Raw genomic sequence first — 52,546 nt, 5'->3', positions numbered from 1 at the left:
CTGAACCACAACGAAGGTTGAGCATGGAAGAATGGATGCGTTTGAACTGTGGTGTTGGAGAAGACTCTTGAGAGTCCCTTGAACTTCAAGGAGATCAAACCAGTCAATCCTAAAGGAAATCAGTCCTGAATATTCACTGGAAGGACTGATGCTGAAGCTGGAGCTCCAGTACTTTGGCCACCTGATGAGAAGAGCTGACTCATTGGAAAAGACCTTTGCTGGTGAGAAAGATTGAAGGCAGGAGGAGAAGAAGGTGACAAAGGATGAGATGGTTGGATGGCATCACCGACTCAATGGGCATGAGTTTGAGCTAGCTCCGGGAGTTGGTGATGGACAGGGAAGCCTTCCGTGCTGCAGTCCATGGGGTCGCAAAACGTCCGAGAGGACTGAGAGACTGAACAGCACAACACATTTTTCTGCTACTTAATAAAATTATCTTTTATCCCTCACGATCTGTCTGAGCCTCTTCACAGGCTTCCCAGGGGAGGTCTCAGTGTCTCATCCATGCTTTTGCCTGCTCTCGCTCCTTTTCACGTTTCCTCGTTGGACGTGATCTCTCCAGCTGCAGCCACACGCACCTCATCTACTAAACCGATGTCCAGAAGCGCAAATGGTCGGATGAAGGCGGAGCAAACCAGGAGCCATCAGCTTCCTTCGGGCGCCCCTTGGACCAAGCTGGGGACGTCTCCTGGCCGCTGGCGTCTGCGGCGGAGTTGAAGCAACGCGCGGCGGGGGACACTTCGGGGGCCTTCTGCCCTCGGAATCGCACGGCTTCCCCGCGGGAGTGAACACCCTGAGTGGACTCCATCTCTCAGGTTGTCCGAGGATCGGAGGGGAAAACGCTACTCTGAGAGACACAGGTGGCTCCGGCTAGCTCCGTGAGCATGCTTGCTTTCTGTCGGAGTGAGAAGTAAGCTCTCCTCGTGTCTCTGTGGCGCAATCTGTTACGGAGTTCGGCTGTTAACCGGAAAGTTCCTGGCTCGAGCCCACTCAGGGAGGGGTCTCACTCTTAGAATGTAAATGATGTACGATTGTTTCTAATCTGTGCATCCTCTCCTGAGCTCCAGTACACACACAGGAGGACCTACGTCCGGGATCTCGGGGGAAAGCAGGTCACCATCTACCCTGTAAACTCATTTTACTAATGAAGTTTCTTCCACTGTTTGTAGTAGTCTCTATTTAACCGTTTCCATATACTTTTCCAATTAATTTGGCTCTATTCTTTTCCTCCGTTTTCCATCCACTGGATCATAGAAGAAGCCAGAGAATTCCAGAAAGCCATCTGTTTCTGATTCATGAACTACTCTAAAGCCTTTGACTGTGTGGATCACAACAAACTGTGGAAAATTCTTCAAGAGATGGGAAAAACAGACCACCTTCCCTGCTTCCTGAAAAACCTGTATGCAGGTCAAGGAGAGATGAAACCAGTCAGTCCTAAAGGAAATCAACCCTGAATATTCCTTGCGAAGACTGATGGTGAGGCTGAAGCGCCAAGTCTCATTCCCTGCGGCAGGCCTCCATTTCTGTTTAAAATATGAATCTAAAAGTTTCAGTAAAGTGACGTTGTTCCCGCCCGGTTTCGAACCGGGGACCTTTCGCGTGTTAGGCGAACGTGATAACCACTACACTACGGAAACCACATGGCAGCCGGTGCCTAGTGACATGCTCAATAAATGCATGTTTGGACACCGCTGGCCTTCAAATTTTCAAAGGAAGCCCAAGTGATCCCTCAAGTAAGGATCTGGGGTTCCTGAAAGGCCCTGACTGAGAGTTCCTCACCTCTCCCAGAGCGAGGTCCCTGTGGGCCCCCAGGCAGTTAGACCTCAGGATCCCCCAGAATCTGCTCTCCACTCCCCCCACTCTTCCCCCAAGCCAAAATTTCAGGCTCCTCTGTGAACTGCAACTGGTCAGGTACTCCTTCCATTAGCGAGGTCCAGATGCTTTCAGGACCTTGATAGTTGAAAAGCAAGCATCAGAGTGATGCAAACCGTTGGCATTTGTCTTCCAAAAAAGGGAGTTGGAATGGAGACCCCCAGGTGAGACCTGGGATCCCAAATATCTCTAAGGACCACAGAGGTGGGAAATGGGACAGCATCAATGGATTATGCTTTCTGGGAAGGCCCCAGGGTTCCAAAAGAAACTCTGGGTCTTTCCCCTTCCACCCCTGTGGCAAGGGTGTTTTCCCACCTTACCTGATGCTCTGTTGGCTCAGACCAAACACACTTCTCTTTGACACCAGTCTTTCACATCACACTTGCAACTTGTCAGAAAATCCTATTTTTCTTTGGTTAGTTATGCATTTTGATGCACATAATCTTTTTCTTGGTCTGATTTCCTCCCTCAACTTTCCTCATAAAGGTCGGGAGATGGATTCAACTCGAGAGATTCCCTCCTTTGAAACTTTAGGGTGTGAGTCTTTTATCGTCGAGTACGTGGGGCTGGGCCGAGGTTGAGAACTCTCTTGGCCAAGTCGGTCGAGATTGGCCTCTCCTCGCCTGTCCTCCAGGGTCGGGGGCAGGGCCGGGCCACCTCAGCATGGCCCCTGCCGCGGGGTCTAGAGCCCTCACGCAGGCGTGGCACCGCGGGAGACGCTTCAGCCGATAGCGTGGATTCAGCACGCCGGGAGCCGGCGAAGCGCAGGTGAGCGGCGCACCTGGGTGCACGCAGCGACTTTTGGTTCTCAGAGAGCCGGTGCCCTCCCGGCCCCTTGGTTCTGATCCCGCGGGCAGTAACCTCCGGGCCAGAAGAGACCAGTAGGGGAAGGGCAGCATCTCCTTCAAGCCCTGTCCAGTCAGCACCCAACAATGGTCTTGAAGAGACACAGTGAGAAGTGGTAATAGGTTAGGGGAAAAGAAGAAATCCTTGGTGATTTCCTCATCGAAACACCTCATGAGGATGAAGTGGGAGCCTGCAGGGACCCAGTCCTCCTGGCACTGGTGAAGGCCAGTCTAGTTCCCACCAGCTGCTGGAGCCAAAGCAGACAACCTTGGGCAGGTGACCAGTGAGTAAGCAGTCCTTCCTCCTCCCCAGCTGTATTGCACTTGAACTTGCGGCACTGGAACGTATCCCCCTTGGCTTTTGATGGATTCCGAAGAAGTAACACAGGTTTCTCTCTTTTTTTCAAAAATTGTTTTCTCCGACTTTTTTGAGACATAATTGACATAACACTGTGTGAGTTGAGCACGTTGATTGGATAGTTATATATGGCAAAATGATTCCCACCAGAGCGTTTACTAGCACCTCCATCCCATCACATAATTCTCATTTCTTTTTTGTGATGAGAACATTTATGATCTAGTCTCTTGCAGTTTTCAAGTATACATGCAATGAAGTGCTTCGATGAAGTTTACACCCAGGTAACTGACATCTTAAGATGTGATAAGAAATCCCTGGCAGTCTAGTGGTTAGAACTTGGTGCTTTCACAGCTGTGGGCCAGGGTTTGTAGAACTAAGATCCCACAGTCTGTGTTCAGTCATGCATGCTCAGTCATATCCAACTCTGTGGGACACCGTGGACTGTAGCCCACCAGGCTCCTCTCTTTATGGGATTTTCCAGGCAAGAATACTGCAGTGGGTTGCCATTTCCTGCTCCAACAACAGATAGGTTTCTTAATGCGCTCATTAAGGTCGGTAGTGGCGGGTGGCTAGATGGCACAGCGTGCTTTGTTTGCTGATATGGCAGGCAACATTTATCATGCACATTCCTCCCCTCTCCCTTCTGATCTCATCTGTTTGGCTGCACCCATTGGATTCCATGGGCAAGAAAGACCTGGAAATGCTGGTTTCCAGGGTCAGCCTCAAGCACACAGATCGGGGCGAAAGGTAGACAGGAAACCAGGAACCAGGAACAGCAGAGACCATTTAGCCCAAACATAATGAGCCCCCTCAGGGGGCCTCCTATTAATCCTGCTGGCACCACTTAACTTCCTTTTGACCCTGGGTCAACTCCAATTTGCTAGGCCAATTTTGCAAGTGTCATATGAAAGAAATAATAAGTACTTCATGAAGCTATTGTGTAGATTAAATGAGATAATCAAATAACACAGCTGGCACAGAAGGTGGCCAATATTAAGTACCTTCTAGGAGGAAACAATCAAAGAAAAGCTGGCACCTCAGTCTTTTGTAACATTTGAATACATTTTTAAACATTTCAATAAATTTTGTCATGATGAATGTAACATCCATTCACAAAATAAATGTATATTAAAGAATAGAAATTTTAAAATGGAATTTATAAAACATATGCCCACAAAAGGGACTTGCTCGTAGTAGCTTTGTTCATAATAGTCCCCAAATTGAAAACCATTCACATGTCCAGCACAAAGTGAATAGATATGATTGTGACCTGGTCACTCCAAGAAATACTACCCTTCAATAAAATGAAACAAATTTCTGATACGTGGCAACAATAAGGATTAAAACTTCACCCTGAGTGATGAAACGAGTACATACTCTGCGGGGCCACCTATGGGAATTACTAGATGAGGCAAACTAATCCCTAGTGACAAGAACTAGATCACTGAGCCCCTGGGACAGGGAGTGGCAGGGGGTTGACGGCAAAGGGGCTCAAGGGGATATTTTGGAGTGCTGGAGATGTTCTTGAACTGGGTAGTGGTTCCATAGGTACATCCACTTGTCAAAAGTCATCAAACTTGAAATGGATAGATTGTATCATTTTAAAATTAATTCTTAAGAAATTTGATGTTTTAAAAAATAACGAGAAGGATCGTTCCAAATCTTAATACCTTAATTCAATGACATTCATTATTATTATTAGCACTAGAGGGTTCTTTAGAAATATATGTCTCTTAAGGTAAACAATTTGATTGAAAGTTCAATGGTTTCTTCATTTTTCCATTTTTTCATTAAATTTATACACTAGTAAATTGAAATACTTTAAAGTCAGAATAGATTCTATAAGAGCTCAATCATATAAAAGCATATATATATATATATATATATATATATATATATATATATACTTTTCTTGGTTGCTGCTGAGTCACTTCAGTCGTGTCCAACTCTGTGCAACCCCATGGACTGCAGCCTACCAGGCTCCTCCGTCCATGGGATTTTCCAGGCAAGAGTACTGGAGTGGGGTGCCATTGCCTTCTCCGTCTCTCAGTTGATATACCTAAATGACTCCATTATCATTTACTTACATTAACAAAAGTTACTTTTGAATTTAAGATGTTTCAAAATTTTACATATTTGTATTTTCTGCATCATTTCAATTTTGTAAAATAACACATAGAGTTTAGGGGCTTCCCAAGTGATACTAATGGTAAAGAACCCACCTGCCAATGCAAGAGACACAAGAGATATGGGGTCTATCCCTGGTTCAGGAAGATTCCCTGGAGGAGGGTATGGCCATCCACTCCATATTCTTACCTGGAATCCTCTCATGGTCAGAGGAGCCTGGCAGGCTACAGTCATTGGGTCCCAAAGAGTCAGACAGGACTGAAACGATTTAGCATGAACCCATGCGCTTTTGCTACTTAGAATAATGTAAAAATAGATTTGAAGGAAAATGTGCAAAGATGTTAACAGCAGTCCATTCTAGGAGGTGGAACTACGGATGACTGCTTATTTACTTCTTTAGATATATTTAAGGTTTTTAAATTAAAAAAAAAAAAAGAATGACCTGGAAGTGAAAGAACAGAAGAGCTGTGAAAGAGGTATTGGAAAGGTGAGAGGAAAGGATAAAGGGGAGGAAAAATCTAGTTCTTGCAGAAGGTGTGTATAAGTTGGGGATTCAAGGGGAGCAGCTCTTGGAATAAGAAAGGTGTTTGCCAGGCAAGTGGGTCATGAGGATACTGCAGTTTTATTTGTGTTACATGACTCCTCCTTGGTGTTTTGTCAAAGAAACATGCAGGCTTAAATCTCTTGCCAAACATTTTTACCATTTCTGTTCCCCTTTGACTAGCACCATAACCTGTGGAGCCAGGCAGGCTCCAGTTCAAATTGCTGCTTTCAGATCCCACTCACTCACTGAGTGACTAGACAAGTTATTTAAACTTCCATGTCTCAGATTTCTCATATGTGAAATGAGGATGATGATATGCTAGAAGCATGTTGAAAGGATAAAGTGAGTACATCCATGTAAAACTTGTAGACAGTGCCTCAGCACATGGCACTTTGCATGTCACCATTGAGTGTAAGCTCTTACATTTTGGCACTGCACTGCATGAAGTCTGGGTGTGGTTTTCTTTTAAGTTACTGATATCTTTCAGTGGCAGTGGAACTTTCAAGAGAGAGTGAAGGAATCCTGTCTGACCAACAGTAACCTCCTGGGCTAGTGGGATCTGCCAGTTTACTAGTTCATCTGATCAGCTCATCAAAAGGGGAACAGTAGTCCAATTCCTTGCTTTAAAAATCCCCCAATTAAAAAAAAATAAGGTTTTACAGTGGAAAACATTTCTATACATGATACAAGACCCAGAATTTTACAACCAGCAAAGGAAACTGCCAGAACAAATGCAAGGCCAGCAGCTTTGCGATTTGGGGTGAACGGGATTCCCGGCCACCTCAGGAAAGCGTGGGAGCTGCGCCAGAGTCAGGCGCTGTGATCTCCCCAACCCAGCGACGGCCCCCGCCGCGATAGCAGCCCGCTCCTCTCTCGTGAAGTCCCTTTCTCCCTCTGGCTCATTCTCTGTTCTCTCCTGCTCTTGGCCTTCCTCGGATCTATTCGCCCTCTTCACATCTTTCATTTCCCGTCCTCAAAAGACAGCTAAAGCCTTACATTGTGTGGATCACAACAAACTGATCTCTTTCCAGCTGCAGCCACACGCACCCCATCTACTAAACCGATGTCCAGAAGCGCAAATGGTCGGACGAAGGCGGATCAAACCGGGAGCCATCAGCTTCTTTCTGGGCCCCCTCGGCTCAAGCTCGCGACTTCTCTTGGGCGCTGACATCTGCGGCGGCGAGGACGCTCAGGAGACCTTCTGCCTTTGGAACCTCCCTGCTTCCCGACGGGAACGAACAGGCTGAGTGGACTCCATCTCTCAGGTTGTCCGAGGCTCGGAAGTGGAAACGCCATTCTGCGAAACACAGGCGGCTCCGCCCAGTTCCGTAAGTATGCTTGCTTTCTGTGCGAGTGAGGGTTAAACTCTCCTCCCAACTGACTTTGGGGAGCAATGGGTTAGCTCATTCGTCTGTTAACCGAAAAGTTCGTGGCTTGAGCCCACCCAGGGACGTGTCTCACTCTTTTAGAATGTAAATGATGTATGATTGTTTCCGGTCTATGCATCCTCTGGCATGCTCCACTACTACCCTACTCCTCTGTGTCTTGTGTACACACACACACACACACACACACACACACACACACAGACAAGGACTTACGTCCAGGTAGTCTCTGATCCTCAGAGAGGATCTCTGGAGGAAAGCAGGTTGACTGGGAATCCTAGAATGCATGAAAGAGTAGGCTCATCATCATCACCCTGTAAACGCCTTTTACCAATGAAATTTCCTCCATTGTTTGTAGCACTCTCTATTTAACCTTTTCCATATATTTCTCCAATTAATTTGGTTCTATCCATTTCCTCCTTTTTTCCCTGCATTTTTCCTCATTGCATCATAGAAAAAGCAAGAGAATTCCAGAAAGATATCTATTTCTGCTTCATTGACTCTACTAAAGCCTTTGACTGTGTGGATCACAACAAAATATGGAAAATTCTTCAAGAGGTGGGAATAGCAGACCATCTTACCTGCCTCCAGAAAAACCTGTATGCAGGTCAAGGAGAGATGAAACCAGTCAGTCCTAAAGGAAATCAACCCTGAATATTCTTTGGGAGGACTGATGCTGAAGCTGAAGCTGCAAGCCTCATTCCACACGGCAGACCTCTATTTTGTATTTAAAATGTGAATCTAAAACCTTGGAGGAAAGTGAAGTTGTTTCCGCCCGGTTTCGAACCGGGGACCTTTCGCGTGTTAGGCGAACGTGATAACCACTACACTACGGAAACCACACGACGACGAGTATCTAGTGACATATTCAAGAACTGCATGTTTGAACACACCTGACCTTCAAATTTTCAAAGCAAGAGGACTCTGAAAACACAGGCAATCCGTCAGGCAAGGATCTGCAGTTCCTGAAAGGGCCTGATTTAGGGTTCCTCGCCTCTCCCGGGGCGAGGTCCCTGTGTGCCAGCTTTGCGCCCAAGAGCAGCGGTCGCCTCCCCTGACTCCCCAGTTCTCAGAAGCCTCAGGAGCGGGGGGAGTAAGGTGCTTCTGAGCCCCAGGTGGCCCCACGTCCGTCAAGGTGGACACAGCCCTTCCAGAGGCAGATCCAGTGCCTTGGAGTCCCTTTCATGGCGCCAGCGGGGACCTGGCTCGAAGCTTCTAATCCCACTCCGGAAACAAAGGACCCGCCCTCCCCTCTGCCCCGCCTGACCCGTGCGCTCCTCTCTCGCAGGCCTTTCACAGCAGCGCTTCTCCGGCGCCGCCTAGCACCGGGGGTTCCTCAGATTCCTGCCTCTGTGGCTGATGCTAGTCCTCTAGTTTCAGTCCAGACTTGCATCACGCTTTCACGTTTAGCAGGAACCGCCGCAAAGACTGAGGCTCGGGTCATTTGTTGAATTCCTTTGCCTACCAGGCCCAGCATAAAGCCGCAGAGGAGCCAGGCGCGGTCCACGCAGATCTGACCGCCTTCATTCCAAACTTGAGTTTCTTCTTGAAGGGCCGCTTGGTTTTACATTTTACAATGTCTGAAACGCCTCTTGTTTTCCTTTTATAATTTTGCTGTTCAACAGGTCGTGGAGCGCGAATTTAAGAGAGGTAAAGGCGTTTTGTTTTGTTTTGTTTTGTTTTGTTTTTCAGAAAGCCGGTGTCTTGAAGGGTCTTCGTATTTACCTCACAGCAGGCAGTTTCTTTTCGCTGAAAGGTTTTAATGCAAGGTTGTCTGTGTGTCTGTCTGTCTCTGGTTTCCTTTAGCAGTAGAGCTTCTCAGTTGGGGGAATGCATGTGGCCTTTCCTCCAGCAGTGGCTTTCCTCCCTTTCTCAGTGAGGTTCACGGGCTCAGACCCCGAGGCAGGCGCGGGCCGCATGGGCACCGGCCCCCCGGCAGCAAGGCTCCTCCTGGTTCCGCGTGGACTCCGAGTGCGGTCGAGAGTGTGAGCGCGACAGCACCCTCAAGCGCGCTAGAGGCCTGAGTTCGCAAAGAGGCGGACTTGAAAAGGGCTTTAGATCAGGGCGTTTCTCGAGATTTCGCCTTGCTTTCCTCCCCTGCAGGTCCCAGTTTTCACCTGCCACGTCCAGACAGAGGAGCGGATTCATCGTTTTCTGTCGCGTCCGGCATGCTGACGTCCCACGTGGACGGGACGAGGGTGAGGTGGTCCTCTCCCCGTCAGGGTGGACGCACAGCGGACGCCCGAGGGACCACAGACACACGGCTCCCTGCAGCAGAAATGGTAGGCACAGGGCTTCGGAGCCGGCGAGTGGAGCGCGCCGAGGGGACGGATCCATCCCCTGCCCCCGAAGGTGTGACAAAGCGCAAGGACGCCCGCCCAACCCCTGGATCAGAGGTTCAGCCTCATCCAAGAACTGGACAAGGTAGGCTCCGCAGGTCGTGAGGGAAGACCTGGAATCCAGGTGTGGTGAGAGGTCAAGCTCTCTTTCTGAACCTGTTAACTTGCGAAGCAGGGGCCACTTGGTTCTCAGCTGGTGATGGGCGGGTCCATCTACTCCCTGATCTTGACCTGATTCCGGGGCCTCCCCTGATAGCGGCTCGAGGACCGGCTGCTTCTCCTCCTGGATCAGCTCAATCCGCAGAGCCTGACCCTCTTCATCACTGTGTCTTTGGCTGGAAACCGCGGTATAGAGTTGAATTCGTTCCCTTTTGTTCTCTGACTCAAATCAGATTGTCCCGCGGGTGTGCTGGGGTGAGGGAAAGCGAAGTGTCTTCACAAGGGACGAACTTCTTGGTTTTCAGAGAATAATAGGTGTCGCAGGTAGAGACGATGTAGGGCCCAGATGAAAAGGTGAGGGGATATCAGGCGGTAAAAGTATCCTGCAGTCAGCTTTGTCCTGTGCCCTCCTTGGATTCACTGACTGTGACTTGTTCTGCAAGGTGACTCAGAGCAGAGAAAGATGGGCTGGTTGTAGGCCCTATGGAGCTTTCCGGTTGTAAGCAACTGTTCCCCAGTTTCTTCAGTTCAGTAGCGATCCAAGGACAGTAACACATCAGGCTTCCCTGTCTCTCACCAAACCCTGGAGTTTGTTCAAATGCACGTGTATTGAATCAGTGATGCCATCCAACCATCTCATCCTCAGCCACCCACTCCTCCTCTTGCCTTCAATCTTTCCCAGCATCAGAGACTTTTACACTGAGTCAGCTCTTCCCACCAGGTGGCCAAAATATTGGAGCTTCAACTTCAGCATTAGTCCTTCTGATGAGTATTCAGGACTGATTTCCTTTAGGATGGACTGGTTGGATCTCCTTGCAGTCCAAGGGGCTCTCAAGAGGCTTCTCCAACACCAGTTTAAAAGCATCAATTCTTTGGTACTCAGTTTCCTTTATAGTCCAACTCTTACATCCATACACGACTACTGGAAGACCCATAGCTTTGATTAGACCGACCTGTGTTGGCAAAGGAATATCTCTGCTTTTTAATATGGTGTCTAGGTTGGTCATAGCTTTTCTTTCAAGGAGCAGGCGTCTTTTAATTTCATGGGGGTGGTCCCCATGTACAGTGATTTTGGAGCCCAAGAAAATAAAGTCTCTCACTGTTTCCATTGTTTCCCCATCTATTTGCCATGAAGTGATGGGATCGGATGCCATGATCTTAGTTTTTTGGATGTTGACTATTAAGCCAGCTTTTTCACTCTCCTCTTTTACTTTCATCAAGAGGCTCTTTACTTCCTCTTCGCTTTCTGCCATAAACCCGGTGTCGTCTGCATATATAAGGGTATTGATATTTCTTGCAGAAATGTAGATTCCAGCTTGTGCTTCATCCAGGCAGTCATTTCACATGATGTACTTTGCATAGAAGTTAAATAAGCAGGGTGACAGCACACAGTCTTGACATACTCCTTTCCCAATTTGGAACCAGTCCGTTCTTTCATGTCTGATTCTAACTGTTGCTTCTTGACCTGCATACAGATTTCTCAGGAGGCAGGTAAGGTAGTCTGGTATTCCCATCTCTTGAAGAATTTTCCACAGTTTGTTGTGATCCACACAGTCAAAGTCTTTGGCGTACTCAAGAAAGCAGAAGTAGATATTTTTCTGGAACCCTCTTGCTTTTACTATGAATCAACGGATATCGGTAATTTGATCTCTGGTTCCTCTGCCTTTTCTGAATCCAGCTTGCACATATGGACGTTCTCAGTTTACATACTGTGAAAGCCTCACAGTGAGAATTTTGACCATTACTTTGCTAACATGTGAGATGAGCGCAATTGTGTAGTAGTTGGAACATTCTTTGGCACTGCCTTTGTTTGGGAGTGGAATGAAAACCGACCTTTTCCACTCCTGTGGCCGCTGCTGAGTTTTCCAAATTTACGGGCATACTGAGTGCAGCATTTTAATAGCCAAGCCTCCCTGTCCATCACAAGAGTTTTGTGAATGTTCTTCCCAATGGCCCATGAGTTATAAGTAGTCCAGTCTGTGTGGGGAGATCACTTACACACGATTGCTTGTCCTGTGTGGTGAGCACCAGGCATTGTTCCAGGATCTTTTAAAAATGTTCTTTCCTTGGCCTCAGGCACTTTCTTCATAAGGATACCCGGATCATTACTCTGCTGAGTACTTGAGGGAGACCCTTTCATATCCCAGCATTCTCTCTCTCCCACTGTCTCATCACTGGACCTTTCTTCATGTTTCTTTTTTTTATTATTAACTTTTATTTGAGTATAGCTGCTTTACGATGTGTTAATTATGATGTTGTGTTAATAGCACAGTGAATCGGCTATACATATACATATATCCCCTCTTTTTAGGATTTCCTTCTCATTTAGGTAACCACAGAGCATCCAGTAATTCCCTATGCCATACAATAGGTTCTCATTTGCTATTTATTGTACCAGTTCAGCTCAGTTCAGTCGCTCAGTCATGTTTGACTCTTTGCAACCCCATGAACCGTAACATGCCAGGCCTCCCTGTCTATCACCAACTCCCGGAGTCCACCCAAACCTATGTCCACTGAGTCGGTGATGCCATCCAACCATCTCATCCTCTGTCATCCCCTTCTTCTCCTGCCCTCAATCTTTCCCAGCATCAGGATCTTTTCAAATGAGTCAGCTCTTCACATGAGGTGGCCAAAATATTGGAAATTCAGTTTCAACATCAGTCCTTCCCATAAACACCCAGGACTGATCTCCTTTAGGATGGGCTGGTTGGATCTCCTTGCCATCAAGGAGACTCTCAAGAGTCTTCTCCAACACCACAGTTCAAAAGCATCAATTTTTCTGTGCTCAACTTTCTGTATATCCAACTCTCACATCCATACACAACCACTGGAAAAACCATAGCCTTGACTAGACGGACCTTTGTTGGCAAAGTAATATCTCTGCTTTTTAATATGCTGTCTAGGTTGGTGATAACTTTCCTTCCAAGGAGTAAGCATCTTTTAATATCATGACTTCAGTCACCATCTGCAGTGATTTTGGAGCTCAGAAAAAGGAAGTCTGCCATGGTTTCTACTGTTTCCCCATCTATTTGCCATGAAGTAATGGGACTGGATGCCCTGATCTTAGATTTCTGAATGTTGCGCTTTAAAACAACGTTTTCACTCTCCTCTTTCACTTGCATCAAGAGGCTCTTTAGTTCTTCCTCACTTTCTGCCATAAGGGTGCTGTCATACAAGGCATCAATAGTGTATATAGGTAAATCCTAATTTCCCAATTCCCCGAACTCCCCTTTCAGCTTTGATATCCATACCTTTGCTCTTTACATCTGCTTTGCAAATAAGAATCACTGGATCTTTGTCCTGTGAGCTCTAGCTGCCTTACTCTCCACCAATATTCAGCTTCATCTCCAGAGTCAAATGAAAAATTGACCTGAAATCCTCCTCTTGGTGCCCAGCACGGGAACTCACTGAAAGCAGGAAGGTGGGCCCATGACAAGACTCATCTTGTTTGTTTGTCACCTCTCAAGGCTTGCTATCCTTTGCTGCCTGATTTCCAGTGTCTTAGAAATCAGTATTTCACGTATTTTTGTCTTTTTTATTCCTTTGGGAGTGGGACAAAGGTGGAGAGTGAGATTTGGAAGGAGGGTTAATCTGATTTCTATCACTGCACCTTTGCTAGAAACTGAAGGCATCTCTTTATGTTCTTAGTTTTCCCTAAAGAGATGTGCTAATTTATATTCCAATGTATTTTGCCGACTCAAGGAAAGAGTCTTTTTCTTCACAGTCTTGCCATCACAAGAAATTGTCAATACACCTGTCTGTTACTCTAACAAAGGGATTTGTGCCCTCCTGACTCAACGTAGCGGCAGGTACAACGAAAAGACAACGTGTACATTTCCCAGAGATTGCACATATTCAGCAGCTAAGCTTCCAAGCTGATTGGAAAGTATTCTAATAATTGTAACTGTTTTCAGTGGTGACCAAGTCATTGAGTCCAGACAAGACCAGCCAGAATGACTCTGGAGAGCCTCTTGCAGAGCAGCTTATGGATTACAGGAGTTAAAAAAAAACAAAAACAAAAACAAAACGACCCCACTGGTCCCAGACATTTACCCTCTTCCCTTCATGAGTTGTATTTTGGCTTTGATTGGATGCACACAATCTAATGAGGGGTCTCCCTCCGGTATATGGGCGCACTTGCAAGCCTGAGACTCTCTCTGTATGATATCTCAACAGTACGGGGCTACATCTGCAAAAATTGTCTCATTTGAGACAAATTGTTGCAAGCTACAGAAACCTGGATCCTTAGAGTTCTTGGTTCCCCTTCCACTGATTCCTCAGTTGAAGTTGGTGACGAAAGAAGAGCTCTTCAGATTTTCCGTACTCAGTCGAGATGTCTCTACGTTCTAGGACATTTCTCTCTGCCCTTTTCTCTCCCTTTTGGAGTTTGTGCCTTTCTGTCCCTTATACTCTAGACCTCTGTGGATCTTACCCACATTCTATCCTCTTCATCAGTTTTCTGGAACTGTGCCTTAGGAGTCCTTCAGTCAGCAAGCACTTACTAGGTGCTCACCAGGTACCAGGCCCTTCTCCTGGAAAACTGCTGTATCAGGAGTAAAGTCAAGGTCCCACTCCTTGGTCCATTCACACCAGGAGGCATCAAAAATAAGATACACACACACACACACACAAATAAGAATCACAGCAGGAGAACCACCTGCCATGTTCTTCTCAGGTTCATCTGCCTGCCAGCACCTAAGGACCCCAGCAGTGACTAAAAAAAGAATTACATACCACATGGGAAAATGGGTGACTTGAGATTTAGAAGGCAGGTAACTAAGAATCAGGAATTTTTTTTTTTTTAATAAAGGAGTACTTCAGGTAAGCAATGGGTCTTAACTTAGAGAGTCCATGTGTTGTACTCTTCTTCAAGTGATGTATGGCTACATTCAGGAATATCTCCTAAAGGTACCAACACATTCTCTTAAGCTGGTAATCGAGAGCTCTCCTATAAAATCGAGAGCTGCCCTATAAAAATATGGGCATTATTATTTCTACTTAATTAGAAATTCTCCAGACAAAGATTATACATTAATTGAACCAATTTAATATCAAAGAACTTAAAGTTAATGATATATCTTCAAATCACGATTGGAGCTGAGTCCTGTCTGATAAATGCTGCTTAGAATCACACATTAGATAATACCTAAAAACGTTGACCCCAAATTGAAAGGGGAATAACTAAGTCACTATGATTACTTAAATCAAAAGACTTAATCCTGATTTAAAAACATTATATGGTATATTTAATTTACTGGGACACATAATTTTAAATTTTATAAATAATAAATCTGAAAGTAACCATGAGGTAGTTTTTAGACCAAAATTATTAAAGTAGTGTGGTGCATACCAAGAGTCAACTCTGGGAGCATGACAGGACAAACATTTTCTATGTAATTATACATCAACTATTAGAATTCTCTAGCGTGTTAAAAGTATTCGAGAGTCATCCTTATTTTCAACTTGAATTTTATTCTTGTTTGTAGCATGGAGAGCACTAATTTCTCTAAAGCTAAACCTTTTTTATATTCCTGAGTTACATTTCAGCAAAACAAAGTTAAAGGAAAAAAAAAAAAAAAGACCCACGTGGTTGCTATTCACTGAGATAGAAAAGGTGGTTCAGAACTCCGCTTTGGAGAGAGGCTGAATGACATACGTGTGGGAAAGCAGGGTGCCTCTGTGCTTGAATTCAGACTGGACCTGGGACTGGGTCAAGGCCAGAACACAAGACTAAGCATTATTGTCCTAGGGCAGCCACCCAACCGACAGCACCCACACAGCAGTTCTGGGAAGCTTTGGAGAATATTCCCCTCTCTTTGCAGCATTTCCCATCTGGTTCTCCATCCTCCAACCACACGGAAGGATTCTTCCCCTCTGTGTCCTGACAGAACACTTTACGCTCCCTGCAGGGCACGGGGAGCCAGGCAGGAGCCAAGGGGGCAGCTGCACTGCCTCGATGGGTTTCTAGCAAAGGAGCGTGGAAATCCCATGGACAGAGGAGCCTGGTGGGCTAGAGTCCAAGGGGTCGCAAAGAGTTGGACAAGACTGAGCCGGTGAGCACGAGCACCAGGCGGTTCCACCACTTCGACGGATCCAAAGCACACCTGAGTGCCCACCAAAGCAACCCGCAGGAGGCCAGAGGCCAGAGGGCAGCCCGTGCCGCGGAGGGCGGAGGATGAAAGCCTAGACCGTCCTAAAGGACAGGGCCTCACTGGCCTGCACTTGAGAACGACCTGAATAAATTTCCATCTAGGTTGCTATTTCTTCAACGGTATTGGTGGTTCAGTGGTAGAATTCTCGCCTCCGACGCGAGAGACCCGGGTTTGATTCCCAGCCAATGCATTATGGTTGTGTTTCTTTTGGTCCTCGCTGGTTCCATACAGGAGACCTGGGCTGGGAGATTCCCCTGGAGAAGGAAATGGCAACCTACTCCAGTATTATTGCCTGGGGTAATCGGTCCAAGGGATGGCAAAAAGTCCAAAAGGACCGAGCGACTAACACACATATAGCTTCTCTACATCCTACAGAGGGCGGATTCCAGGTGCCTGACGGGCCAAGAGGGCCCTCTTCCGGACGGTAAAGCTGATCGCTGGCCTTGGAAGACAGGTCCCACAGAAGTTAGCTTTGAGAGGGACACCGAAAGAAAGGAACAATCCCGAGATATCCGCACGTTACTATCAAGTGATGTCATAACTCTTATCCAAAGAAAGAATGTGGTGTTAACTGGCCACTTACGTACATAATATAGGATGTTCATATTCTTGCAAACTTTTGGTATCTTACGAAAGATTTTTGGTTTGGGATTTTAATGAATTTTTGGAACGGAAGCCTCACGTTCTCTTTGAATGGAAATTCTGTTAAGTAAGAGTCTGTGTTTACCATGCCAGGAGAAAAGAGTGGAGGCCAGAGCTGGCCAGCCCAGGCTGTTAATAGCATCTCAGCTCCAACAGCCAGCCTGAGGTCCAGAACCCTCAGGCCCGCACTCAGCGGCATTTAGAAACTCTGTGCAGAAATGTTCCGCACTGGATCTTTAAGCAAAATACAGTTCCGATCTGGGCGGGCAGAGAGAGACTCGTGTACGTGCAGACGCTGGAAGAAAGTTTTCCCTGATCGGGAATCGAACCCGGGCCGCGGCGGTGAAAGCGCCGAATCCTAGCCACTAGACCACCAGGGAGCTATAAGCAAGTAGATTTCTTTAGCCTCTGCAGGTGAAAGGTGAGTGGAAGATGACCCTTCGGAAAGTCAGCAAGCTGGAAAGGCAACATCGCAGCGGCCCAGGGCTGTGTGCAGCTGTGCAAGGCTCCCAGCCCTGCCCTCGCGGCTCATCGGCCTTCACCTCTCCTTTCCTGGGCGTCGCTTTTGCTCTGGGGTAAGGGCACAAAGTAGTGGACTGGGTCCCTCCTGGTCTAGCGGTAGCGCTGCGTGCTGCGGAGCCCAGGTCTTGCTCTCTCTGTGAACCTCGGTTTTCTCTGTCGTCAGGCTCGGTGATGAGTGGCGGATGATGAGTGGATCCGTCCACCTCCAGATCTCCTAGCGCTGAATTAAGAGACTTGCAGGTGGTCACCAACTCTTCCTCCAGCTGCGTCCCCTGCCGCACCCCGTGCCTTTCGCGCCTGTTGGTTTTGCCAAGAAGGCACACCTCCGGGGGGGAAAAAGAAAGAGAAAGGCTGTTTCCGCCCGGTTTCGAACCGGGGACCTTTCGCGTGTGAGGCGAACGTGATAACCACTACACTACGGAAACGGGACAACCCCTATTCCTGAACACTGTATCCATGAAATCCCGAGGTCCCGCCACCACGAACCACACCAACTCTTAAGACTCAAAGAGGAACCTTGGAGCTCCAGACTCTCTCAGGCACGGAGACGGCAGCTCCCGAGGGCCCTGCTTTAGGCTTCCCTTTCTCCCCTGAAGTGAGGCCCCTCGGGCCCCCACAGGTGGCCTTCGGGGCCCCGCACCTAACCCAGAATCCTCAGATCCTCAGCTGCGCACCCTGAGTTCAGGGGTCGCCCCCGCCGACTCCCCGGCTCCCGGCAGCCGCAGGAGGCGGGGACGGTGGGTGCGCCCGAGGCCCAGGTGACCCCGAAACCCAGCGGTGTGGAAGCCGCCCCTCCCGGGCTGCGGACCCGCGCCTCGGTGGTCCTCTTCTCGGCGCCCGCGATCAGCGCTCCGGGCTCTCAGGAATGACGGACGCTTCCAATCCACCCGGGACGCGCCCTCGCCGCTGTTCCTTTGCACCTCACTCCTGTGCTTTCTCTGAAAGTCCGTTGGGCGCATCACTTCTCCGGTGTCCTCCTGGCAAAAGGGAGTCTCTTTGGTGTTGCCTAAAATGGCACCCCACACCGTCCCTGGGTGGGCTCGAACCACCAACCTTTCGGTTAACAGCCGAACGCGCTAACCAATTGCGCCACAGAGACAGCATTGCAGGGTTCGTTGGGCCTCTCTTTGGAGTAGACACTCATTCCCTGGGTGAGCGCTCTGTCCGCCAGAAAAACGGTGCCACTTCCCTGCCCCTACCCGCCACAGATGCCAGCGCCCCCAGAGAAACCGCCATCTAGGCCTCGAACCTTCCGGGCTTGAACCAAAATAGATCCAAGGATAGCTGAACACCGGCTTGCTCCCATGATGGCTCTTCCCGTTTCCTCGCCAACACCCAACGAATGAGTTTGCCCACCCTGGCAAAGGCCTCCGGGGCAGAGGTTGGGCTTCGGTTTCCTGCCTCCACCAGGCGGTTTCCACCAGAGTGGGCTTCGCTTGGGGTTCAGATGGTAAGAATCCGTCTACAATGCAGGACACCCTGGTTCAATCCTTGATTTTGGAAGATCCCCTGGAGAAGGGAATAGTCACCCACTGCAGTATTCTTACCTGGAGAATTTGGACAGTGGAGTCTGGCAGCCTACAGTCCCTAGGGACACAATGAGTTGAACACGACTGAGAGACATTGACTTCTCTTTAAGTGAGTATAGCTCGTTTGTCTGAGTGTTTTCTTTAAATGGTTATTTTTACTCACATTGTAAATTTAACAAATATACACTTATTGTGAGAATAACTTCAGTTCAGTTCAGTTCAGTTCAGTCGTTCAGTCGTGTCCAACTCTTTGTGACCCCATGAATCACAGCAGGCCAGGCCTCCCTGTCCATCACCATCTCCGGGAGTTCACTGAGATTCACGTCCATCGAGTCTGGGATGCCATCCAGCCATCTCATCCTCTGTCGTCCCCTTCTCCTCCTGCCCCCAATCCCTCCCAGCATCAGAGTCAACTCTTCACATGAGGTGGCCAAAGTACTGGAGCTTCAGCTTTAGCATCATTCCTTCCAAAGGAATCCCAGGGCTGATCTACTTCAGAATGGACTGGTTGGACCTCCTTGCAGTCCAAGGGACTCTCAAGAGTCTTCTCCAACACCACAGTTCAAAAGCATCAATTCTTCGGTGCTCAGCCTTCTTCACAGTCCAACTCTCACATCCATACATGACCACAGGAGAAACCATAGCCTTGACTAGACGGACCTTAGTTGGCAAAGTAATGTCTCTGCTTTAGAATATACTATCTAGGTTGGTCATAACTTTTCTTCCAAGGAGTAAGCGTCTTTTAACTTCATGGCTGCAGTCTCCATCTGCAGTGATTTTGGAGCCCCCCCCAAAAATATCTCACAGTTTCCACCGTTTCCCCATCTATTTCCGATGAAGTGATGGGACCAGATGCCATGATCTTCATTTTCTGCATGTTGAGCTTTAAGCCTACTTTCTTGCTCTCCTCTTTCACTTTCATCAAGAGGCTTTTTAGCTCCTCTTCACGTTCTGCCATAAGGGTGGTGTCATCTGCATATCTGAAGTGATTGATATTTCTCCCGGCAATCTTGATTCCAGCTTGTGTTTCTTCCAGTCCAGCGTCTTTCATGATGTACTCTGCATCGAAGTTAAATAAGCAGGGTGACAATATACAGCCTTGACGTACTCCTTTTCCTATTTGGAACCAGTCTGTTGTTCCATGTCCAGTTCTAACTGTTGCTTCCTGACCTGCATACAGATTTCTCAAGAGGCAGGTTAGGTGGTCTGGTATTCCCATCTCTTTCAGAATTTTCCACAGTTTATTGTGATCCATACAGTCAAAGGCTTTGGCATAGTCAATAAAGCAGAAATAGATGTTTTCCTGGAACTCTCTTGCTTTTTCCATGGTCCAGCGGATGTTGACAATTTGATCTCTGGTTCCTTACCCCTCTCCAAATCAGAAATATATGAAGAATAAAAGAAGAGTTCTCCTGCCTCCATTCCCACTCCACCACTGACAAACTTTATGTTACAGGTAAGAGCTGGTGGCGGCTTAGGAGTGTGATCAGCGCTGTGAGAAAACTAAGGGACCCAGGAAACCCCGCCTCCTGCCCTGACAACCATCTGCCCCCTCTGGGCTACGGCAAAAGGGTGAAGGCAAAGAAAAAGAAAATAACACTCTTATTTGCAGAAATTTTACCTCCAGATGGGACACTCTGGTTAACCTAAACAGAATGTGCGGTTGGTGGTAGGGACCTAGGGCGTCCTCCCTGGCACCAAACCTAAAGTGGATTTCACTTCATTTTCTGAGGTGAGAGTGAGCTGAGTCGATCAAAGGAGAGGAGCAGAGAGAAAGTGAGAGGGATGAGCACCCACAGGAGTCAACCATATTGGAGTCTCCTCAGGGCCTCAGAAGAACTGTCCTGAGCTTATGGGTGGGACGTATGGAGGTAATGGAGCATATCCCGTTCTCTGACGATGGAGGCCAGGTGGCTCCTGAGGGGTTCCATGGTGTAATGGTGAGTACTCTGGACTCTGAATCCAGCGATCCGAGTTCAAGTCTCGGTGGGACCTTTCTGCCTAGTTAGAAGAAGAACACTTTTTACTCCCCGAATCGGACCCGCCCGAGGTCTCCCGCGACCCACAGCGGCGTGGTTCACATGGACACGGTGGACAGGTGTGGGACCGACCTGGGGCGTCCTCGCTGGACCCGCGCGGCTCTGCCCATCTCTGCCCTCTAAGCCCCGGCCAGGGGTGCAGCGGCCCAGCCAGTGCCACCCCCTTCTTGGGTCCCCTGGGTCTCTGGAGTAAAAGGCAGAGGCTGAGTCCACGGAGTCCTTTCCCACGAGGGGGCTTCCCACTGCCCATCTTGTAACTGGACGGTTGTCCTTGAGAGTAAACGGTTGCGGGGATGAGCTGCCATGTCAGATATTCACATATTAGATGATATCGAAAAACATTTACCCCCATGTTGAAAGGGGAGTATAAGTAACTATGATTTCTATAACTAAAAGACATAATCTTTGTTGGAAAAATATATCATATATTTAAATTTCTGTGGCACATAATTTTGAATTTTATAAGTGGAAATATTTTTTGGATATGAGTTTGCTTATGGGAAACAAAGCAATACAGGACATTTAGGCACTTCTTTCATTAGGATTTTGAATAGAAAATAAATGCAAGACTTCTACAATCTAGAATAGTATGGCACCAATATTTTCCACATTTTTAGAAAATCTGAAAGTCAACATGAAGTAGTTTTTAGACCAAAATTATTAAAGCTGGGTATGGCATACCAGGAGTCATCTCTGAGAATATGACAGGACAAATATTTTCTATACAATTATACATCAATTATTAGAATTATCTAGAGTGTTAAAAGTATTCAAGATTCATCCTTACTATCAATTTGAAATTTTTTCTTGTACGTAGCCTGGAGAGCACTCATTTATCTAAAGCTAAACGTTTTTTATATTCCTGAATTACATTTCAGGAAAACAGAAAGTTCAAGGGAAAAAAAAAAAAACCCACATGGGGTGTATTCACTGAGATAGAAAAGGTGGTTCACTACCGCCCTTTGGAGAGAGGGAGAGTGGAATATGTGTGGTAAAGCTGGATGCCTCTGTGCTTGAATTTGGACTGGACTTGGGACTGGGTCAAGGCCAGAAGAACACAAGACTAAGCATTATTATCTTGGGGCTTAGACCCACCTGACAGTGTTGTAGCCATGCATTCCGGGATACAAACTCACTCAGATGGACAATGCAGATAGTGGAATGCAGTTTATTGCACCGGCGGGCCCAAGGCAGAGTCTCCTCTTAGCCAAGGACCCCGACCAGCATTTGTGAAAATCTTTTATACCCCATGTGTACGTGTCTGAACCCATCACTTCAAATTCCTTGAGACTTACATAACCCAAGGAAAATACAATCCGAATAACCCCATCACTCACGTGCTATGTGCTCATGTGCTCAAACAGTCAAACAATTAGCCAATAATCAATAAACCCGAGGTTACACTCTGATTGATACAGAAAAATTTATGGCCTGTCTGGAGGAAGGGGTGATTAGTGTATGTTTCCTCAAAGGCGGTGAGGAACCTAGATCCGATCTTCAAGATTCCCCTGTCTGGAGGGGGTCTTATCCTTCTGTTGTTGCTTTCATAGGCACTAAACACAGAGTTCAGAGTCCATTGGAAAGGTGGCTGAGCATGATCAGCATGAACAGGCCTAAGAGGTTGTCCAGGCCCTATGGATTCCTTCTTCAAGAGCACCCACACAACAGTCCTAGAAAGCTCTTGAGGATACTCCCTCTCCCTTGGACACGTTCCCATCTGGTTCTCTATTCCACCAGCCACAGGGAAGGACTTTTCACCTCTGTGTCCTTGCAGAACCCTTTATGATCCCTGCAGGACACAGGGAGCCAGGCAAGAGTGGAGGGGGCAGCTGCACTGACCTGATGGGTTTCCAGCAAAGTAGCAGGAAAATCCCATAGAAAGAGGAGCCTGACTGGCTACAGTTCATGGGGTTGAAAAGAGTCAGACATGACTGAGCCAGTGGGGGTGAGGACGAGGTGGTTCCTCCAATCAGATGATCAAAACACCACTGACTGCCCACCAAAGCAACCTGCAAGAGGCCAGAGGGCAGCCAGTGCTGCAGAGGGCAGAGGATGAAAGCCTAGACCATCCTCCAAGCACAGGGCGTGACAGGCCTGCCTGCACTTGGAAATCAGCTGAATAAAACACCATCTAGGATATTCTTTTAAAAAGTCTCTCAGTAGGGGCGTTGGTGGTTCAGTGGTAGAATTCTCGCCTATCACGTGGGAGACCCAGTTTGATTTCTGGTCAATGCATTGTGGTCATGTTTGTTTTGGGCTTCCTTGGTGGCTCAGATGGTAAAGAATCTGCCTGCAATACAGGAGACCTGGGTTGGGAAGATCCCCTGGAGAAGGAAATGACAACCCACTCCAGTAGTCTTGCCTGGAGAATCCTATGGACAGAGGAGCATGGTGAGCTACAGTCCAAAGGGATCTCAAAAAGTCTGACATGACTGAGCAACTAACACACATACCCTCTCTACATCCAAAAGAGACCAAATTCCAGGTTCCTGAAGGGCCAAGAGGGCCCTCTTCTGGACGGCCAAGCTGTTCCTGTCCTTGGAAGACAGGTCCCACAGAAGATAGCTTTGAGAGGGACACCAAAGTAAAGGAACGATCCTGAGATGTTGGCATGTTATTATCAAGTGATGTCATAACTCTTACATAAGGAAAGAATATGATGTTAACTGGTTTGGTCCCTTCTCTTTGAATGGAAACTCTGCTAAGTAAAACTGGGTTTACCATGCCAGGAGGAAAAAGTGGAGGCCAGAGCTGGCCAGCCCAGGCTGTTCACGGCATCTCAGATCCAACAGCCAGCCTGAGGTCAAGGAACCTGAGGCCTGGACTCAGCGGCATTTACAAACTCTGTGCAGAAATGTTCTGCACTGGACCTTTAAGCAAAATACAGTTCCGATCTGGGCGGGAAGAGAGTGACTCGTGTGCGTGCAGACGCTGGAAGAAAGAAAGTTTTCCCTGACCGGGAATCGAACTCTGGCCGCGGCGGTGAGAGCGCCGAATCCTTGCCACTCACTAGACCACCAAGGAACTGTAGAGAAGAGGCTATTTCGCTTCTTCAGGAGAAAGATGAGTGTAAGAATCGTCAGAAAGCAGTGTAATCGTCAGAATACCTCAGCAGCCTACTGCTGAGCCTGCTGCCTAACCCGTGCCTTTCGCCTTTGCCGATGCAAACGCAAATCTCCGCGGTTGGGTGGTGGGGGTGGGGGAGAGCAAGCTGTTTCCGCCCGGTTTCGGAGCAGGGACCTTTCGCGTGTGAGGCGAACGTGATAACCACTCAGGAACGCGTCAACCTCCGTTACTTAACACTGTATCCATGAAATCCCGGATGCTGCCACCAGCATCCAGACCACCAAATTGTAACACTCAAACAGGAACCTTGAAGCCCTGCTTTAGGGTTCCTCATCTCCCCTCAAGAGAGGACCCTCGGGCCCCCATAGGCTGCATTCGGGGTCCCGCACCCAACGTAGAGGCCTCAAACCCTTAACTCCGCACCCGAGCTCAGGGGTCGCCCCAGCCGATTGCCGAGCTCCCGGAAGCCGCAGGAGGCGGGGACGGTGGGTGCGTCCTAGGCCAGGAGACTCCGCTGCCCAGCGGTGTGGAGGCCGCCCCTCCCGCGCCGCGGGCCCGCGCCTCGGTGGCCCTCGTCGTGGCGCAGGCGGTCAGCATTCTGGGGTCTCAGGAACGGTCGACGCTTCCAATCCCCCGGGACCCGCCCTCTCCGCTGCCCCTTTGTCCCTGACTCCTGTGCTCTTTCTCTGCATGCCGGCTCGCCGCTGCACTTTCTGGTGTTCTCCTGGCGAAAAGGAGTCTCTTTGGTGGTCTCTAAAATGTCACCCCACTGTCCCTGGGTGGTCTCAAGCCACCAACCTTTACGGTTAACAGCCGAACGCGCTAACCGATTGCGCTACGGAGACAGCAGTACCGGCCATTCCTGGAGTCTTTGGAGTGGACACTTCTTCCTAGGATAAGACCCCTGCCCCTACGGAAACGGTGCCATTTCCGTGCCTTCTACCGACCACAGATGCCAGAGCCCCCAGAGATACCAGGGGCCAGGGCTCCAATCCTGCGGGCTTGAACCGAAATAGATCCACGGACAGCTGAACACAGGTGGGCTCCCGTGATGGCTCTTCCCACTTCCTCCCCTACACCCAACGAGTGAGAGTTTGCCCACGCTGGCATAGGCCTCCGGGGCTGTGCTTAGGTCTGTGTCCACCAGGGGATTTCCACCAGAGTGGGCTTCCCTGGGGCTCAGACGGTAAGAATTCGCCTGCAGTGCAGCACACCCGCGTTCAATCCTTGGTTTGGGACTATCCCCTGGAGGACGGCGTGCAACCCACTCCAGGTTTTTGCCTGAAGAATCCTCATGGACGAGGAGCCTGGCGGGCTAAGTCCATGGCGTGGCAAAGAGTCGGACAGGACTTAGAGATTAAGCACTGAGGTCGTTCTGTGTCGCATGCCGGTGACAGAGTCGGGCACTCACTTGGGATGCTCTAGGACTTGGATGAATACATTGTGGTCTTTAGCCCTCGTCCCATGAAGAACGTTTAGAATGGAAATACAGAAAAGTTTTCGAAGTGAACGGTTCTTTTTTAAAAGCCTTCATCCCAGTTTTTGGAATCTGCAGCATCCAGTGGGGTGAGCAATGGAAAGGCCCCCGGAGCAGCCCCAGCTGAGTGGAGCTCCCGCATTCCAGCCTGGGTAGCCTGCGTTCTGTGAGGTCCACCTGGGAGCGGGAAAGGGTGAAAACCAAGCTGGGAAGGCTGGTTTGGGAGGAAGGCATTGAGACCTCCCAGGAGGCTTGGGCAGGAATCCTTAGAGCTGAACATTGCTTCAGTCTGGTAGCAGAGTGGGAAAGGAGGGAAAGGGCTGGTGCAGGCAAGAATCAAGGAGGCCTAAGGAGAGGGGAGGAAGGAGAGAATAAAAGAATTTGTGCTTCTACCCTTCCCCCCTCCCTCTCTTGCCTTCTCTCTTCTTGGTCTTCTTCCCATCCCTACAACTGAGAAATCTTGATACACCCACTTCTGAGAAGAGAGACCCAACTATCTGTGCTCGGGTGCACAAATTCTGGGTTGTAAAAATAGTTCTGTCCTTACGTGGCCTTAGACAAATAAAGAAAATTTCTTGTGCCTCCCTTCTTTCTGTTTTAAAATGAGAGGAATGAAAGCATTTGTTGTCAGATGTGCCTGGGTTTAGAAACTACTGGATGAATCATGTTATCAGCTGTGAAATCATTTTGTGTCACTATTCTCAGAATCTTTTGACAAACTCTACCCTTATATATTTTACCTTAAATTAACTTGATACTTCTAGAAATTTCTGTAAACGGAATCAAGACAAAGGCTCCCGTGATTGCTCTTGCAGTTTGCTCTGTGAGTGTTCTTGAAGTTTGCTCAGATGTAGCTGGACCACCCTTCATTGCCAGTTCTCTGCTTGCAGATCAGGACTTATGTGCAGGCTGGAGGAAATGGGAAGAACAAACATCTTTACCCATCCCAGTTCTAACCTCACCTGATTCTGTCCTTGGTCCTTGTGAGAGCCTGGTTCTCCAGGTTTCCTGGCCATTCTGTGATCTTTCAACATCCTTTCTATGGATTTATTTTCTTCCTATATGAGTCAGAGTCCATTTCAGGTACTTGTGCCCATAAACCTTGAGCTTTCTTCAATTTTCCTGGAGGAGTACTTTGTCTTATTACCACTCAACATCTTGATTTTCAAAAAGAAGTTTCATCTTTTCACTCTGGAGCTATGAACTTCCTCCTCATAATAAGAGCTTCCCCTTTGCCTCCTTCCTCCTTGAGTCAATCTCTCTGTCCAGTCTTGGAACAAAATACATCTCCAGGCAATACTAGCCATCTTTCTGTTTTTTGGCCCTCCAAAAACTAGTGCTACTTTTTCCTGTTCTGCGTATTGGACTAGGGAGGAAACAGTTTTAGGATACAATGAAGAACTAAAGATTATTCTGAGCCCTGATAGGATTTATACCTATTATACATGCAAATACTTCATGTGGTGGTATTTTGGGTACATAAATACTGTCTATACTGTAAGACAACTTGGATGTGCATCCTCTATGATTCAGCAATCAGTGCTCTTGAGTACCTTGATATTTGTATGCCTTTTTTTAAACTGAAATTTCTGGGTTTGATATGTTAAGAAATGGGAGAGAAACTGACTTCACTAACCTGACCAAAGTGTCTCTGAGTGCCTAAGTGTTTGTTAGAGCCCTGTCTCATGTCCTCCATGACATGCGGTTGATCTTCAGTCACCCCAGGTGAATTTGGGTCTTCCCTAGTGGCTCAGCAGGTAAAGAATCTGCCTGCAATGCAAGAGACCCAGGTTAAATCCCTGGGTTGGGAAGATCCCTTGGAGAAGGGAATGGCCACCCACTCCAGTATTCTTGCCTGAAGAATCTCTTGGACAGAGGAAGCTGGCATGCTCCAGTCCATGGGGTCACAAAGTAAGACAAGACTGAGCGAGGTTCATTTCACTTCTAGGTGAGTATAGCTGGTTTCTCTGAGTGTTTGATATAAATGGTTATTTTTACTTATATTGCAAATCTAACAAATATACACTTGATATGAGAAAAACTTACCCCTCCCAAATCAGAAATGTATGAAGAAAAGGAGAGTTCTCTTGCCTCCATTCCCACTTCACTGCTGACACACTTTGCATGTTACAGATAAGAGGTGATGGCGGCGGCTTTGGAGTGTAATCTGTACTATGGGAAAACTAAGGGACCCAGGAAATCCCACCTCCTGCCCTGACAACCATCTGCCCTCTTGGAGCAAGGAGAAAAGGGTGAAGGCAAGGAAAAGGCGAGTAACACTCTTATTTGCAGAAATTTTACCTCGAGATGGGACACTCTGCTTAACCAAGGCAGAATATGTGGTTCATGATGGAGAGCTAGGGGGCTCTTCCCTGGCACAAAACCGGAAGTGGATTTTACCTCATTTTCTGAGGTGAGAGTGAACTGAGCCTATCAAAGGAGAGGAGCAGAAAGAAAGCAAAAGGGATGTGCACCTAGGCAGGTCAACTGTGTTCAAGTCTTGGGAGTAGGAAGGGGACATACAGAGGCTGAAGAAGCAGATACCCTTTCCCTGGCAGTGGAGAGAAGGTAGCTGCCAAAGAGGTTCCATGGTGTAATGGAACCTCTGGATCCTACGATCCGAGTTCAGGTCTCGTGGGACTTTTCTGTTTAATTAGAAAGGTTGTCCCTGTGAGTAAATGTTGACATGGAGGGGCTGCGATGTTGCTAACCAGCCGGGAATCCCGACAGCTTTCGGGTCGAGGGTTCCAGACCTGAATGGGAAGAACTGTGTCTTATTCAAGTTCTCTTTTCTTTCGAATTTTTATCGGCCCTGTCCCAGTTTGTTATGATTTTATTCAGAGTTTCTCACCCTTAAGTCTCTGTTGGACAGGCAAAGCCACTGTTCAGTCAAGATTCGAACCTTCACTCATTGAAATCCCGTCCTTTGGTCCCAAGCTCAGCCCGAAAGAGGAGCGCGGGTCACGGATTCCCGCGTCTGAGGAGACCCCAGGTCCCTGACCCACGGCCGCCCGGCCAGGCTGCTCCGGGCCGAAGGGGAGACGAGCCGCTGGGACTCCGGAGCCGGGGGCTGGGTTCCTTTCGTCCTGCCGCGACTCTGCTCCACGTAGAAGATGTCTCGACATGAGCGGATGGAAACACTTGTGTCCTCTACTGCTCAGGAGAAAAACACGGATGAGGCCCGTGATGGGCTGGACTAACTAGTTAAAATTTTCCCTTCGCGGTGCTAAGAAGCATCACTCTCATAATTTGGAACTTTCAGCGGTTACAAAGGACTCAATGACTCAGCTGTCTTTGTAGGACAGGAAAAGAAAGGTGTGAGCTGGTGAAAAGATCCGAGGAAAGGCAGAGATCAGGAGGGAACACAGGATGAGCCAGAAGGGAGAAAGGGATTGGAAGGGAGAGGAGTGGGCGGTCACTGGGCTGGGGCGACCACAGCGCCTCACTCTGGAGTAGCTCCCACCCTTTACTGAAGTGTGCCAGGACCCGATTCAGCCGAAATCGCAAAGCTGCTGGCATGGCACTTGTTCTGGCAAAGTTCCCTTTGCGGTACCGTGTGGAGCGGTGAGGTGGGCTGTGTGGGTCTGCAGGCGAGTGGAAGTCCTGGCTGTTGCCTTGGAGATGACTGGCTGGCAGGGCAACACACACATTCCACTTTCCCCTTTGCAGGCCGGTCTGCAGCGTCTGGGGTGGGAAACTGGAAAATCGGAAGGTCAATATTTATTTAGAGATAAGGAGATATATAGCCAAACAGTCAGTGAAAGGGGTTATCCCTGGATAAAAGGAACATGAGAAGGGATCAGGAGACTACTGTTTTGGGGCATGTGTAACTTTGTATTCAGTTCAGTTCAGTTGCTCAGTCGTGTTCAGTTCAGTCCCTCAGTCGTGTACAACTACTTGCAACCCCATGAATCGCAGCAAGCCAGGCCTCCCTGTCCATCACCATCTCCTGCAGTTCACTCAGACTCACGTCCATCGAGTCTGAGTCCGGGATGCCATCCAGCCATCTCATCCTCGGTCATCCCCTTCTCCTCCTGCCCCCAATCCCTCCCGGGATCAGTCTTTTCCAATGAGTCAACTCTTCGCATGAGGTGGCCAAAGTACTGGAGCTTCAGCTTTAGCATCATTCCTTCCAAAAAAATCCCAGGGCTGATCTCCTTCAGAATGGACTGGTTGGATCTCCTTGCAGTCCAAGGGACTCTCAAGAGTCTTCTCCAACACCACAGTTCAAAAGCATTAATTCTTTGGCGCTAAGCCTTCTTCACAGTCCAATTCTCACATCCATACATGACCACAGAAAAACCATAGCCTTGACTAGATGGACCTTAGTCGGCAAAGTAATGTCTCTGCTTTTGAATATACTATCTAAGCTGGTCATAGCTTTTCTTCCAAGGAGTAAGCGTCTTTCAATTTCATGGCTACAGTCACCATCTGCAGTGATTCTGGAGCCCCCAAAAATAAAGTCTGACACTGTTTCCACTGTTTCCCCATCATTTCTGATTAAGTGATGGGACCAGAGGCCATGATCTTCGTTTTCTGAATGTTGAGCCTTAAGCCAACTGTTTCACTCTCCTCTTTCACTTTCATCAAGAGGCTTTTTAGCTCCTCTTCACATTCTGTCAAATGAAAAATTGACCCGAAATCCTTCTCTTGGTGCCTAGAGTGGGAACTCACTGAAAGCAGGAAGGTGGGCCCATGACAAGACTCATCTTGTTTGTTTGTCACCTCTCAAGGCTTGCTATCTTTTGCTGCCTGATTTCCAGTGTCTTAGAAATCAGTATTTCATGTATTTTTGTCTTTTTATTCCTTTGGGAGTGGGACAAAGGTGGAGAGTGAGATTTGGAAGGAGGGTTAATCTGATTTCTGTCACTGCACCTTTGCTAGAAACTGAAGGCATCTCTTTATGTTCTTAGTTTTCCCTAAAGAGATGTGCTAATTTATATTCCAATGTATTTTGCCGACTCAAGGAAAGAGTCTTTTTCTTCACGGTCTTGCCATCACAAGAAATTGTCAATACACCTGTCTGTTACTCTAACAAAGGGATTTGTGCCCTCCTGACTCAACGTAGCGGCAGGTACAACGAAAAGACAATGTGTACATTTCCCAGAGATTGCACATATTCAGCAGCTAAGCTTCCAAGCTGATTGGAAAGTATTCTAATAATTGTAACTGTTTTCAGTGGTGACCAAGTCATTGAGTCCAGACAAGACCAGCCAGAATGACTCTGGAGAGCCTCTCGCAGAGCAGCTTATGGATTACAGGAGTTAAAAAAAACAAAAACAAAAACAAAACAACCCCACTGGTCCCAGACATTTACCCTCTTCCCTTCATGAGTTGTATTTTGGCTTTGGTTGGATGCTCACAATCTAATGAGGGGTCTCCCTCCGGTATATGGGCGCACTTGCAAGCCCGAGACTCTCTCTGTATGATATCTCAACAGTACGGGGCTACATCTGCAAAAATTGTCTCATTTGAGACAAATTGTTGCAAGCTACAGAAACCTGGATCCTTAGAGTTCTTGGTTCCCCTTCCACTGATTCCTCAGTTGAAGTTCATGACAAAAGAAGAGCTCTTCAGATTTTCCGTACTCAGTCGAGATGTCTCTACGTTCTAGGACATTTCTCTCTGCCCTTTTCTCTCCCTTTTGGAGTTTGTGCCTTTCTGTCCCTTATACTCTAGACCTCTGTGGATCTTACCCACATTCTGTCCTCTTCATCAGTTTTCTGGAACTGTGCCTTAGGAGTCCTTCAGTCAGCAAGCACTTACTAGGTGCTCACCAGGTACCAGGCCCTTCTCCTGGAAAACTGCTGTATCAGGAGTAAAGTCAAGGTCCCACTCCTTGGTCCATTCACACCAGGAGGCATCAAAAATAAGATACACACACACACACACACAAATAAGAATCACAGCAGGAGAACCACCTGCCATGTTCTTCTCAGGTTCATCTGCCTGCCAGCACCTAAGGACCCCAGCAGTGACTAAAAAAAGAATTACATACCACATGGGAAAATTGGTGACTTGAGATCTAGAAGGCAGGTAACTAAGAATGAGGAATTTTTTTTTTTTTTAATAAAGGAGTACTTCAGGTAAGCAATAGGCCTTAACTTAGAGAGTCCATGTGTTGTACTCTTCTTGAAGTGATGTATGGCTACATTCAGGAATATCTCCTAAAGGTACCAACACATTCTCTTAAGCTGGTAATCTAGAGCTCTCCTATTATAACCTATAAAAATATGGGCATTATTATTTCTACTTAATTAGAAATTCTCCAGGCAAAGATAATACGTTAATTGAACCAATTTAATATAAAAGAACTTAAAGTTAATGATATATCTTCAAATCGCGATTGGAGCTGAGTCGTGTCTGATAAATGCTGCTTAGAATCACACATTAGATGATACCAAAAACGTTGACCCCAAATTGAAAGTGGAATAATTAAGTCACTATGATTTCTTAACTCAAAAGACTTAATCCTGATTTAAAAGATATTATATGGTATATTTAATTTACTGGGACACATAATTTTAAATTTTATAAATAATAAATCTGAAAGTAACCATGCAGTAGTTTTTAGACCAAAATTATTAAAGTAGTGTGGTGCATACCAAGAGTCATCTCTGGGAGCATGAGAGGACAAACATTTTCTATGTAATTATACATCAACTATTAGAATTCTCTAGCGTGCTAAAAGTATTCGAGAGTCATCCTTATTATCAACTTGAATTTTATTCTTGTTTGTAGCATGGAGAGCACTAATTTCTCTAAAGCTAAACCTTTTTTATATTCCTGAGTTACATTTCAGCAAAACAAAGTTAAAGGAAAAAAAAAAAAAAAGACCCACGTGGTTGCTATTCACTGAGATAGAAAAGGTGGTTCAGAACTCCGCTTTGGAGAGAGGCTGAATGACATACGTGTGGGAAAGCAGGGTGCCTCTGTGCTTGAATTCAGACTGGACCTGGGACTGGGTCAAGGCCAGAACACAAGACTAAGCATTATTGTCCTCGGGCAGCCACCCAATCGACAGCACCCACACAGCAGTTCTGGGAAGCTTTGGAGAATATTCCCCTCTCTTTGCAGCATTTCCCATCTGGTTCTCCATCCTCCAACCACACGGAAGGATTCTTCCCCTCTGTGTCCTGACAGAACACTTTATGCTCCCTGCAGAGCACGGGGAGCCAGGCAGGAGCCAAGGGGGCAGCTGCACTGCCTCGATGGGTTTCTAGCAAAGGAGCGTGGAAATCCCATGGACAGAGGAGCCTGGTGGGCTAGAGTCCGAGGGGTCGCAAAGAGTTGGACAAGACTCAGCCGGTGAGCACGAGCACCAGGCGGTTCCACCACTCCGACGGATCCAAAGCACACCTGAGTGCCCGCCAAAGCAACCCGCAGGAGGCCAGAGGCCAGAAGGCAGCCCGTGCCGCGGAGGGCGGAGGATGAAAGCCTAGACCGTCCTACAAGCACAGGGCCTGAGTGGCCTGCACTTGAGAAAGACCTGAATAAACCTCCATCTAGGTTACCCTTGCCAACATCCTCTCTGCAGTGGCATTGGTGGTTCAGTGGTAGAATTCTCGCCTCCCACGCGGGAGACCCGGGTTCGATTCCCGGCCAATGCATTGTGGTTGTGCTTCTTTTGGTGCTCGCTGGTTCCATACAGGAGACCTGGGCTGGGAGAGTCCCCTGGAGAAGGAAATGGCAACCTACTCCAGTATTCTTGCCTGGAGTAATCGGCCCAAGGGATGGCAAAAAGTCCAAAAGGACTGAGCGACTAACACACATATAGCTTCTCTACATCTTACAGAGGGCGGATTCCAGGTGCCTGACGGGCCAAGGGGGCCCTCTTCCGGACGGTAAAACTGTTTGCTGGCCTTCGAAGACAGGTCCCACAGAAGTCAGCTTTGAGAGGGACACCAAAAGAAAGGAACAATCCCGAGATATCCGCACGTTACTATCAAGTGATGTCATAACTCTTATCCAAAGAATGTGATGTTAACTGGCCACTTAGGTACAGAATATAGGATGTTCGTATTCTTGCAAACTTTTGGTATCTTAAAAAGCCTTTTGATTTGGGATTTTAATGAATTTTTGGAACGGAAGCCTCACATTCTCTTTGAATGGAAATTCTGTTAAGTAAGAGTCTGTGTTTACCATGCCAGGAGAAAAGAGTGGAGGCCAGAGCTGGCCAGCCCAGGCTGTTCATGGCATCTCAGCTCCAACAGCCAGCCTGAGGTCCAGGACCCTGAGGCCCGCACTCAGCGGCATTTAGAAACTCTGTGCAGAAATGTTCTGCACTGGACCTTTAAGCAAAATACAGTTCCGATCTGGGCGGGCAGAGAGAGACTCGTGTACGTTCAGACGCTGGAAGAAAGAAAGTTTTCCCTGACCGGGAATCGAACCCGGGCCGCGGCGGTGAAAGCGCCGAATCCTAGCCACTAGACCACCAGGGAGCTATAGGCAAGTAGATAGATTTCTTTAGCCTCTGCAGGTGAAAGGCGAGTGGAAGATGACCCTTCGGAAAGTCAGCAAGCTGGAAAGGCAACATCGCAGCGGCCCAGGGCTGTGTGCAGCTGTGCAAGGCTCCCAGCCCTGCCCTCGCGGCTCATCGGCCTTCACCTCTCCTTTCCTGGGCGTCGCTTTTGCTCTGGGACAAGGACACAAGGTAGCGGACTGGGTCCCTCCTGGTCTAGCGGTAGCGCTGCGTGCTGCCGAGCCCAGGTCTTGCTCTCTTTGTGAACCTCGGTTTTCTCTGTCGTCAGGCTCGGTGATGAGTGGCGGATGATGAGTGGATCCGTCCACCTCCAGATCTCCTAGCGCTGAAATAAGAGACTTGCAGGTGGTCACCAACTCTTCCTCCAGCTGCGTCCCCTGCCGCACCCCGTGCCTTTCGCGCCTGTTGGTTTTGCAAATGAGAAGGCACATCTCCGGGGGGAAAAAAGAGGAAGCCTGTTTCCGCCCGGTTTCGAACCGGGGACCTTTCGCGTGTGAGGCGAACGTGATAACCACTACACTACGGAAACGGGACAACCTCTATCTCTGAACACTGTATCCATGAAATCCCGAGGTCCCGCCACCACGAACCACACCACCAACTCTTAAGACTCAAAGAGGAACCTTGGAGCCCCAGGCTCTCTCAGGCACGGAGACGGCGGCTCCCGAGGGCCCTGCTTTAGGGTTCCCCCTCTGCCCTGAAGTGAGGCCCCTCGGGCCCCCACAGGTTGCCTTCGGGGCCCCGCACCCAACGCAGAATCCTCAGATCCTCAGCTGCGCACCCTGAGTTCAGGGGTCGCCCCCGCCGACTCCCCGGCTCCCGGCAGCCGCAGGAGGCGGGGACGGTGGGTGCGCCCGAGGCCCAGGTGACCCCGAAACCCAGCGGTGTGGAAGCCGCCCCTCCCGGGCTGCGGACCCGCGCCTCGGTGGTCCTCTTCTCGGCGCCCGCGATCAGCGCTCCGGGCTCTCAGGAATGACGGACGCTTCCAATCCACCCGGGACGCGCCCTCGCCGCTGTTCCTTTGCACCTCACTCCTGTGCTCTTTCTCTGAAAGTCCGTTGGGCGCATCACTTCTCCGGTGTCCTCCTGGCAAAAGGGAGTCTCTTTGGTGTTGCCTAAAATGGCACCCCCACCGTCCCTGGGTGGGCTCGAACCACCAACCTTTCGGTTAACAGCCGAACGCGCTAACCGATTGCGCCACAGAGACAGCATTACAGGATTCATTGGGACTCTCTGTGGAGTAGACACTCATTCCCTGGGTGAGCGCTCTGTCCGCCAGAAAAACGATGCCACTTCCCTGCCCCTACCCGCCACAGATGCCAGCGCCCCCAGAGAAACCGCCATCTAGGCCTCGAACCTTCCAGGTCTGAACCAAAATAGATCCAAGAACAGCTGAACACCGGCTTGCTCCCATGATGGCTCTTCCCGTTTCCTCGCCTATACCCAACGAATGAGTTTGCCCACCCTGGCAAAGGCCTCCGGGGCAGAGGTTGGGCTTCAGTTTCCTGCGTCCACCAGGCGGTTTCCACCAGAGTGGGCTTCCCTTGGGGTTCAGATGGTAAGAATCCGTCTACAATGCAGGACACCCTGGTTCAATCCTTGATTTTGGAAGATCCCCTGGAGAAGGGAATAGTCACCCACTCCAGTATTCTTACCTGGAGAATTTGGACAGTGGAGTCTGGCAGCCCACAGTCCCTAGGGACACAATGAGTTGAACACGACTGAGAGACATTGACTTCTCTTAAAGTGAGTATAGCTCGTTTGTCTGAGTGTTTTCTTTAAATGGTTATTTTTACTGACATTGTAAATTTAACAAATATACACTTATTGTGAGAATAACTTCAGTTCAGTTCAGTTCAATTCAGTCGTTCAGTCGTGTCCAACTCTTTGTGACCCCATGAATCACAGCACGCCAGGCCTCCCTGTCCATCACCATCTCCCAGAGTTCACTGAGACTCACGTCCATCGAGTCCGTGATGCCATCCAGCCATCTCATCCTCTGTCGTACCCTTCTCCTCCTGCTCCCAATCCCTCCCAGTATCAGAGTCAACTCTTCACATGAGGTGGCCAAAGTACTGGAGCTTCAGCTTTAGCATCATTGCTTCCAAAGAAATCCCAGGGCTGATCTACTTCAGAATGGACTGCTTGGATCTCCTTGCAGTCCAAGGGACTCTCAAGAGTCTTCTCCAACACCACAGTTCAAAAGCATCAATTCTTCGGTGCTCAGCCTTCTTCACAGTCCAACTCTCACATCCATACATGACCACAGGAGAAACCATAGCCTTGACTAGATGGACCTTAGTTGGCAAAGTAATGTCTCTGCTTTAGAATATACTATCTAGGTTGGTCATAACTTTTCTTCCAAGGAGTAAGCTTCTTGTAACTTCCTGGCTGCAGTCTCCATCTGCAGTGATTTTGGAGCCCCCCCCCCCCAAAATATCTCACAGTTTCCACCGTTTCCCCATCTATTTCCGATGAAGTGATGGGACAAGAATCCATGATCTTCATTTTCTGAATGTTGAGCTTTAAGCCAACTTTTTTTCTCCTCTTTCACTTTCATCAAGAGGCTTTTTAGCTCCTCTTCATGTTCTGCCATAAGGGTGGTGTCATCTGCATATCTGAAGTGATTGATATTTCTCCCGGCAATCTTGATTCCAGCTTGTGTTTCTTCCAGTCCAGCATTTTTCATGATGTACTCCGCATAGAAGTTAAATAAGCAGGGTGACAATATACAGCCTTGACGTACTCCTTTTCCTATTTGGAACCAGTCTGTTGTTCCATGTCCAGTTCTAACTGTTGCTTCCTGACCTGCATACAGATTTCTCAAGAGGCAGGTTAGGTGGTCTGATATTCCCATCTCTTTCAGAATTTTCCACAGTTTACTGTGATCCATACAGTCAAAGGCTTTGGCATAGTCAAAAAGCAGAAATAGATGTTTTCCTGGAACTCTCTTGCTTTTTCCATGGTCCAACGGATGTTGACAATTTGATCTCTGGTTCCTTACCCCTCTCCAAATCAGAAATATATGAAGAATAAAAGAAGAGTTCTCCTGCCTCCATTCCCACTCCACCACTGACAAACTTTATATGTTACAGGTAAGAGATGGTGGCGGCTTAGGAGTGTGATCAGCGCTGTGAGAAAACTAAGAAACCCCGCCTCCTGCCCTGACAACCGTCTGCCCCCTCTGGGCTACGGCAAAAGGGTGAAGGCAAAGAAAAAGAAAATAACACTCTTATTTGCAGAAATTTTACCTCCAGATGGGACACTCTGGTTAACCTAAACAGAATATGCGGTTGGTGGTAGGGACCTAGGGGGTCCTCCCTGGCACAAAACCTAAAGTGGATTTCACTTCATTTTCTGAGGTGAGAGTGAGCTGAGTCGATCGAAGGAGAGGAGCAGAGAGAAATCGAGAGGGATGAGCACCCACAGGAGTCAACCATATTGGAGTCTCCTCAGGGCCTCAGAAGAACTGTCCTGAGCTCATGGGTGGGACGTATGGAGGTAAAGGAGCATATCCCGTTCTCTGGCGATGGAGGCCAGGTGGCTCCTGAGGGGTTCCATGGTGTAATGGTGAGCACTCTGGACTCTGAATCCAGCGATCCGAGTTCAAATCTCGGTGGGACCTTTCTACCTAGTTAGAAGAGGAACACTTTTTACTCCCCTAATCGGACCCACCCGAGGTCTCCCGAGACCCTCAGCGGCGTGGTTCACACGGACACGGTGGACAGGTGTGGGACCGACCTGGGGCGTCCTCGCTGGACCCGGGCAGCTCTGCCCATCTCTGCCCTCCAAGCCCCGGCCAGGGGCGCAGCGGCCCAGCCACTACCGCCCCCTTCTTGGGTCCCCTGAGCCTCTGGAGTAAAAGGCAGAGGCTGAGTCCACAGAGTCCTTCTCCGCGAGGGGGCTTCCCACTGCGCGTCTTGTAACTGCACGGTTGTCCTTGAGAGTAAATGGTTGCGGGGATGAGCTGCCATGTCAGATATTCACATATTAGATGATATCGAAAAACATTTACCCCCATGTTGAAAGGGGAATATAAGTAACTATGATTTCTATAACTAAAAGACTTAATCTTCATCGGAAAAATATATCGTATATTTAAATTTCTGTGGCACATAATTTTGAATTTTATAAATGGAAATATTTTTTGGAATTAGAGTTTGCTTATGGGAAACAAAGCAATACAGGACATTTAGGCACTTCTTTCATTAGGATTTTGAATAGAAAATAAATGCAAGACTTCTACAATCTAGAATAGTATGACACCAATATTTTCCACATTTTTAGAAAATCTGAAAGTCAACATGAAGTAGTTTTTAGACCAAAATTATTAAAGCTGGGTAAGGCATACCAGGAGTCATCTCTGAGAATATGACAGGACAAATATTTTCTATACAATTATACATCAATTATTAGAATTATCTAGAGTGTTAAAAGTATTCAAGATTCATCCTTACTATCAATTTGAAATTTTTTCTTGTACGTAGCCTGGAGAGCACTCATTTATCTAAAGCTAAACGTTTTTTATATTCCTGAGTTACATTTCAGGAAAACAGAAAGTTCAAGGGAAAAAAAAAAAAAACCCACATGGGTTGTATTCACTGAGATAGAAAAGGTGGTTCACTACCGCACTTTGGAGAGAGGGAGAGTGGAATATGTGTGGTAAAGCTGGATGCCTCTGTGCTTGAATTTGGACTGGACCTGGGACTGGGTCAAGGCCAGAAGAACACAAGACTAAGCATTATTATCTTGGGGCTTAGACCCACCTGACAGTGTTGTAGCCATGCGTTCCGGGATACAAACTCACTCAGATGGACAATGCAGATAGTGGAATGCAGTTTATTACACCGGCGGGCCCAAGGCAGAGTCTCCTCTTAGCCAAGGACCCCGACCAGCATTTGTGAAAATCTTTTATACCCCATGTGTACGTGTCTGAACCCACCACTCCAAATTCCTTGAGACTTACATAACCCAAGGAAAATACAATCCGAATAACCCCATCACTCACGTGCTATGTGCTCATGTGCTCAAACAGTCGAACAATTAGCCAATAATCAATAAACCCAAGGTTACACTCTGATTGATACAGAAAAATTTATGGCCTGTCTGGAGGAAGGGGTGATTAGTATATGTTTTCTCTTAGGTGGTGAGTAACCTAGATCCAATCTTCAAGGTTCCCCTGTCTGGAGGGGGTCTTATCCTTCTGTTGTTGTTTTCATAGGCACTAAACACAGAGTTCAGAGTCCATTGGAAAGGTGGCCGAGCATGATCAGCATGAACAGGCCTAAGAGGGAGTCCAGGCCCTATGAATTCCTTCTTCAAGAGCACCCACACAACAGTCCTAGAAAGCTCTTGAGGATACTCCCTCTCCCTTGGACACGTTCCCATCTGGTTCTCTATTCCACCAGCCACAGGGAAGGACTTTTCACCTCTGTGTCCTTGCAGAACCCTTTATGATCCCTGCAGGACACAGGGAGCCAGGCAAGAGTGGAGGGGGCAGCTGCACTGACCTGATGGGTTTCCAGCAAAGTAGCAGGAAAATCCCATAGAAAGAGGAGCCTTACTGGCTACAGTTCATGGGGTTGGAAAGAGTCAGACATGACTGAGCCAGTGGGGGTGAGGACGAGGTGGTTCCACCAATGAGATGATCAAAACACCACTGACTGCCCACCAAAGCAACCTGCAAGAGGCCAGAGGGCAGCCAGTGCTGCAGAGGGCAGAGGATGAAAGCCTAGACCATCCTCCAAGCACAGGGCATGACAGGCCTGCCTGCACTTGGAAATCAGCTGAATAAAACACCATCTAGGATATTCTTTTTAAAAGTCTCTCAGTAGGGGCATTGCTGGTTCAGTGGTAGAATTCTCGCCTATCACGTGGGAGACCCAGTTTGATTTCTGGTCAATGCATTGTGGTCATGTTTGTTTTGGGCTTCCTTGGTGGCTCAGATGGTAAAGAATCTGCCTGCAATACAGGAGACCTGGGTTGGGAAGATCCCCTGGAGAAGGAAATGACAACCCACTCCAGTAGTCTTGCCTGGAGAATCCTATGGACAGAGGAGCATGGTGAGCTACAGTCCAAAGGGATCTCAAAAAGTCCGACATGACTGAGCAACTAACACACATACCCTCTCTACATCCAAAAGAGACCAAATTCCAGGTTCCTGAAGGGCCAAGAGGGCCCTCTTCTGGACGGCCAAGCTGTTCCTGTCCTTGGAAGACAGGTCCCACAGAAGATAGCTTTGAGAGGGACACCAAAGTAAAGGAACGATCCTGAGATGTTGGCATGTTATTATCAAGTGATGTCATAACTCTTACATAAGGAAAGAATATGATGTTAACTGGTTTGGTCCCTTCTCTTTGAATGGAAACTCTGTTAAGTAAAACTGGGTTTACCATGCCAGGAGGAAAAAGTGGAGGCCAGAGCTGGCCAGCCCAGGCTGTTCACGGCATCTCAGATCCAACAGCCAGCCTGAGGTCAAGGAACCTGAGGCCTGGACTCAGCGGCATTTACAAACTCTGTGCAGAAATGTTCTGCACTGGACCTTTAAGCAAAATACAGTTCCGATCTGGGCGGGAAGAGAGTGACTCGTGTGCGTGCAGACGCTGGAAGAAAGAAAGTTTTCCCTGACCGGGAATCGAACTCTGGCCGCGGCGGTGAGAGCGCCGAATCCTTGCCACTCACTAGACCACCAAGGAACTGTAGAGAAGAGGTTATTTCGCTTCTTCAGGAGAAAGATGAGTGTAAGAATCGTCAGAAAGCAGTGTAATCGTCAGAATACCTCAGCGGCCTACTGCTGAGCCTGCTGCCTAACCCCGTGCCTTTCGCCTTTGCCGATGCAAATGCAAATCTCCGCGGTTGGGTGGTGGGGGTAGGGGAGAGCAAGCTGTTTCCGCCCGGTTTCGGAGCAGGGACCTTTCGCGTGTGAGGCGAACGTGATAACCACTCAGGAACGCGTCAACCTCCGTTACTTAACACTGTATCCATGAAATCCCGGATGCTGCCACCAGCATCCAGACCACCAAATTGTAACACTCAAACAGGAACCTTGAAGCCCTGCTTTAGGGTTCCTCATCTCCCCTCAAGAGAGGACCCTCGGGCCCCCATAGGCTGCATTCGGGGTCCCGCACCCAACGTAGAGGCCTCAAACCCTTAACTCCGCACCCGAGCTCAGGGGTCGCCCCAGCCGATTGCCGAGCTCCCGGAAGCCGCAGGAGGCGGGGACGGTGGGTGCGTCCTAGGCCAGGAGACTCCGCTGCCCAGCGGTGTGGAGGCCGCCCCTCCCGCGCCGCGGGCCCGCGCCTCGGTGGCCCTCGTCGTGGCGCAGGCGGTCAGCATTCTGGGGTCTCAGGAACGGTCGACGCTTCCAATCCCCCGGGACCCGCCCTCTCCGCTGCCCCTTTGTCCCTGACTCCTGTGCTCTTTCTCTGCATGCCGGCTCGCCGCTGCACTTTCTGGTGTTCTCCTGGCGAAAAGGAGTCTCTTTGGTGGTCTCTAAAATGTCACCCCACTGTCCCTGGGTGGTCTCAAGCCACCAACCTTTACGGTTAACAGCCGAACGCGCTAACCGATTGCGCTACGGAGACAGCAGTACCGGCCATTCCTGGAGTCTTTGGAGTGGACACTTCTTCCTAGGATAAGACCCCTGCCCCTACGGAAACGGTGCCATTTCCGTGCCTTCTACCGACCACAGATGCCAGAGCCCCCAGAGATACCAGGGGCCAGGGCTCCAATCCTGCGGGCTTGAACCGAAATAGATCCACGGACAGCTGAACACAGGTGGGCTCCCGTGATGGCTCTTCCCACTTCCTCGCCTACACCCAACGAGTGAGAGTTTGCCCACGCTGGCATAGGCCTCCGGGGCTGTGCTTAGGTCTCCTGTGTCCACCAGGGGATTTCCACCAGAGTGGGCTTCCCTGGGGCTCAGACGGTAAGAATTCGCCTGCAGTGCAGCACACCCGCGTTCAATCCTTGGTTTGGGACTATCCCCTGGAGGACGGCGTGCAACCCACTCCAGGTTTTTGCCTGAAGAATCCTCATGGACGAGGAGCCTGGCGGGCTAAGTCCATGGCGTGGCAAAGAGTCGGACAGGACTTAGAGATTAAGCACTGAGGTCGTTCTGTGTCGCATGCCGGTGACAGAGTCGGGCACTCACTTGGGATGCTCTAGGACTTGGATGAATACATTGTGGTCTTTAGCCCTCGTCCCATGAAGAACGTTTAGAATGGAAATACAGAAAAGTTTTTGAAGTGAACGGTTCTTTTTTAAAAGCCTTTATCCCAGTTTTTGGAATCTGCAGCATCCAGTGGGGTGAGCAATGGAAAGGCCCCCGGAGCAGCCCCAGCTGAGTGGAGCTCCCACATTCCAGCCTGGGTAGCCTGCGTTCTGTGAGGTCCACCTGGGAGCGGGAAAGGGTGAAAACCAAGCTGGGAAGGCTGGTTTGGGAGGAAGGCATTGAGACCTCCCAGGAGGCTTGGGCAGGAATCCTTAGAGCTGAACATTGCTTCAGTCTGGTAGCAGAGTGGGAAAGGAGGGAAAGGGCTGGTGCAGGCAAGAATCAAGGAGGCCTAAAGAGAGGGGAGGAAGGAGAGAATAAAAGAATTTGTGCTTCTACCCTTCCCCCCTCCCTCTCTTGCCTTCTCTCTTCTTGGTCTTCTTCCCATCCCTACAACTGAGAAATCTTGATACACCCACTTCTGAGAAGAGAGACCCAACTATCTGTGCTCGGGTGCACAAATTCTGGGTTGTAAAAATAGTTCTGTCCTTACGTGGCCTTAGACAAATAAAGAAAATTTCTTGTGCCTCCCTTCTTTCTGTTTTAAAATGGGAGGAATGAAAGCATTTGTTGTCAGATGTGCCTGGGTTTAGAAACTACTGAATGAATCATGTTATCAGCTGTGAAATCATTTTGTGTCACTATTCTCAGAATCTTTTGACAAACTCTACCCTTATATATTTTACCTTAAATTAACTTGATACTTCTAGAAATTTCTGTAAACGGAATCAAGACAAAGGCTCCCGTGATTGCTCTTGCAGTTTGCTCCGTGAGTGTTCTTGAAGTTTGCTCAGATGTAGCTGGACCACCCTTCATTGCCAGTTCTCTGCTTGCAGATCAGGACTTATGTGCAGGCTGGAGGAAATGGGAAGAACAAACATCTTTACCCATCCCAGTTCTAACCTCACCTGATTCTGTCCTTGGTCCTTGTGAGAGCCTGGTTCTCCAGGTTTCCTGGCCATTCTGTGATCTCTCAACATCCTTTCTATGGATTTATTTTCTTCCTATATGAGTCAGAGTCCATTTCAGGTACTTGTGCCCATAAACCTTGAGCTTTCTTCAATTTTCCTGGAGGAGTACTTTGTCTTATTACCACTCAACATCTTGATTTTCAAAAAGAAGTTTCATCTTTTCACTCTGGAGCTATGAACTTCCTCCTCATAATAAGAGCTTCCCCTTTGCCTCCTTCCTCCTTGAGTCAATCTCTCTGTCCAGTCTTGGAACAAAATACATCTCCAGGCAATACTAGCCATCTTTCTGTTTTTTGGCCAGCCAAAAACTAGTGCTACTTTTTCCTGTTCTGCGTATTGGACTAGGGAGGAAACAGTTTTAGGATATAATGAAGAACTAAAGATTATTCTGAGCCCTGATAGGATTTATACCTATTATACATGCAAATACTTCATGTGGTGGTATTTTGGGTATATAAATACTGTCTGTACTGTAAGACAACTTGGATGTGCATCCTCTATGATTCAGCAATCAGTGCTCTTGGGTACCTCGATATTTGTATGCCTTTTTTTAAACTGAAATTTCTGGGTTTGATATGTTAAGAAATGGGAGAGAAACTGACTTCACTAACCTGACCAAAATGTCTCTGAGTGCCTAAGTGTTTGTTAGAGCCCTGTCTCATGTTCTCCATGACATGCGGTTGATCTTCAGTCACCCCAGGTGAATTTGGGTCTTCCCTAGTGGCTCAGCAGGTAAAGAATCTGCCTGCAATGCAAGAGACCCAGGTTAAATCCCTGGGTTGGGAAGATCCCTTGGAGAAGGGAATGGCCACCCACTCCAGTATTCTTGCCTGAAGAATCTCTTGGACAGAGGAAGCTGGCATGCTCCAGTCCATGGGGTCACAAAGTAAGACAAGACTGAGCGAGGTTCATTTCACTTCTAGGTGAGTATAGCTGGTTTCTCTGAGTGTTTGATATAAATGGTTATTTTTACTTATATTGCAAATCTAACAAATATACACTTGATATGAGAAAAACTTACCCCTCCCAAATCAGAAATGTATGAAGAAAAGGAGAGTTCTCTTGCCTCCATTCCCACTTCACTGCTGACACACTTTGCATGTTACAGATAAGAGGTGATGGCGGCGGCTTTGGAGTGTAATCTGTACTATGGGAAAACTAAGGGACCCAGGAAATCCCACCTCCTGCCCTGACAACCATCTGCCCTCTTGGAGCAAGGAGAAAAGGGTGAAGGCAAGGAAAAGGCGAGTAACACTCTTATTTGCAGAAATTTTACCTCGAGATGGGACACTCTGCTTAACCAAGGCAGAATATGTGGTTCATGATGGAGAGCTAGGGGGCTCTTCCCTGGCACAAAACCGGAAGTGGATTTTACCTCATTTTCTGAGGTGAGAGTGAACTGAGCCTATCAAAGGAGAGGAGCAGAAAGAAAGCAAAAGGGATGTGCACCTAGGCAGGTCAACTGTGTTCAAGTCTTGGGAGTAGGAAGGGGACATACAGAGGCTGAAGAAGCAGATACCCTTTCCCTGGCAGTGGAGAGAAGGTAGCTGCCAAAGAGGTTCCATGGTGTAATGGAACCTCTGGATCCTACGATCCGAGTTCAGATCTCGTGGGACTTTTCTGTTTAATTAGAAAGGTTGTCCCTGTGAGTAAATGTTGACATGGAGGGGCTGCGATGTCGCTAACCAGCCGGGAATCCCAACAGCTTTCGGGTCGAGGGTTCCAGACCTGAATGGGAAGAACTGTCTTATTCAAGTTCTCTATTCTTTCGAATTTTTATCGGCCCTGTCCCAGTTTGTTATGATTTTATTCAGAGTTTCTCACCCTTAAGTCTCTGTTGGACAGGCAAAGCCACTGTTCAGTCAAGATTCGAACCTTCACTCATTGAAATCCCGTCCTTTGGTCCCAAGCTCAGCCCGAAAGAGGAGCGCGGGTCACGGATTCCCGCGTCTGAGGAGACCCCAGGTCCCTGACCCACGGCCGCCCGGCCAGGCTGCTCCGGGCCGAAGAGGAGACGAGCCGCTGGGACTCCGGAGCCGGGGGCTGGGTTCCTTTCGTCCTGCCGCGACTCTGCTCCACCGAGATGTCTCACGACATGAGCGGATGGAAACACTTGTGTCCTCTACTGCTCGGGAGAAAAACATGGATGAGGCCCGTGATGGACTGGACTAACTAGTTACAATTTTCCCTTCGCGGTGCTAAGAAGCATCACTCTCATAATTTGGAACTTTCAGCGGTTACAAAGGACTCAATGACGCAGCTGTCTTTGTAGGACAGGAAAAGAAAGGTGTGAGGCTGGTGAAAAGATCCGAGGAAAGGCAGAGATCAGGAGGGAACACAGGATGAGCCAGAAGGGAGAAAGGGATTGGAAGGGAGAGGAGTGGGCGGTCACTGGGCTGGGGCGACCACAGCACCTCACTCAGGAGTAGCTCCCACCCTTTACTGAAGTGTGCCAGGACCCGATTCACCGGAAATCGCAAAGCTGCTGGCATGGCACTTGTTCTGGCAAAGTTCCCTTTGTGGTACCGTGTGGAGCGGTGAGGTGGGCTGTGTGGGTCTGCAGGTGAGTGGAAGTCCTGGCTGTTGCCTTGGAGACTGGCGGGGAGGGAAACACACACATTCCACTTTCCCCTTTGCAGGCCGGTCTGCAGCGTCTGGGGTGGGAAACTGGAAAATCAGAAGGTCAATATTTATTTAGAGATAAGGAGATATATAGCCAAACAGTCAGTGAAAGGGGTTATCCCTGGATAAAAGGAACATGAGAAGGGATCAGGAGACTACTGTTTTGGGGCATGTGTAACTTTGTATTCAGTTCAGTTCAGTCGCTCATTCGTGTCCGACTATTTGCAACCCCGTGAATTGCAGCATGCCAGGCCTCCCTGTCCATCACCATCTCCCAAAGTTCACTCAGACTCACGGCCATCGAGTCCATGATGCCATCCAGCCATCTCATCCTCTGTCGTCCCCTTCTCCTCCTGCCCCCAATCCCTCCCAGCATCAGAGTCTTTTCCAATGAGTCAACTCTTTGCATGAGGTGGCCAAAGTACTGGAGTTTCAGCTTTAGCATCATTCCTTCCAAAGAACACCCAGGGCTGATCTCCTTCAGTATGGACTGGTTGGATCTCCTTGCAGTCCAAGGGACTCTCACAGTTCAAAAGCATCAATTCTTCAGAGCTCAGCCTTCTTCACAGTCCAACTCTCACATCCATACATGACCACAGAAAAACCATAGCCTTGACTAGATGGACCTTGGTCAGCAAAGTAATGTCTCTGCTTTTGAATATACTATCTAGGCTGGTCATAACTTTTCTTCCAAGGAGTAAGCGTCTTTTAATTTCAAGGCTACAGTCACCATCTGCACTGATTTTGGAGCCCAAAAAAATAAAGTCTGATACTCTTTCCACTGTTTCCCCATCTATTTCCCATGAAGTGATGGGACCGGATGCCATGATCTTCATTTTCTGAATGTTGAGCTTTAAGCCAACTGTTTCACTCTCCTCTTTCACTTTCATCAAGAGGCTTTTTAGCTCCTCTTCACTTTCTGCATATCTGAGGTTATTGATATTTCTCCTGGCAATCTTGATTCCAGCTTGTGTTTCTTCCAGTCCGGCGTTTCTCATGATGTACTCTGCATATAATTAAATAAGCAGGGTGACAATATACAGCCTTGACGTACTCCTTTTCCTATTTGGAACCAGTCTGTTGTTCTATGTCCTGTTCTAACTGTTGCTTCCTGACCTGCATACAGATTTCTCAAGAGGCAGGTTAGGTGGTCTGATATTCCCATCTCTCTCAGAATTTTCCACAGTTTATTGTGATCCACACAGTCAAAAGCTTTGGCATAATCAATAAAGCAGAAATAGATGTTTTTCTGGAACTCTCTTGGTTAAAAATGCTTGACAGAAATTTAAGCCTGGTTCCTCTGCCTTTTCTAAAACCAACTTGAACATCTGGAAGTTGACAGTTCACATATTGCTGAAGCCTGGCTTAGAGAATTTTGAGCATTAAACTTTGTATTACATATATGATATTTTCTAAAGTTCATTGCTTGTATTTTGAATTTAAATTTGTATGCAGTCATATGTATCACTTTTTAAAAATCCTGGGTCTTGTGTCATGTGTAGGGGAATATTTTTCAGTGTAAAACCATGATTTTTTTTTTTAAGTTTGGCATTCTTGAAGCAAGGAGTTGGACCATTATTGCTGTTTTGTTGAGCTGATCAGATTAGCTGATAAACTCAGATCCTTCCAGCCCAGGCAATTACTGCTGATCAAACAGGATTGCTTTACTCTCTCGGAGGCTCCACAGACACTGCAAGCCATCAGTAACTTAAATAAAACCACACCCAGACTTTATGCAGTGTTGTGCCAAAATGTAAGAGCTTACACTCAATGATGACATGCAAAGTGCCATGTGCCCAGGCATGGTCTACATGTTTTACATGGGTGCACTCATTTAATCCTTTCAACAGGCTTGTATCGTATCACCATCCTCATTTCATATATGAGAAAACTGAGACAGGGAGAGCTTACCGAACTTGTCCAATTTCTCATTCAGTGCGTAGCATCTGAAAGGAGGAATTTGATCTGAAGCCCACTTGGCTCCACAAGATATGCTGCCAATCAAAGAGAAACACAAGCAGTAAAAATGCTTGACAGAAATTTAAGCCTGAATATTTCTTTTGGTAAAACAACGAGGAGTCATGTAACAGCCATTAAACTGTACTAAATATTCTCATGACCCACTTGCCTCCCAAATATCTTTCTTATCCCAACAGCATGCATGCCTGCTAAGTCGCTTCAGTTGAGTCTGGCTCTTGTGACCCTATTGACTGTAGCCCCCCAGGCCCCTTGTCCATGAGATTCTCCAGGCAAGAATACTGGAGTGGGTTGCCATGTCCTCCTCCAGGGAATTCTCCCAATTTGGGGATCAAACCCATATGTCTTATGTCTCCTGCATTAACAGGCAGGTTCTTTACCACTAGCTCTACCTGTGAGCCCATTCCAACAGCAGTTCCCCCCAATTCTCCAACTTAAACACAATTCCTGCCAGAACTAGGTTTTCTCTCCCCTTTATCTTTTCCTCTCACCTACCCCATACGTCTTTCATAGCTCTTCTGTTCTTTCACTTCCAGGTCATTCATTGTCTAAATTAAAAAATGTTAAATACATATAAAGAAGTAAACAAGTAGTCATCCATAGTCCCAATTCCTGAAACTAACTACTATTAACATCTTTATGTATTTTTCTTCAAATCTATTTTTAAGTTATTTATATTTTTTGCAAAAATTTTATGGGCTTATTATATAAAATTCAAATGCTACAGAAAAAACAAATATGTAAAGTTTTGAAACCTCTTAAATTCAAAAATAACTTTTGTTAATGTAGGTAAATATTGATAGAGTTGTTTTCTTATATCAACAGAAAAGCATCTACATATGCTTTTATAAAATTGAGCTCTTACAGATTCTATTTCTATTTTAAAATATACCACTTAATAGTACATATATTTAATGGAAGAAAAACAAAAATGCAAAAATTAAGAAATAGTTGAACTTTCAAGCAAATTGTTTATCATAAAAGAGAGGTTTCTGTGGTGGCTGAAGCTGTGGTAATGGTTGAGGTGGAACCTTCACCACTCCTCAAGGATTTCATGGTGGATTGAGAGGAGGTCATGGAGGCAAGGAGCTTGCAGATTTTGAATATAGGAAAGACAACAAAGTAGCTGCATAGTTTACAAACAAGTCTTCGGAAATAGATGGATTTCTAGTTCTTCTTGGTCCTAAGAATTGGTTTCAGTCTTTGAGCAGAATGAAAAGAATTTGCTGTATATTTGTCATTAGCACTAGGTTGTTTGTTTGTTTTTCTGGTTAATTTCAAAGATACAATGCAGTTACCTTTGGAGGTTGGGAGAGGCTCATCTTAAAACATGAGCATTAAATATATCTGGTATAACAGAAGGTTAGGTAATTTCTTATGTATAGAACGCCAGTGGAAGTTGAAAGTATTTTTTCATCACTGAAAGGATCTATCTTATCACTAAATTGTATTTGGCAGTTGCTGCAAGTTGCCTGCAAATAGGACTGTGAAATTGGGAAAGGAATATGAAGGCAGTAAGTATATTGTCACCCTGTTTATTTAACTTATATGCAGAGTACACCATGCAAAGTGCCAGGCTGGATGAGTTACAAGTAGGAATCAAGACTGCCAGGAGAAATATCAGCAACCTCAGATATGCAGATGATATCACTCTAATGGCAGAAAGTGAAGAAGAATTAAAAAGCCTCTTGATGAAGGTGAAAGAGAGTGAAAGATCTGGCTTAAAAATCAACATAAAAAAACTAAGATCTGGAGAAGGAAATGGCAACCCACTCCAGTACTCTTGCCTGGAGAATCCCATGGAGGGAGGAGCCTGGTAGGCTACAGTCCATGGGGTCACAAAGAGTCGGACACGACTGAGCAACTTCACTTTCTTTCTTAAAAAAAAAAAACAACTAAGATCATGGCATCCTGTTTGCCATCTTTATGGCAAATAGATGGGGAAAAGGTGGAAGCAGAGAGAGTTTCTCTTCTTAGGCTTCAAAATGACTGTGGATGGTGACTGCAGCATGAAATTAGAAGATGCTTGCTTCTTAGAAGGAATGCTATGACAAATCTAGGCAGTGTATTAAAAAGCAAAGACATCACCTTGTCATCAAAGGTCCATATAGTCAAGGCTATGGTCTTTCCAGTAGTCATGTACAGATATAAGAGTTGGACCATAAAGAAGGCTGAGCGCTGCAAAATTGATGCTTTGGAACTGTGGTATTGGCGAAGACTCTTGAGAGTCTCTTGGACAGTATGGAGATTATACTAGTCAATCCTAAAGGAAATCAACCCTGAATACTCATTGGAAGGAATGATGCTGAAACTCCAATACTTTGGCTACCTGATGTGAAGAACTGACTCATTGGAAAAGACCCTGATGCTGGGAAAGTTTGAAGGCAGGAGGAGAGGAGAAGAGATCAACAGAGGATGAGATGGATAGATAGCATCACTGATTCAATGGACATGAACCTGGGCAAACTCTGGAAGATAGTGAGGGACAGGGAAGCCTGGCATGATGCAGTCCATGGGGTTGCAGAGTCAGACATGACTTAGCAACTGAACAACAACAGCAGGGCTGTGATGATACTGTGTTTTGAGCTACAGAAGGTTGTGTGTGTGTGTGGCGGAAGGGAGGTTAGTCTGTCTATATCTTTCTTTTTTAGAAATCCTGTAATATCCCTTTCGAGGCAGCTTATTTTGTCAATTAATTAGGGTGCTGGATGGTAAAGAATTTTGTCAGTCAACTATGTACATATAGTAAATATTCTTTCTTAGGTAAAGGTAACATTTTTATATAGTTGTAAAATTCCGTTTGGAAAAGACCCTAATGCTGGGAAGGATTGGGGGCAGGAGGAAAAAGGGACGACAGAGGATGAGATGGCTGGATGGTATCACCGACTCGATGGACATGGGTTTGGGTAGACTCTGGGAGTTGGTGATGGACAGGGAGGCCTGGCGTGCTGCGATTCATGGGATCACAAAGAGTCGGACACGACTGAGCGACTGAACTGAACTGACTGAAAATTCCAATATATTCTATTGCCAAAGAAACATTAAGAACTTTGCACAGCTGTATAAAAAGCAACTAACTTTTTAGAGACTAAACATTTTAGAGTTAGCAAAAAATAAAACAGAACCCTCTAAAGGCTAACAACAACAATAGACATTTAAACATAATTTAAGACATTAAGACTTGGAACGATTCTTATTACTTTAAAAAATTAATTTCTTAAGACATAATTTGAAAATAATGCATCCATTTCAAGTTTGATGACTTTTGACAAATCAATGTACCCATGGAACCACTACCCTGTTCAAGAAAAAAGAACTTCCCCACTACTCCAGAATGTCCTCCTGTGCCCCTTTGCAGTCAATCTCCCTATCACTCCCAGTCCCAGGTAATCAGTGATCTAGTTCCTGTCACTATGGACCAGTTTTGTCAGTTCCCAAAATTCACAGAGTATATACTTGTTCCTCACTCAGCATGATGCTTTTGAGAGCAATCCATATTATTGCCAAGTACCAGGAATTCATTTCATTTTATAGAAGAGTAATATTCCTTTGAGTGACTGTATCACAATTATATCCATTCATGATGGATATTTGAATGGTTTTCAACTGGGGGTTTAGGGGGCTTCCCTTGTGGCTCAGATGGTAAAGAATCTGCCTGCAGTGCAGGAGACCCAGGTTGAATCTCTGGGTCAGGAAGATCCCCTGGAGAGGGGAATGGCCTGGAGAAATACATGAACAGAGGAGCCTGGGGAGCTACAGTCCATGGGGTTGCAAAGAGTTGGACACTGACTGACTGACTAACGTGAACAAAGCTGCATAAAAGCAAACCCCTTTTGTGGGCATATATTTTATAAATTTCATTTAAAACTTTTAATTCTTTAATATGAATTTAGTTTGTGAAGGATGTTACATTCACAAATACAAAAATTATTCAAATGTCCAAAAGGCTGAAGTACAAGCTTATCTTTGTTTCCTATCAAGAACATATTTAAGGTCACACAGTATGCCAGGTGTATTATTAGATTATTTCATTTAATCTGCCCAACAACTTTATGAAGTACTTATTTTCATGTGAAAGTGAAAGTCCCTCAGTCATGTCTGACTCTTTGTGACCTCATGGACCATACAGACCATGGAATTCTCCAGGCCAGAATACTGGAGTGGGTAGCCATTCCCTTCTCCACAGGAATCTTCCCAACCACACTTGCAAAACTGGCCTATCAAATTGGAGTTGCCCAGGGTCAAACAGAAGGCAAATAGTAGCAAGTTCTGCCAACACCCCCCACACCCCCCTCCCCGCCCCCCACCAGATTGGGCTCCTAACCACAAACCCACCCTAACGTCATTGTAATAACCTCAACCAATATCCAAGCAGGCCCTAGTCATGGTGTTATTTCTTGATCGGCTTTTTTTGGTCAGAAACTCATCTATTGGGGGTGCAGAGGATAATAGCATGGACAGATTTCCTTGAGACTGAGGAAATCTGTTAGAAACTAAAAACCTATTTTCTAATCAGTAATGCACTGAAAGTTAACTTTGGTCTTGGTTCATATATTTCATATTTGAGCAAGGAAACTTCCCACTGTTGGGGATGAGTAGGATGTACAACTTTTACTTTCAATGACCTAGATACTCCATCTGCATATTGTGCTTTTTAATTAATTTCTTTGGACCTACCCTTAAGCATCATCCCACTCTCCACTCACACTCTCAGCACTCACTAGGATCTCAGAGGCTTCTGGGACTGAGCCGATCTATGAATGCCATCCCCGAGGTAGTCAGGAAGGGGCGACAGTCCTTTCCTCCATGCTCCTGTCTTTCCTGTTTGGCCCTAGTAGTTTCTATTTGCAAATGCTTTGTAGATCAGAACTGAGAGTGAAGGGACTGGCAAAAGAGGCCACATCTGCCATACTGGACCTGAGGTTTTCCTCTAAACTGTAGATCAATATTTTCAGATAGGGAAAAAACTAAGATTATATTTGAATTAAAAAAAAAAAAAAGCCCTGTAAAATTCTTATTGCCATTTAAGGAGAAGGGATGTTTAGGAAACTTCCTAATTTGCCAGTTACTGAAGCATGTCAGGTGCTCACTGGAAGCTTAGGAAAGAGAACTACTGCTTTCTGTCTAGGGAGGTAGTAAGAGAAAGCCTAAGAGAAAAGGTGAGGG

The 52,546-nt window shown here is 47.3% G+C and overlaps 12 non-coding genes across 12 annotated transcripts; 4 read left to right on the top strand and 8 right to left on the bottom strand.

Moving 5' to 3' along the window:
- Positions 1-1,564: 1,564 nt before the first annotated feature.
- On the bottom strand, positions 1,565-1,637 carry TRNAV-AAC (transfer RNA valine (anticodon AAC)). The gene has a single exon. It is a non-coding gene; the product is annotated as a tRNA-Val (tRNA).
- Positions 1,638-7,897: 6,260 nt separating this feature from the next.
- On the bottom strand, positions 7,898-7,970 carry TRNAV-AAC (transfer RNA valine (anticodon AAC)). Its single transcript has one exon. It is a non-coding gene; the product is annotated as a tRNA-Val (tRNA).
- A 7,930-nt stretch (positions 7,971-15,900) lies between these two features.
- On the top strand, positions 15,901-15,971 carry TRNAR-CCG (transfer RNA arginine (anticodon CCG)). Its single transcript has one exon. It is a non-coding gene; the product is annotated as a tRNA-Arg (tRNA).
- A 760-nt stretch (positions 15,972-16,731) lies between these two features.
- On the bottom strand, positions 16,732-16,803 carry TRNAE-UUC (transfer RNA glutamic acid (anticodon UUC)). Its single transcript has one exon. It is a non-coding gene; the product is annotated as a tRNA-Glu (tRNA).
- A 494-nt stretch (positions 16,804-17,297) lies between these two features.
- TRNAV-CAC (transfer RNA valine (anticodon CAC)) lies at positions 17,298-17,370 on the bottom strand. Its single transcript has one exon. It is a non-coding gene; the product is annotated as a tRNA-Val (tRNA).
- A 600-nt stretch (positions 17,371-17,970) lies between these two features.
- Positions 17,971-18,044, bottom strand: TRNAN-GUU (transfer RNA asparagine (anticodon GUU)). Its single transcript has one exon. It is a non-coding gene; the product is annotated as a tRNA-Asn (tRNA).
- A 2,353-nt stretch (positions 18,045-20,397) lies between these two features.
- TRNAQ-CUG (transfer RNA glutamine (anticodon CUG)) lies at positions 20,398-20,469 on the top strand. The gene has a single exon. It is a non-coding gene; the product is annotated as a tRNA-Gln (tRNA).
- A 12,126-nt stretch (positions 20,470-32,595) lies between these two features.
- TRNAG-CCC (transfer RNA glycine (anticodon CCC)) lies at positions 32,596-32,666 on the top strand. The gene has a single exon. It is a non-coding gene; the product is annotated as a tRNA-Gly (tRNA).
- Positions 32,667-33,425: 759 nt separating this feature from the next.
- TRNAE-UUC (transfer RNA glutamic acid (anticodon UUC)) lies at positions 33,426-33,497 on the bottom strand. Its single transcript has one exon. It is a non-coding gene; the product is annotated as a tRNA-Glu (tRNA).
- Positions 33,498-33,994: 497 nt separating this feature from the next.
- On the bottom strand, positions 33,995-34,067 carry TRNAV-CAC (transfer RNA valine (anticodon CAC)). The gene has a single exon. It is a non-coding gene; the product is annotated as a tRNA-Val (tRNA).
- Positions 34,068-34,671: 604 nt separating this feature from the next.
- On the bottom strand, positions 34,672-34,745 carry TRNAN-GUU (transfer RNA asparagine (anticodon GUU)). Its single transcript has one exon. It is a non-coding gene; the product is annotated as a tRNA-Asn (tRNA).
- Positions 34,746-37,091: 2,346 nt separating this feature from the next.
- TRNAQ-CUG (transfer RNA glutamine (anticodon CUG)) lies at positions 37,092-37,163 on the top strand. The gene has a single exon. It is a non-coding gene; the product is annotated as a tRNA-Gln (tRNA).
- Positions 37,164-52,546: the final 15,383 nt, after the last annotated feature.

This window comes from Capricornis sumatraensis, chromosome 2, assembly GCF_032405125.1.
Source record: "Capricornis sumatraensis isolate serow.1 chromosome 2, serow.2, whole genome shotgun sequence".
Taxonomy (NCBI): Eukaryota; Metazoa; Chordata; class Mammalia; order Artiodactyla; family Bovidae; genus Capricornis; species Capricornis sumatraensis.
This window is presented reverse-complemented; position numbering and strand designations above follow the sequence as displayed.